This window comes from Sycon ciliatum, chromosome 7 (genome assembly GCF_964019385.1).
Source record: "Sycon ciliatum chromosome 7, ocSycCili1.1, whole genome shotgun sequence".
In the NCBI taxonomy this organism is placed as follows: Eukaryota; Metazoa; Porifera; class Calcarea; order Leucosolenida; family Sycettidae; genus Sycon; species Sycon ciliatum.
Genome location: NC_088649.1, coordinates 5,676,260 through 5,748,348, shown reverse-complemented (window position 1 = coordinate 5,748,348; position 72,089 = coordinate 5,676,260). Strand labels below are relative to the sequence as shown.

Below are 72,089 nucleotides of genomic sequence, written 5' to 3'. Positions count from 1 at the left end.
CACTCTTTTTCTTACATATCGATCATAGCGAGAGGGTTTGGAGGACAATAGAACCGAAAGAATTCTACCACCTACCCCAGAGCATTACAAATCAAGGACCTTACGCAGGATAGCTGCCGAACCAAGGAGAGAATTATTTTGCAATTCAGACACAGAGCAGCAGCTGGTGATACCTATGGTGTCAATGTATCCTAGCAGCTGTTTGCAAACAGTGCCCGAAGTTCCAACTACCACAGGAACAATGTGAGTTTCAACTTGCCATAACCGATGGACTTTGCAAGCAAGAAGTAGAATCGTGGTGACATGGTGAAACAAACGAAAATTGTCACATTATTATGGCTGCCGGTTTTCAACGCTTTTGCTTATTTCTTTTGTGTGTATTTGTTTGCATGCATACGTGCGTGCGTTTCTGTGTGCTATATGACCGGGACATTTGTTCAATGCTTGATGGTGGCCTCTTTCCAGCGGACGTATTTTGTAAGTAACTTTGATAGCTGTTCTGTGTATTTACCGTGAAAAATGCCGGTGTTGTGCCCAATCAATCAATTTTGTAAGACTAGGATGGGTTTTATAGAAGCGGATGATAATTTACCGTCAAAGACGCCTTCAGCTGTTCTTGTTTTTAAGGACAGGTGCTTGAGTGAAGTCAGTGATTGATGAAGGTACTGGTGGTTTGTTCTAAGTACAGTGCTGCCATGTCAAAATTGTCCCAGTGTATATGTACATAGCAGAGCCACTATCTAACACACAGCCTGGCCGCACAACATTGCCAGGGCATTGTAGTACCCAGCACTAGTTTCCAGTAGGATGAATTCCATTGACAAGCACTGTAGTACCTTGTGCCTTGTGCCCCCCCCCCCCCCCCAATTCATCACTGCTGGTGTCTCCAGGCGAGGAAGTCCGTTCTTGGATGTATGTTGAATACCGTCCAGTGACAAAAGCTCTAAAGGTGATAATAAAATACACAGTGCAGGTGGGACATGGATACGCATTGCGCTAGAATTAAACCACATGCATGAAGAAGACATTTGATTAGAAGTTGACACTAGCGTTGCAACACATACATGGATAATGATAGATTGACACCCGTCAATGGGCTGAAAGAGATGAACAATTTTTTTGCGTAGGCGGAGGAAGTACATGGTTGCATGGTGAAGCATATGCACACCTGCCAGTTCACGTGTTTTGATCGTGCTACTTGCAGTACCTTAAAACAACGGAAATGTACAGGGGCGTCGCACATGGTACGGTCACTACGGTATTGACCGTACCACTATTTGCCCCAAGTCCCACTGAATCAATAAAATGCACTGATTTGGGCTCTAAATTCCAAAATATTTGGCTCAGCCATCCCATATTAATTATAATTCCCCCACGAGTAAATTGTACTTCAGATGGCTAACCGTACCACACTAAAATACCTTCCGACGCCCCTGATGTATCATCCAAACCTTCATGTACATTTATGCAGAGTTATACTTGTGAGTGTACTGTATAGTGTACATCACATTTTCCGTCCTTATCTGCACTGAAAAGATCCAGCCTAGACTGTTCTTAAAAATTGGTGAAATTTTAGCCTGGCCGTTCTTCGGCGCTCTGTTCTTCGGTTCCCGACAGTATTGTAGTAGTGTCGCACCTATCACTCTAAAATCAGAGGGGAGAGCGTTCCAGAGAATGCTTCCCCGAAACATCATGGTCGATCGTCCCGCAGGCCCACGAAGAAAGGGAACTTGAAGCAAGTTCGACACTTGTCCCCGTGTGGTGCGCTGATCTTCCGGAACAGTCTGTGGCGGCGTTCGTGTGAATATTTGTTGAAGAAGGGGGCTACATGACGTGTTAATGCATCGATGAACAAATAAGACAATTTTGTGTGTATATGTATGTGGTAGACTAACAATGCTGAGCAGAGAGAGCAGCGGGGCAGTTGGAGTCAAGAGCCACTGTTGCAAGGTGGTACGGATGCAAGCCTTGAACATCTTTTCAAGCTGACCAAGCACGTGTGCGCTAAGTCCTGGAAAGAAACTGTTTGAACCATAACACAGCTGGGAAAGGATCATGCTCAGGAGCCACGTTCGCCGCAACAAGATGTTACGAGTTACGACAATTGGTCCACCAACGTGATCAGATTAAATCAAGTCAGCGAGTGCGACAAAATAGCATAAAAGTGACAAGGAGTACTGAGACATTCAGCAACCTGACACCTAGCTGGAACACTTCTCCAAGGCGCAAGCTGGTGTCGACATTGTCTGTGTCACCGAATTCAAGTATCTGGGTTCGGTAATTCACAGCGGCGGCCGTTCATCCTGCAATGTTGACTCCCGCATTGCGAATGCCTCTCAAGCGTGTGGCGCTTTGCAAAAGTCCATCTTTGGCAACAAGCACCTGGACCTTCACATCAAGAGGTGTGTGTTCAACGCCTGTGTCTTGTCGCTCTTGCTGTACGGTTCGGAGTGTAGGACGCCTTTTCAACGGGATTTACAGTGGCTCTCTCTCTCTCTTCCCCCACCGATGCATCCTCTCGATCATGGGAGTGTCTCGCCAAGAATGCTGGGATGACCACATCACCAATCACCAACTACGTGTGAGGTGGGGTGATCCCGACACCATCCGCACGAAGGTGGAGAACCGCCGCGTTGAATGGCTCGGACATGTTGCTCGGATGGAGGACCACCTTCTGCCGAAGCAAGTTCTCTTTGGCACGCTTCCGTCGCGTCGCCCAGCTCATGGCCCTCGTCGGCGCTGGAAGGATTGTATTATGTCTGACCTTCGTTCTTGCGGTCTCGAGGGGGAATGGCGAGCTGAATGCGAGTCGCGTTCCACCTGGCGCTTGGCGTACTCAGCACCGGTAGATGCCCAGCATCCTCCCCCTCCCGTCACATGCTACACCTGCGGCCGACTGTTTGCACGCCCCAGTGATCGCGCTTGCCACAAGTGTAAGATTGAGCGTGCGAAGCCGGTTGCGGAGCAAAAGGGTGCGTGTCAGTGTGGAGAGTGTGGCCGTTGGCTGAGGTCCCGTGGAGGTCTGGCAAGGCACAAGTGTACTTACCCCCAGTCAGCAGTCGGTGCGCCCCTGCCGCTGCCTGCTTCTCCGCTGTGCTGCGTCGCTCACTGCCGGGCTTGTGACCGCTGCTTTGCGTCTACACATGGCCGCGCCCGTCATCGCTGCTCACGGACTTGTAGTCGTCCGACCGTTCAGGACCGTCAGGGTTTCACATGTGTTTGCGCCTGCTCCCGCCAATTTCGCTTACCGTATCACCTGGATCGTCACAGGGCTGTGTGCTCCTCCTCTCTCTCAGCTGACCCTCCGGGGCCCACGTAACCTTCATGGCAGTGGTTCAACAGGACAGGACAGGACAGGTGTGTGTATGTGTGTGTGTGTGTGTGTGTGTGTGTGTGTGTGTGTGTGTGTATGTGTGTCCCATATGGTGCAGTGGTATGTGCAGCGATTTCCAATCGATAGATTGCGGGTTCGATTCCCGACGATTATGGTCACACACGTCTTTCTTCTCTTTCTCAGACTCTTCCTGACTTTTCTTTCATTCTCCTGGGTGGTTACCAAAAGCCAGTGCATGCCGGAGTATGTGGTGTGATGTGTGTGCGGGAAAAAAAAAGAAAAAAAAAAGAAAAAATGAAAAAGACCAAAAAAGGGATTCACTGGCCAGAAAATGTCACTCCAAATAGCTGTATGGTGTAGACCAGGCTGAATAGTGACGGTCAATTCTTCAGCCTTGCAAGCTGTTGAATGGTGTAACCCCAGCACAAGTTGCTGTGGCTTCTGCCGTAGCATTGCTACCATCGCCTCCGGCGATGGGCGTCAAAGGTCAAAGGTCAAAGGTGTGTGTATGGAAAAAGACCAAAAAGTAGGGATTCACTGGCCAGAAAAAGCCACTTCATAGCTGTGTGGTGTAGACCAGGCTGAATAGTGGCGGTCAATTCTTCAGCCTTGCAAGCTGTTGAATGGTACAATACCAGCACAAGCTGCTATGGCTTCTGCCGTAGCATCGCTATCATCGCCTCCGGCGATGGGCGTCCAATGGTCCAATGGTGTGTGTGTGTGTATGTGTGTGATGTGTATGTCTGTATGTGCGTGTGTGCGTGTGTGTGTGTGTGTGCGTGCGTGTGTGTGTGTGTGTGTGTGTGTGTGTGTGTGTGCGCGCGTGTGTACGTGTGTGTGTTTGTGTGCGTGCCCGCGCATGCGTGCATGCTATATGCCTGTGAACCTTAAATTTTGTTCTATGGTTGAATGTGGTGACTACGCAGATGGAGTTGCTTGTTGATTTTTATTGCATAATGCACACATGTATCCAAGGTGGGTTTATTAGTGAATGGTAGTGTTTGGTTTCTTTAGTAGAACACTGTAAGTACAGTCGTGGCCAAAGAAATCCAACCAAACTATTCAAAAGTAGCGCAGTACAGTCAAACCTCGTTAGGACGAACTTAAAGGGACTGAACAAATTTGTTTGTCTTATCGGGAGTTCTTCTTATCCAGATCTGAAAAAATCGATATGCATAATCATAATTGTATTTACTTCAAGTACGTGAAGGTGCATGCTGTGGTACATGGGAAGCATGTTATTCTTACCATAAGCCAGAAACAGGTAAGTGCAATGACAAAGTGCAATGAATCACTACTGTGTCGAAAGTTCGTATAAGACACTGACTATTTGTTCAAAACACGCTTGAAAACAATTTGCACTGTACGTACAATATGGCCTCGTCTATTGAAAAAAAAGAAGAAAAAGGCAGCCAGCGCACGCGCACGCTTGTGGACCGAACGTTCGTACTACATGTACATGACCACACTGATTTTGTTCAAATCACACTTGAAAATAGCTCGTCTTCGCGAAAGTTCGCTGTACAGAAGTTCGTCGAAAACGAATAATTTTGACTTGAATTGATGCCTGTATATCCATTTCAATTACAGTAAAACCTGTGACTAACGACCACCCCTTGGGGCCAGAGAAAGCGGTCTTTAGTGGCAGGTGGTCCTTGGTTAGAGGTTTGCACGGCACAACCATAATATGAATGTCAGACTGTCCGTGCCGGGCGAAGTGGTCTGTAGTACCAGACTGGTTGCTAGTCACGGTCGTCTTTAGTTACAGGTTTTACTGTACATCATGCACTGTCCAAGAACCTCTCTGACGACCATAGGGGCCGGCCGTAAGGACTTTGGCGCTGATTTCGGCTCACGGGTTTGATTTCTTTGTCCATGACGATGTCATAGGCATACCTACAAGTATATGCATATTGTAGTGTTGTAAGGTTTGTTGCTTACCATGACTTTCATCTTCTTCTTTTTGTGTTCCATGACTGGGATCATCGGCTAAATTGTGGCTTGCGGTGAATTGTGCAGGTCTCAGAATTAGAAAGAATCGTAAGTAACTAGGAGTGATGTGGTTCTTTGATATCTGTTCTATTCTGCTTGGTCACAATTAGTAGCTGTCAGAGGAAGGGACCTTATATAGGTGTGTGTGTTGGTCTTCTTGTGTCAAGCTGATAAGAAGAATATCTTTTCGTTTCGGGCGAATGAAGTTGAAAACACCACTGCAGCTGTACTTATGGTTGATAAATATGGTGGTAAAGACACACCTGGCAATATGGCGGTAAACACACGCCTGCCCACACACGCTCTCTAGGCTGCATTCCTTTGTCAACGACTGTAAATCAATAGCCAGTTGAGTCATATGTCCAAGATTCCTTTTGAGTCTCTCTCCCCTCTCACGGGGAGACCCATGTGACCAGTTTTGGCATTGAGCAACACGCACAAGTACAAGTGTGTGGGTGTGTGTGTGTTTGTGTATGTGCTTGTATATATGTGTGTGTGTGTTTGTGTCTGTGCCAGCTAGTTCGGTTGGTGGGTACCCTTATGCCAGATAGTGTTGGGCCTGTTGCCAGCGGGCTTGGCTGCTTGAAGGTGTATTGTTGTACCTACCACCTTTGTTGGTTTCAGGGTTCATATACTTTCTAATTTGAAGTATACATACCTGTTAACCATGGACTGCTTGTGGCTAGATTAACTCTTGTGTAATCAATGGTGCTAGTGAAGCATATATCGGGTCCACTGTGATTTAGCCACCCACACTAGCAGCAAGTATTACCTTCACTGGGGGCAGGGGTACCTGCAGTTGGATCCCGGTTCGGATACCCTGATGCCGTCAATCCTTTTTCTGCACCTTGTCCCCACCCGGTTACTGAGGTGTGGTGAGCCAAGTGGGATCATTTCAAGTCCACCCTAGTTTGGGGATTTCAGAAGGTGTCGGCCGTTGGGCGGTTCAATGGCCAATTGAGTCATCTTTCCAAGATTCCTTTTGAGTCTCTCTCCCCTCTCCCGGGGAGACCCATGTGACCAGCTTTGGCAGTGAGCAACAAGTACAAGTACAAGTGTGTGTGTGTGTGTGCGCGTGTGTGTATGTGTGTGTGTGTGTGTGTGTGTGTGTGTGTGTGTGTGTGTGTGCATGTGTGTGTGTGTGTGTGTGTGTGTGTGTGCATGTGTGCGTGTGTGCATGTGTGCGTGTGTGCGTTTGTGTGGGTGCCCGGGCATGCGTGCGTGCTATATGCCTGTGAACAATAAATTTTGTTCTACGGTTGAATGTGGTGACTACGCAGATGGAGTTGCTTGTTGATTTTTATTGCATAATGCACACATGTACCCAAGGTGGGGTTATTAGTGAATGGTAGTGTTTGGTTTCTTTAGTAGAACACTGTAAGTACAGTCGTTGCCAAAGAAATCCAACCAAACTATTCAAAAGTAGCGCAGTATATCCATTTCAACTGCAGTAAAACCTGTGAGTAACGACCACGCCCTGGGGCCAGAGAAAGCGGTCTTTAGTGGCAGGTGGTCCTTAGTTAGAGGTTTGCCTGGCACAACCATAATGTGAATGTCAGACTGTCCGTGCCTGGCAAAGTGGTCTGTAGTACCAGACTGGTCGCTAGTCAGGGTGGTCTTTAGTTACAGGTTTTACTGTACATCATGCACTGTCCAAGAACCTCTCTGACGACCATAAGGCCACACGTTTTTATTTCTATGTTTCTCGTCACCTGAAAATCTAAAAACATATGCGAGAGGTGGAAAAAAATAAAAAATGACCGAAAAATAAAAAAAAGTTTATCAGACCTTTGTTCACACTAAAATCCACCAATACACCATGCAAAATAGCATCCATAGTTAGCAACTAGTATGTGGTAGGAGCTTCTGTCACAATCTGTGCATGTGCAGCTAGATTGCGCACAATAATTGGTGACCTCGCATCATGTGTCGCGCAGGCCAGGCCACATTATGTACATGTGCATGAGTGTGCTGGTCCCCACATGCACAGTCAGTGCAGCACATTTTTTTCTTTTTTTTCCTCCAGACTCCTGAGTCGTATGCGCGCGTGTGACGAGAAACATAGATATAAAAACGTGTGGCCTAAGGGCTTTGGCGCTGATTTTGGCTCACGGGTTTGATTTCTCTGTCCACGACGATGTCATAGGCATACCCACATGTATATACATATTGTAGTGGTGTAAGGTTTGTTGCTTACCAATGACTTTCATCTTCTTCTTTTTGTGTTCCATGACTGGGATCATCGGCTAAATTGTGGCCTGCGGTGAATTTTGCAGTGGTCAGAATTTAGCAGAATCGTAAGTAACTAGGAGTGATGCGGTTCTTTGATATCTGTTTTATTCTGCTTGGTCACAATAAGTAGCTGTCAGAGAAAGGGACCTTATATAGGTGTGTGTGTGTTGGTCTTCTTGTGTCAAGCTGATAAGAAGCATATTTTTTCGTTTCGGGAGAATGAAGTTGAATACACCACTGCAGCTGTACTTATGGTTGATAAATATGGTGGTAAAGACACACCTGGCAATTTGGCGATAAACACACGCCTGCCCACACACGCTCTCTAGGCTGCATTCCTTTGTCAATGACGGTAAATCAATAGCCAGTTGAGTCTCTCTCCCCTCTCACGAGGAGACCTGTGTGACCAGTTTTGGCAGTGAGCAACAAGTACAAGTACAAGTGTGTGTGTGTTTGTGTGTGTTTGTGTATGTGATTGTATATATATATATATATGTGCGTGTGTCTGGGTTTGTGTTTGCGTGTGTGTGTGTGTGTGTGTGTGTGTGTGTGTGTGTGTGTGTGTGCGTGTGTGTACGTGTGCGTGTGTGTGTGTAGTGTGTGTGTGTGCGTGTGTGCGTGTGTGTGCTTTTGTGTGCGTGCCCGCGCATGCGTGCGTGCTATATGCCTGTGAACTTTAAATTTTGTTCTATGGTTGAATGTGGTGACTACGCAGATGGAGTTTCTTGTTGATTTTTATTGCATAATGCAGACATGTACCCAAGGTGGGTTTATTAGTGAATGGTAGTGTTTGGTTTCTTTAGTAGAACACTGTAAGTACAGTCGTGGCCAAAGAAATCCAACCAAACTATTCAAAAGTAGCGCAGCACAGTCAAACCTCGTTAGGACGAACTTCAAGGGACTGAACAAATTTGTTTGTCTGATCGGGAGTTCTTCTTATCCAGATCCGACAAAAAATCGATATGCATAATCATACTTGTATTTACGTGAAGGTGCATGCTGTGGTACATGGGAAGCATGTTATTCTTACCATAAGCCAGAAACAGGTAAGTGCAATGACAAAGTGCAATGAATCACAACTGTGCCGAAAGTTCGTATAAGACACTGACTATTTGTTCAAAACACGCTTGAAAACAATTTGCACTGTACGTACAATATGGCCTCGTCTATTGAAAAAAAAGAAGAAAAAGGCAGCCAGCGCAAGAGCACGCTTGTGGACCGAACGTTCGTACTACATGTACATGACCACACTGATTTTGTTCGAATCACACTTGAAAATAGCTCGTCTTCGCGAAAGTTCGCTGTACAGAAGTTCGTCGAAAACGAATAATTTTGACTTGAATTGATGCCTGGCCAACCATAGGATTAGCCTTAGTTTGTATTAATGGAAAGTTCGCCTTATCAGTGTTCGTCCTAACGAGGTTTGACTGTATATCCATTTCAATTACAGTAAAACCTGTGACTAACGACCACCGCTTGGGGCCAGAGAAAGCGGTCTTTAGTGGCAGGTGGTCCTTGGTTAGAGGTTTGCACGGCACAACCATAATATGAATGTCAGACTGTCCATGCCTGGCGAAGTGGTCTGTAGTACCAGGCTGGTCGCTAGTCACAGTGGTCTTTAGTTACAGGTTTTACTGTACATCATGCACTGTCCAAGAACCTCTCTGACGACCATAGGGGCCGGCCGTAAGGGCTTTGGCGCTGATTTCGGCTCACGGGCAGTTTGATTTCTTTGTCCACGACGATGTCATAGGCATACCTACATGTATATACATATTGTAGTGGTGTAAGGTTTGTTGCTTACCAATGACTTTCATCTTCTTCTTTTTGTGTTCCATGACTGGGATCATCGACTAAATTGTGGCCTGCGGGGAATTTTGCAGGCCTCAGAAGTCGAAGAACTCGTAAGTAACTAGAAGTGATGTGGTTCTTTGATATCTGTTTTATTCTGCTTGTTCACAATTAGTAGCTGTCAGAGAAAGGGACCTGATATAGGTGTGTGTTGGTCTCCTTGTGTCAAGCTGCTGATAAGAAGCATATATTTTATTCTTTTCGTTTCGGGAGCATGAAGTTGAAGACACCACTGCAGTTGTACTTATGGTTGCTAATTATGGTGGTAAAGACACACCTGACAATATGGCGGTAAACACACGTCTACTGGCACACGCTCTCTAGGCTGCATTCCTTTGCCAACGACTGTAAATCAGAAGCATATCTACATGTGCATGCATATTATGCTGTTGTAAGGTTTGCTGCTTACCAATGACTTTCATATTATTCCTTGTGCTCCATGACTGGCATCATCGGCTAAATTGTGGCCTGCGGTGAATTTCACAGACCTCAATGGATGGAATACGGGTAAGTAACTAGAAGTGACGCGCTTCTTTGATATCTGTTTTGTTCTGCTTTGTCACAATTAGTAGCGGCCAGTGGGAGGGATATGATATGGGTGTGTATTGGTCTGCTTGTGTCAAGTTGATAAGAAGCATGTCTTTTCGTTTTATTATTATGAAATGACGAGGCACTTGCAGCTTTGAACGCTTTTGCTTATTCCTTTGTGTGCGTGCGTGCGTGCAGTTTCCTTCCTTATCTGCAAAAAGATCCAGTCTAAACCGCTCTTAAAAATTGGTGAAATTGTAGCCTGGCCCTTCTTCGGCGCTCTGTTCTTTGTTGCCCAACAGTATTGTAGTAGTATTACCAAGAGTAGATAAACAAGAGTGTGCAACTCCGGGATGGGTTTGCCCGCGGCGTACTGTTTTATTGACGTAATCTTTTCTAAGACGCACGCCCTGAGAGTCTTTCGGAAAGTATTACCTCGTGCACTTGGCTGGGCTTTACATTACAAGGTCGGTGCCCAGCACGTGCTCTCATACTGCTCTGCGGCAAAATGCACGTTTTTCTGAAAAAAGGTGACGTCAACAAAAAATTCCTCCGCGGGCGGGGTATGTGCAGATTGTGCAGAAGAGATGCGGAGTTGCACACTCTTGTTTATCTACTCTTGGTATTACTTATTAGTTATTACTTGTGTGGTTGCTATTATGTACATGTATGACCAGGACATTTGCTGTATAGTTGGATGTTTAGCAGCATGCAAAGAGTGAGGCATGACTCAAGGTGCCAATTTTTGTCCAGCATCTCTGTGTGCTCTTTCACTTTTGTTTTTCCTGTGTGTGTGTGTGTGTGTGTGTGTGTGTGTGTGTGTGTGTGTGTGTGTGTGTGTGTGTGTGTGTGTGCTATATGCCTGTGGACATTTGTTCAGACTTCGCAGATTGAGGACGCGTCCAGTCGGGTAAGTGCCATATTGTGTCCAGGATCTCTGAAAGCTGTTCTCTTTGCTTTGCACAGATGTAAAACTATAGCTGGTGGTCCCTGTTATCGTGTGCATATTACCCATCAGAAGTCAGAATTTTCGATAACCACTCTGTGTGTTTTATGCTATGCTATTATGTAATCATCTGGTTCTGTGAGTGCCTGGGTGGAATTTGCTTAGTCTTGGAGCATTTCAGTCTGCCTACGTTGTTCTTGATTTGTAAGAAATATGATGGTAGGTAAACAACAGAGAGAAACACACGACACTCTTTTTCTTACATATCGATCATAGGAAACACGGGAGGGTTTGAAGGACAATAGGACCAAAAGAACTCTACCACCTACCCCAGAGCATTACAAATCAAGGACCTAACGCAGGATAGCTGCCGAGCCAAGGAGAGAATTAATTTGCAATTCAGACACAGAGCAGCAGCTGGTGATACCTATGGTGTCAATGTATCCTAGCAGCTGTTTGCAAACAGTGCCCGAAGTTCCAACTACCACAGGAACAATGTGAGTTTCAACCTGCCATAACTGATGGACTTTGCAAGCAAGAAGTAGAATCGTAGTGAAATGGTGAAACAAACGAACGTCGTCACATTGTTATGGCTGCCGGTTTTCAACGCTTTTGCTTATTCCTTTTGTGTGTATTTGTTTGCATGCATACGTGCGTGCGTGCGTTTTTGTGTGCTATATGACCGGGACATTTGTTCAATGCTTGATGGTGGCCTCTTTCCAGCGGAAGTATTTTGTAAGTAACTTTGATAGCTGTTCTGTGTATTTACCATGAAAAATGCCGGTGTTGTGCCCAATCAATCAATTTTGTAAGACAAGGATGGGTTTTATAGAAGCGGATGATAGTTTACCGTCAAAGACGTCTTCAGCTGTTCTTGTTTTTAAGGGGGCAGCCTACCCATAAATTTCATATGGCATTCAATTGACCGTAACTTAGGTGTTTCTTAATGGATTTGAGTGAAATTTTAACCACACACTCCTGCCACTATGCTGGCCCTCAGGACATGATTTACAGGTTCTTGCGCCTCACGGACAGGCTTTCCAGGCCAGAAAAACTCAAATTTCCGGCATAGTGCCACGTTGTGCGAGCCACCCAGGAGCCAAACAAATGCATTTACAATTTTTTCACATTTTCGTGCCCATTCTGTCCGTGCGCGGGACCCAAACCTAAAACAAGTCCAGAAGCAGCCATGGGTGTCGGGGTAGGGCCCCTCAACGTGGCCCTGGAATCTGTCATAACGGAACAAGTGGGCGTTCTCGCACAGACTCTCACAGACCCAAGTCAATTTTTGAATTTTTTATAGGTTTAGCACGTGCTACGCGGTCGTACCTTTGATACAACATCCAGTGCTGGGACGTCCACAGCAAGCCATTTCCACAGCGCTGCACACCAAATCCAGGATACCCTCAGAAACCGGCAAAGACTCACGTTCCACAACTGCCTAGTACTGAATCCTACCTGACTTCTTGACACGACTCAAACTTGCCAAAGTCACTAAATCAACGTCAACTACAATAATCAAGCCACATATCTGCAACGTCACGAGGGTGCTGGCAAAAGTCCTGCTGCACGGCGGCGGGCAAAGCCCGCCGCCGTGCAGCCCAATACGTGGCTCAAGAACGTGATTTTTTGGACTTGGAGCAAAATTCTGCACACTTTCGCGTGTTTCCATGATACGACAAGTTGCGCACTGTCTGCTCACATTCAAATACAGTGCTGCCAACAAAATGACAGCGTGCAACAAAAAAATCTTTCCTTGCAAGGGCACATTTTAGGCCATAACTCTTGAACGGCTGGTCAGATCGGGACACAATTTTCAGAGAATTTGAAGCTATTCAAGCTCTTTCAACTGACATAGCACTCAATATGAATTAACAAATTCGATTTTTCAGCGAATTTTGGGTAGTCTGCCACCTTAAAGACAGGTGCTTAAGTGAAGTCAGTGGTTGATGAGGGTACTGGTGGTTTGTTCTAAGTACAGTGCTGCCATGTCAAAATTGTCCCAGTGTATATGTACATAGCAGAGGCACAATCTAGCACACAGCCTGGCCGCACAACATTGCCAGGGCATTGTAGTACCCAGCACTAGTTTCCAGTAGGATGAATTCCATTGACAAGCACTGTAGTACCTTGTGCCTTGTGCCTCCCCCCCCCCCCAAATTCATCACTGCTGGTGTCTCCAGGCGAGGATTTCCGTTCTTGCATGTATGTCGAATACCGTCCAGTGACAAAAGCTCTAAAGGTGATAATAAAATACACAGTGCAGGTGGAACATGGATACGCATGGCGCTAGAATTAAACCACGTGCATGAAGAAGACATTTGATTAGAGGTTGACACTAGCGTTGCAACACATACATGGATAATGATAGATTGACACCCGTCATTGGGCTGAAAGAGATAAGGAAATTGTTTTGCTTGGGCGGAGGAAGTACATGGTTGCATGGTGAAGCATATGCACACCTGCCAGTTCACGTGTTTTGATCGTGCTACTTGCAGTACCTTGAAACAACAGAAATGTACAGGGGCATCGCACACGGTACGGTCACTACGGTATTGACCGTACCACTATTTGCCCCAAGTACCCCGTGAATCACTAAAATGCACTGATTTGGGCTCTAAATTTCCAAAATTTCCGACTCAGCCATCCCTTATTAATTATAATTCCCCACGAGTAAATTGTACTTCAGATGGCTAACTGTACCTCACTAAAATACCTTCCGAGGCCCCTGATGTATCATGCAAACCTTCATGTACATTTATGCAGAGTTATACTTCTGAGTGTACATTATAGTGTACATCGCATTTTCCGTCCTTATCTGCATAAAGATCCAGCCTAGACCGTTCTTAAAAATTGGTGAAATTTTAGCCTGGCCGTTCTTCGGCGCTCTGTTCTTCAGTGCCCAACAGTATTGTAGTAGTATTACCAAGAGTAGATAAACAAGAGTGTGCAACTCCAAGATGGGTTGGCCAGAGGCGTAATTAATTTATTGACGTAATCTTTTCGATGATGCATGCGCTGAGAGTCTTTCGGAAAGTTTTACCTTGTGCACTTGGCCGGACTTTACATTACAAGGTCGGTGCCCAGCACGTGCTCTCACACTGCTCTACGGCAAAATGCACGTTTTTCTGAAAAAAGATAACGTCAACAAAAAATTCCGCCGCGGGCGGGGTATCTGCAGATTGTGCAGAAGAGATGCGGAGTTGTACACTCTTTTTTATCTACTCTTGGTATTACTTATTACCTCCTCCGGAAACAAAAACTTCGTGACTTTTTCACTACTTTTCGCTACTGTTATTTCGCTCTTTCTCTCTGATTCTGTCAGCCTGGAACACTGACATGACATGAATCGTAGGAAAGCATAATTCATATTCTGGAGAGCCGACAGTCATCGCAGAGCAAGGGTGTCGACGTTGCAAACAAAGCAAAGCGAACAATTCAATATGTTTTTTTTTCATTTTCGTCCACCAGGCGCAATGAGAAGAAAAGCACTGCGCTCACTGCTCATTGTGGCTATGTTTTAGTTCAGAGCTTGACAGAGCAGGACAATGGCACCGAGGAGCAAGAAGAGTGGAAAATGAATAGCAATAGCCAGTGGCGGATTTAGAGGGGGGCGAAGGGGGCACGTGCCCCCCCCCCCCCCTTCAGAAGCGCCGACCGACTTTTTTTTTACTGATCTCGATCGAAACCGAGCTCGCGTGCACTTTCTGTGTAGATGACAAGGCCAAGTCGCTGTACTGCATGCACTGTACACATTCATGCACTGGTTCACCGGGTCTGTAGATCGATACGCGGTACGCGTGTACTGAACTTGTGAACTGTAAACTCTTGTCGCGTCGAGTATTTCACACTTGCATACCAGCATTAGAAATTAATCATTTTACTATACAACTTGAACTAAATAATTACATCAATTCATAAAACATCACAAACATCATAAAACAGGTCTTTTTCCGTTTGGTTGGTAAAATTGCTGATTGTTATATTATACCAATAGTGCCCATACATTTACATGTTCGAGTATCACAAAAGTCATTGTAAAAGTAAACTTGTTCCATTGAGCCTGTAGTGTGCCCCCCCCCCCCCTCTTGTTTCGGATCCTGGATCCGCCACTGATAGCAGCTTGCGTTTTGAAATCTTTGCCATCCCCGAAACTGCTGTCGGCATGCGAACAGGTCGGCACAATGTCAAAACCATAAAATGCAGAGATGTGTGACATTCGTCACTTCGCGCAGCAGAGTAAGATGAACAAGTTCAAAATAAAAGTCAACGTTCAGCCACTGCAGAGCCCAGACCTCAACCTGGATGATGTCGCCTCAGCCTCGACGATGTGTCCTTGGTCCCAAAGGAGAACAAGCGAGATCTGATCGGGGCAGTCAGGAAGTCCTGGTCCGACTATGATATCCCTCGGAGGAAATTTGAAAGGTTTGGCTCTGCCCGTGTTTGTCCTCGAGCGAGAGCGGAGGCGGTAATGAGTAGCAGTGCTGCAGCGCTACCGTGGTTTCCGCCGAGATGTTGGAGATGGCATTCAGGTAACAATGAAGATGATTAGGAGCGCGGAGAAGCTTCTCCGCGACATACGACATCGCGTCGATCGACCTGCGACTTGGAACGGTTTCAGCCGTGATGAGTCGAGCGATGGCGACCCAGACTGACACTCTACTCCCACTAATCGATCCTGTAGATATTGTAGATATGTCGATTGAATGTGTTGAAGTGTTTCTCTTCCAAAAGAACACTTCTTTTGAGCACAGTAACTCCTTGAAAAGTCATGTAAAAAAGTCACGAAGTTTTTGTTTCCGGAGGAAGTAGGTATTATTTGTGTGGTTGCTATTATGTACATGTATGACCAGGACATTTGCTGTATAGTTGGATGTTTAGCAGAATGCAAAGAGTGAGGCATGACTCAAGGTGCCAATTTTTGTCCAGCATCTCTGTGTGCTCTTTCACTTTTGCTTTTCCTGTGTGTGTGTGTGTGTGTGTGTGTGTGTGTGTGTGCGTGCGTGCGTGAGTGCGTTTGTGTGCGTGCCCGTGCATGCGTGCGTGCTATATGCCTGTGAACAATAAATTTTGTTCTATGGTTGAATGTGGTGACTACGCAGATGGAGTTGCTTGTTGATTTTTATTGCTTAATGCACACATGTATCCAAGGTGGGTTTATTAGTGAATGGTAGTGTTTGGTTTCTTTAGTAGAACACTGTAAGTACAGTCGTTGTCAAAGAAATCCAACCAAACTATTCAAAAGTAGCGCAGTATATCCATTTCAATTACATGTACTTTAAATTATAGTATAAAAAACCTCCAGTCATTTGCGTGTTCTAAAAAGCAGGTAATATTTCTGATAATCACTCATATAAAAAACCTGGTGCTGTAAAAAAACTTGTATAAAAAGCCTGGTGCTGTAAAAACCTGGTGCTATAAAAAACCACTTTTAGGAAAATGACTGGAGGTTTTTATGCTATAATTTAAATAGAATATAAACTTCACCCTCGTGTTTACGGGAAAAAAACCATCGGCAAAAACCTCGGCTTCGCTTCGTTTTTTTGCCTCAGGTTTTTATTTCCCGTAAACACTCGGGACTCAGCTTATATTCTATACGTAAAGCCATATAATTATATATGTAGGACTCAGTATAGAGTCCATGCACTATAATGATGTCCAGCACCCTATATAGAGTCCATTGGTCCAAAATCCACTATACAGAGTCCAGGAGTCCACTCAGTTTTGATCAGCTTCATCCTGCCGCGCAATCCCCTATAAGGAGTACCGGTACACTTTTTCTACAAGTCCCCTATTCACGGTCCAGGAGTCCAGTTTATCCAGTCACGCCGTCCTGTGTGTTGTGCCCGAAAGAGAAAACACCCTTTCAGTTTTGCTTGCCTCATGGCAGCGCATTCCTTTCTTCACTACAGCCATGGCTGCCAGTTCTGCTGTGCAGTTGCTGACAGTAATCTGTCTCGAGGTAACCAAGGAGGATAAGGAGACGTTCAAAATCAAATCTGGAAAGCGTCTTGTGGTTCTCTGAAGACGTTTCATCCGTGCGCGGGATGAAAGCAGAAATTGCAGAACGAGAAAAGTTCAGCACAGTTGAATCTGACGAGTCAGGTACACTGACACTCTCTTTCGTTCGACGCCACAAGGATCCCCTGTTTGGCTGGCCATTGCTGCCAGGAAGGCGTTTGAACGGTTTCATCAGAGCGAGGGATGAAAGCAGAAAGCGGAGAACGAGAAAAGTTCAGCACAGTTCCAATCTGACGAGTCAGATACACTGACACTCTCTTTCGTTCGACGCCACAAATTGCAGAACGAGAAAAGTTCAGCACAGTTCAAATCTGACGAGTCAGGTACACTGACACTCTCTTTCGTTCGACGCCACAAGGATCCCCTGTTTGGCTGGCCATTGCTGCCAGGAAGGCGTTTAAACGGTTTCATCAGAGCGAGGGATGAAAGCAGAAAGCGGAGAACGAGAAAGGTTCAGCACAGTTCCAATCTGACGAGTCAGATACACTGACACTCTCTTTCGTTCGACGCCACAAGGATAGTACCCTGTTTGACTGGACAAGAGCTGCCTGTACCACCGTGTCAAAAGGCTGTCCAACTACATGGCAGGACGATGACTGAGGTAAGGAAGCTTTTACTCGTTTCGATTGGTCTGCTGTTCTGTCGTTATGCTTGAATTTTTTTCCATTTTCAAGGATCGTATCGCGTTTTTGTTTGATGTTGCTTGAATGAATGCCATAAAAGTAATCAACCACTTCGTAATAGTCCTCAAGGACTGCAAGGACTTTGCATCAATCGTATACGATCGTCTAGCTATCATCAATTATTATTTTATTTCATGAGAAAAGTATTTTTATCCCTGTGATAATTATGTGAACTCCACGACACTCTTCCTCTACTACTAGGCTCTAGTATGATGTCAAATACAATGGGATCCAGAAACGCAGTGCCAGTGTACCGTAGTAGTAGTAGTAGGAGGAGGATTTCTTGTATGCCGATGACAAGAAAAAGCTTCTCAAGCTAATACATGTACTCGTATTCCATGAAGTAACCGTTTTGATGTCACAAACATGACATTGTGTCAGTGAAACTGCCTCGTGACAACAAATCATTGCATTTCCATTTTGGGGAAGACTGACTGACGGCAACGCTGTACAGATTGTTCAAATCATCTCATATCAATTTAGTTGCAGTGAAGTGAAACACTGTGTACACTACATGTATGGTGGTGTGTCTGTGCGTCTTGAGTGTGCACAAACGATCTTATTCCTCGTATTACTAATAGATTATTGTCCCCACCCTCACCTGTTCACAGGTCTTTGAGTGGATGGATTTTCATTGAGCATCACATTCGTTGAGAACTTGGTAGTTGTGTGCTTCCATGCATCATTACGGTAATAAGCGTATCCTTGTGCTATCTATTTGTTGCAGGTGTGCTGATCTTCAGAAGGTTTGGACCAATGGACTCTATATAGGGGTTGGACATCATATAGGGGCCGGACGCTCTACTGAGTCCAATATATGTATATATATAATATATAACGAAGTGCTAACTCTAACGAGTTAACGGGGAGAAATCTGTCGTTGGAAATCATTATACAGAAATCGATATATATACTGTCCTACTGAGCGTTGAGAATGAGTGAAAATCGTTACCTTTGTTTGGTACACGTAAACTAGTCAATTTTGGGAAATCGTTATATATGCGCCCCGTTAGAATAATGGCTTTTACAGTACATCATGTACTGTCCAAGAGCCTCTCTGAGGACCTTTGGCGCTGATTTCGGCTCACGGGTTTGATTTCTTTGTCCACGACGATGTCATAGGCATACCTACATGTATATACATATAGTAGTGTTGTAAGGTTTGTTGCTTACCAATGACTTTCATCTTCTTCTTTTTGTGTTCCATGACTGGGATCATCGGCTGAATTGTGGGCTGCGGTGAATTTTGCAGGTCTCAGAATTAGAAAGACTCGTAAGGAACTAGAAGTGATGCGGCTCTTTGATATCTGTTTTGTTCTGCTTGGTCACAATTACATGTAGTAGCTGTCAGAGGAAGCGATATGATATGGGTGTGTGTTGGGCTTCTTTTGTCAAGTTCATAAGAAGCGTATCCTTGTGTTTATTATGGCAATTTGAGACACTTGCCGGTTTCAACGCTTTTGCATATTCCTGTGTGTGTGTGTGTGTGTGTGCGCGCGCGCGCGTGTGTGTGTGTGTGTGCGCACGCGTGTGTGTGTGTGTGCGCGCGCGCGCGTGTGTGTGTGTTTCTGTACGTGTGCATGCATGCGTGTGCGAGTGCGGGCGTGCTTGTGGAAAGGCATTTGTTGCGGGAAAGTTTGCTTAGTCTCCTTTTGTAAGTGCACAATAACGATGTCATAGGCATACCTACAAGTATATGCATATAGTAGTGTTGTAAGGTTTGTTGCTTACCAATGACTTTCATCTTCTTCTTTTTGTGTTCCATGACTGGGATCATCGGCTAAATTGTGGCCTGCGGGGAATTTTGCAGGGGTCAGAATTTGAAAGACTCGTAAGTAACTAGAAGTGATGCGGTTCTTTGATATCTGTTTTGTTCTGCTTGGTCACAATTAGTAGCTGTCTGAGGAAGGGATATGATATGGGTAGGGGTCAAAGGGGTGTTCCGGGTACCCGGGTACTCGCCCGTTAAAGGGGAAGTTAGGGCAAAAATTAAAATTTCACCAGTTGTAGTCTTCGGGGTGCTGAGTCGAATGGTCGTGGTCCGAGGAAGCTGAGACGCTCCCTTCCTACTTGAATCCCAATCGAACTCGCGCACTTCCACCGAAACTGGGTGACTGCGCCCTACTAGATGGGGATTTGTATGCAAAATGTCACTAAAAGCGCCATTTCGTTCTTATAAAAGCACGGATGACCGCGATTGGCCCATATGTTGTAGTCTTTTGGACGCTGAGTCGACTGGTTTTGGTCCGAAAAGGCTGCGATGCGGCGTTCCTCCTTTATTCCCAATCGAACATGGTTGAAGAAGCGGTCACGTGCTCCTGCGTACACCAGTCACCTGGTCACCGTGCCTGCAGGGTACAACTTACTAGCCTGTTTGACCTTTTTTGGGTGCAGTCCTGTCACTCGAGTTGAACCTTGGTGTGAAAGTTGTCACCTGCTGGCGTGGTGACCAGGTGATTTGGGCACCCAGGACCACGTGACCGCTTCTTCAACCATGTTCGATTGGGAATAAAGGAGGAACGCTGCATCGCAGCCTTTTCGGACCAAAACCAGTCGACTCAGCGTCCAAAAGACTACAAGATATGGGCCAATCGCGGTCATCCGTGCTTTTATAAGAACGAAATGGCGCTTTTAGTGACATTTTGCATACAAATCCCCATCTAGTAGGGCGCAGTCACCCAGTTTCGGTGGAAGTGCGCGAGTTCGATTGGGATTCAAGTAGGAAGGGAGCGTCTCAGCTTCCTCGGACCAAGACCATTCGACTCAGCACCCCGAAGACTACAACTGGTGAAATTATAATTTTTGCCTTAACTTCCCCTTTAATCTCAGGTACCGTTAGTAAAAGGGTACCCGTTTGGATTTCGGTGATCAAATCAGTATCGAACAACACTGCTGGGATTGTGCATTCCAGGCGGGAGTCAATTATTTACAACTCCAAACTGCATGCCTGCATTGTTGTTGCAATTTCGCACCTAGTAGATCTACCTCTGCAACTATCAGACTCAAATCAATTGGCGAATCACAATGTGATATCAAAATGCAACCTGAGAACAGATAAATTACTATCATGGTTTATATGAAAATTGCGCAAAAATTAAAACATGGCTGCTAAAGGGTACCCGTTAAAGGGGAAGTTAAGGCAAAAATCAAAATTTCACCAGTTGTAGTCTTCGGGGTGCTGAGTCGAATGGTCTTGGTCCGAGAAAGCTGAGACGCTCCCTTCCTACTTGAATCCCAATCGAACTCGCGCACTTCCACCGAAACTGGGTGACTGCGCCCTACGAGATGGGGATTTGTATGCAAAATGTCACTAAAAGCGCTATTTCGTTCTTATAAAAGCACAGATGACCGCGATTGGCCCATATCTTGTAGTCTTTTGGACGCTGAGTCGACTGGTTTTGGTCCGAAAAGGCTGCGATGCAGCGTTCCTCCTTTATTCCCAATCGAACATGGTTGAAGAAGCGGTCACGTGCTCCTGGGTGCCCAAATCACCTGGTCACCACGCCAGCAGACGACAACTTTCACACCAAGGTTCAACTCGAGTGACAGGACTGCACCCAAAAAAGGTCAAAACAGGCTGTAAGTTGTACCCTGCAGGCACGGTGACCAGGTGACTGGTGTACGCAGGAGCACGTCATCACCAGCAATCAGCGACATCGCGCCTGACAAAAGTTTTTCAAATAAAATATTTTCACCCAAACGTCACTGCTGGTGCTGAGCTCGCGCGATCGAGTGTGAAGTTTTTTTGTGATCTCAATGAAAAAGGATTTTTTTGAACTCACGCTGTACACAACAAGCTCTCTGATGATCTGCATGTCTTTTTCGGTGGAGGTGATTTTTGTTGTTGTTATTGTTGTGGCTGGCGACGAGAAGGCTCTCATTTACGCTAGGTATCTCATAGACAGAATGAGCCTGGTTTTTACGCCAAGCTGATGTTTTCAGCAGCAGTCCGCTGTGGAGAAAATTCAAGCAGTCTTAGGGGCCTGAAGTTTTTGCTGCTTCTTACCGGATCGACAGTGGGAAAGAAGGTACGTTTATTTTATTGTAATAAATCAGGTCGCGAGGTCGACACAATTGAGCTGTTCGTTGCACTGTGAATTTTGTTGCTTTAGGGTGGCAGCGTGCAGTACCTTGTGAAATGGAGAGACGTTATCCTCTATGAACTTGGGAGTATGAAGATATCAGATATCAGTGACGATCTATCAGGTGATTTCATTTCATTTTGGGTGAATTTATTGAATGTATTCTTGCATGAATTTGAAAATCTCCCTTTTGTTTGCTGTAGATATTTTGATGGCTCGGGGAATGTTGGGCCCTTTCTCAGATGACGAATGTTTGAGGCTGCTGATGGAGCTTGCACTGCTGTGCAGTGAAAAATAGAAGTGAAATAGTCACAAAAGGCACAATGGAGTTTTACGTGTAATAGTGCTCCACATTATTGTGTCGAGCCCTCTCCGCTGGCAGAAGGAAGTTTTCCTCCTTGAAACGAAATAGTCTATTTCTGACTTTCGAATCAGAAACTGGACAAAGGGGGTTGGGACCGAAGAATTTCCCTGTGAAGTTCTTTCCTCCAGGTTGGGATGCTTGCATGAACGTACATGGACAAGGCCCACGGGCTCACTACCTGGTTACCATCAAGCCTATGATTCGCCGTAGTCCATGTACGTTCCTGCAGTACTCCTTTGGATCTATGACAGGAGGGGATCGTGCTGCCCGGCAGTTTGTCTCTTCCACAGAAAAGGGCATTGATTAATCATGAGCTTACCGCAGAGCACAACGAAAGCATTGTAGCATGAAACTAATTTGTCTGAATACAAATCTGCACAATGGCACAGACGGCTAATGGAGGTAAAGCATAGCATCACCAGCATTGTATTCCTGGAAGCAGTGCAAGTTATAGATTTAGGTATCAATATTTATCTAAGCTTTAGCGAAGTCCGGACGCAGTACATTACTAGTGTGAAAGATAGAAGAAAAGCAATGATATCCGCATATACCCGGAAAGAGAGGTGGGAGTAAGTGAAAGCACTTGTACAAGCTAAACATCTGTGCAACCGGAAAGAGCAGAGAAAAGACTAAAGCAATTACACAGGCCATGCGTGCGAGGTAATTTAGCAGTGAGACCCAAACATTCTTGTAAACCAGAATGCAGCTTCAGCACACATTTTCTATTTCTTCATGTTGCGCTGCTGTTGCCGTTTCCCAACGATATGATGAGGCTCTCCGTTATGCTTCTGCTGGTTTTCCTGTGCAGGTATGTGCTGCCGTAGCTCAGAGAAATCTTTGGCCAGGGTAGCCAAGATGGCATCACCCACATCCTCCTCTCCTTCAGGTTCACTTGTAGGTTTGGCATTCATGCTTGACATCTCCTTCAGTACTGTGTAGGTCTTCTCCTATTGGTTTTTGTCTGCCCATACCATTTGCACTGCTCAGTGATGTCGGCGACAGTCGCCTCCAGCTCACCATTTTCCATTTTTTCTTTACTTTTTGGATACGCTGTGTGTCCTTGAGGTAGCATTTGAGGTTGACCAGTTCTTCTACCTTTGTTTTGCAAACATTCTTGTCTAGTGCTCAGTGATCGAACCCAGTCAACGTTGAAGCACCCTTGTTATTTCTTTCCGTTTCTTTTTATTCTTGTACACCGCTGCCTGCAACCGTGCATTTTAATAGGTTTGCGAGAATCTCTTTTCACCTGCAGCAACCAGAGTTTGAAAGTACCGACACAAACTGGAAGCATGCCCAGTTTCCAGACAACTAGCTGCTTCAAAAATTCTTATGTCAGATGAGTGACTGGTTGCGCAGCCGACATTATGGTGACATAATGTGTCCTTGTAGTTCTGTTTATTATTACTTGTATATTTCACTGTTCGCGTCAAACTCGGCTAAAGGCCGAGTTTTCCACATCCGTAGGAACGCCACCACCCTTCAAGGATCGTGTGTTTTTTTATAGCGGTGTATTTTGGTATTTGCTTTGACCATCAGTCCTTGGCTGATGCTGGTCATACCTTCAACATGTTGACGCGTTTTTCAAGGCATTCAATATACGTAGGCCGCAAGATTCTATCTTCTCATACCGAATACCGATGGCTAGTGCTTCCCCACTAGCTGCGCAAGTGTCACATCTGGCTGCGGCCAACTACCCTTTAATTTGTGTGTTGCCGCTATTGCTGTCTATGTCTCTGTGTGTGCCAGTATATGAGGAACGAGAATTGGTGTTATTGTTGTTGTTGTTGTTGTTGTTGTTGTTGTTGTTGTTGTTGTTGTTGTTGTTCTGGTTGTCATGGGCTGTGGCTGTTGAATGTAGGCTGTTGCTTTTGTTGTTGTACTTTTAGTTGAAGCTGCATCACAAATAGGTAACCACCTTGATGATGGTGCACAATATCCGTTGAAGAAGCCGCAAAAAAAACACTGTATTCTCAAACCAGTGAGCTGCAGAATGAAACCAAGTATCAAGCTGGCAAAGCTGTCAGCCACTCTAAACGAAATTTACACCAAACAAGTTGCTATTTGTCAACAGGCAGTCATAAAATTCGACTCCCTGACTCAGTCACTCTAGACTACGACTCATACGAGTCGTACAGAGTACTGACTGTAGTCACTGAGTAGTCTACGTCCTTGTACATGACAGCATGCATCATGTCATGTCAGTACATCGACATGGCATGCATCCAGCACATGGCCATGGGAAAGCCCCTACAAAATGGCCTTCAGAGAAAGCCACGCGGTTGGAGAGGTAGTTTACTCGAAAAAAAACTGAGAAAGAAGTGCTTTTCATCTTCTTGCTGTTCAATGTCAAGCCAGAAACAATTGAGAAGCTGCTTGAAATGTGCAGAATGAGGCGATTTCCCAGATCTTTGAAGCTAGAAAGCGCACTGGACCTGCAATCTTTTGGAACTGGTCCTTCTTGAGGACAGAGATCAGACTAGCCAGGTGACAATGCTGTGGTTTGTTGGCTGACAATATTTGGAGGAAGCTTCAGAAATGACCATGAAGAAGGTCAATTCTTGCTATTTCCTCAAGATCACCAAGGTAACAGATACTTTTCAGTGGAGAAGAAAATCATGATTCTTAGGAGTTGAGATCGCATCGGTTGTTCAATGTTTTTCACTTTCGTTTTTTTCGTTGTGTAACTGTTTGTCTTGTTGGCGTGGTTCACTGGTTTGATGCCTTACATTTCGATCATGGCCATAGTTCAGAGCAATTTTCTTCCTTCCAAGATCACTCTCTGCAGTAAATGCGCAAATATTTTACGGAATTTCGGACTCTGTGGGATGTCATATAATTGCTGGTAATGTGACCGCTGGTTCAACCATGTTCGATTGGGAATTAGGGGCGAACGCTGCATCGCAGCCTTTTCGGACCAAAACCAGTCGACTCAGCGTCCAAAAGACTTCAACATATGGGCCAATCGCGGTCATCCGTGCTTTTATAAGAACGAAATGGCGCTTTTAGTGACATTTTGCATACAAATCCCCATCTCGTAGGGCGCAGTCACCCACTTTCGGTGGAAGTGCGCGAGTTCGATTGGGATTCAAGTAGGAAGGGAGCGTCTCAGCTTTCTTGGACCAAGACCATTCGACTCAGCACCCCGAAGACTACAACTGGTGAAATATTAATTTTTGCCTTAACTTCCCCTTTAACCCGCCCGTTAAGAAAATTACCCGTTCGTTAGTTAAAGGTACACCCGTTTGACCCCTAGATATGGGTGTGTGTTGGTCTTCTTTTGTCAAGTTCATAAGAAGCGGATCCTTGTGTTTATTATGAAATGATGAGACACATGCCAGTTTTCAACGCTTTTGCTTACTCCTGTATGTGTGTGCGCGCGCGCGTGTGTGTGTGTGTGTGTGTGCGCACGTGTGTGTGTGTGTGTGTGTGTGTGTGTGTTTCTGTACGTGTGCGTGCATGCGTGTGCGAGTGCGGGCATGCTTGAGTAAGGGATTTGTTGCGGGAAAGTTTGGTTAGTCTCCTTTTGTAAGTGCGCAAGAAGCATATCCAATCCTGAATGATGGGGCACTTCAGTACAGACTTTCAATACTGTTTTGGTTACTTCCTCCGCGTCATCGAAATTGTCGCAGTTTGACTAGTGACTTGTCACTTGTTACTGACAACTCCATAAGCTAAACCATTCAAAAATTATAACACAGTATGATAGTTTGAAGACTAGAGTAACGTTCCAGGACAGTTGGACTGAGAGTTTTCACGCCGAGATGAAGTCCTCGCCGTCACTGATGTCAATGGACGCAAAAGTATCGTTCCGAAATATTTAAAGGAAGGTTGAAAGTTGGTCGCGCCTCATCTCAAACGCTTTGACTTTCTCCACAGGACAAGAGCTGCTATGCTTGTCGTCTACTAGCTCTGGATGATTTCTCCTTCACCACCAACGAAGTATGAATACACGATCGTTGCGAGGTCGGTTGATGACCGTCGGCGGAATCACCTTGATCTTGAAATGAACTTTTTTTAGCAGTGGCATGCCCATTTATTTTAGCTGTGTGGTCACAGCTCGTGCAGGTAAGTGTACTATCACGTCCAGCGCGACCTCTTTTTCAGCATCACTGGTACGGCACCTGCGCGTGCATCACTACCACTACGTGTAGAGTCTACACGGCTCTTGCAGGTACAATCGTGTACTGAGTGTCTCAGCCAGAGCGACAAATTTTATCGCTGTTCCATGCATTTAGTTTGCTGACCCCTCGATGTTTCTCCAAGCGCTGCCACTTGTTCCACGAAGTCATTCTCACCCCAGCTAAGGTGAAACAGTGATGAGGCTTGAGTGAATGGCCATAAGCACGAGAAATGTGCAGGCTGCAACGCCTGACTGATCTCAGCGAGTCGAAATTACCATCGCAGCGACATCAGCGAAGAAATTGCATCTAGTTCAAATATTTCAGCTTCCAATTTCAGAAAATAGACCTTTGCCGTCACCCTATACTGATGACTATCGCCTATGTCCGATTCCTTGCCTGTATCACGAGTGCTGGTGAGTAAACACCCCGTTTTATGTCAAAAGTCAAACTGCGACAATTTCGATGACGCGGAGGAAGTAGCTAGTAGTATTACTTTTACTTGTGTGTTTGCTTTACTTGATCCGACTTATTAAAGGGGAACGTATACCCTAAAATCAAATTTTCTGCAGTTGTAGTCTTCTGGGCACTGAGTCGAATGGTCTTATTCCGAGGAAGCTAAGACACTCCCTTCCTCCATTTTTCCCAATCGAACTCGTGCACTTCCACCGAAACTGGGTGACAGCGTTCCTGTCACTCGAGTTGAACTTTTGAACCTTTGAGTTGAACCTTACTGTGACAGTTGTAGCCTGCAGGCACGGTGACCAGGCGACTAGTGTACGCACGAGCACGTGACCGCTTGCTCGCCCGTGTTCGATTGGGAATAATGGCCGAATGCTGCATCCCAGCCTTTTGGGACCAAAACCAGTCGACTGAGCGTCCAAAAGACTACAACATATGGACCAATCGCGGTCATCCGTCCTTTTATAAGAATGAAACGGCGCTTTTAGTGACTTTTGCATACGAATCCCCATCTAGTAGGGCCTAGTCACGGAGTTTCGGTGGAAGCGCGCGAGTTCGATTGGGGACAAAGGAGGGAGGGAGCGTCTCAGCTTCCTCGGACCAAGACCATTCGACTCAGCATCTCGAAGACTACATGACTGGTGAAAATTTGATTTTAGGGTATACTTCCCTACCCTTTGCTTCCGACGTCTACCAAACAAATAGAATAATCTCAGGATGGAAAAAACTTCCCAGCTACCTAACACTGTCCTTCGGTTGTCGATTAGTGATGTTGAAGAAAAAATGGCTCGAACTTCAAAAGAGGCAGCACCTCAAACTCTTAGGTGACTCAAGCGCATCGCGTCCAAATTTCGCCGTCAGAGGATGCCTGATGCTTCATGCGCAACATCGAGAAGGCCAGGTGCTGATATCGAAACCCCAATGTGGTGGAAACTTGTCACGGGGAACAAGACACTCCTAATGGGTCATTCTGGATTGCCTCGTGGCGGATTGGAATGGCTGCAGTCGCTGTTTCCTGGGCAGAATTCAGCAAACACGTCCCCCAGGAACTCGTGCAGCAGAACAAACATCGCTTCGTCCATGATTCAGTCCACTGATCTCTCTCTCGCAGTCGCTCACGATGTAGGTGGCAGACGAATCAAGTTCACGAAAGAAATCACCGAGAAGCTCAGGATCGAAATAACCAACTGCCCTGGGGTCGCCTCCGATCTCACGCGAGAAATTGGCTGCAAAATTGAAACAAACAAGTATACGGTACGTGGATTGTGCGGAGTTCTCGGAGCCGCGAAGCGTCGCCACTACATGAAGCTTATGTCTCCAATGGCCCACCGGTTCGTGCAACAGGGATGAGCGCATATGGCTTGACTGTATGACACAGTACGCGTCACACGGTGATGAGCAGTGTTTTTTTTTAAATTCGTGATCGTGTACCTGTTTGCCTCATTCGAAGGTATCGTGGGAACATCGGACAAAAACACCTACATCCACCATTCTGGCAGTCGTACTGCATGAGGAAGAGGTGAAGGCGATCATCAAAATCGGGCCTATGGAGAGGAAAAATAAAGGAAGCGCAGCGTAGCTTGGAAGATGGAATGATGTCCTTCGGTACTTCCCTGACGCTGTTGTGGAGGTCTGGAAAGAGCTCCCGCAGTGCGTTCTGCTGAACCAGCCAACAAGGAAAGGACTGCAGACGTTCAAAGAAAAGGTCAACAACGCCCACCTGCGCCTTACCCGCTGGGAGTGGGCAACGGACAGGCTATGAATCAAAGAAAAAAAGCTTTAACTCTGTTCCCTCCTCCATTCACTTCGTTGGCTCTCGGATAACTTTTTATTGTGCATACTTTTCTCCGTAATCCCCAGTTATCTACCCCCCCCCCCCCCCCGTGTATTTTCTGTAATCTTTTGTTTTTGTGGAGCGCTTGGATTGAGACCCTATGGTCGGTCAAGCTGCCCCTGCCTCTCCCTACTCCTGCCATTCCATATGTCTCATCGCTGCCTTGCTGCTTTGTGGGGCGTCAAATGGTGTGAGGTTTTTTGTAAAAAAAAAGGAAAAAATGTCGACGTTTTGCAAGGTATGGTATGGTATGGTATTTTAATTTTAATTCACCAATCGAACAGGTATATCTGCCTCCTTGCCGGGATGGCCAGAGCCAACCACGGCTCCTACTAATTGCTCATGTCACAGCCAGCTTCAGCGAAGCTACGCTTTAGCTTTTCTTGTCTCTTGGATTTTGCTGAAAGGCCCATTGTAAAAAGAATTGTTTTTGTATTTTTGAATTTTCGAAAAAAAATTATCTGCAAAAATTTCCTGTGGACTCGATCGACGCCTCGATCAACTATCGATCTAAATCTATTACGTTACCTATCGTGCTTAGCGCGAACAACTAAATTCGGCAGAGACTATTCCAAAATAGGCAACTACTCGTACTCCAGCTCTATCTACGGGCACAGTGTAGACTCTACTACCCAGCTAGCAGTTATCCTAACAACAGACAGCATTCAGTATGCAATCATGCACAAAACACGGACACAGAAAATGTTCTGAAAATAATGTTTGGCCAGACAGGTTGGCGCCAATGCTTGACCTATGGACTGTAAACAATGCATGCAACAAGAACACGACAAGCAGAAAGAAACACAATACAGAAAGGAAAATATCGACGAAGAGAGTGGATGAGGATATGGTAGTTCACTTGCGTGGGCCTTCGTGGTTCTTCATAGTAGGCGATCTCCGAAGGCGTACACACTCCGCCAGCGATGTAGACGCAGTTGACGGTTTCCGATGCCACCAGTGTTAGCTGCTCCCGGCTAATGAAGTCCCCTCACACCGGCATACAGGGGTTTTATATGATTGTATTATAGAAGTATTCGACAAGAGTGTAGACAGAAGGAGAACAGGACAACGACCACTCAAGACTAGACTAGAACATAACATAACCGGAGCATGCGCTCTTCTATGTGAGTGGCTCATTGCCAAGGGAAACGAGCGGGAAATACGAATAGTGAGTATACAGGTCGTAGCATACGTACACCTATTACATCGTGACGGGTTTGAGAACCGTGATTGAACTGCCTCTGCGCTCCTCGCCACGCCACACAACAAAGGACCACTACAAATTGTTAGAGAGCTTTTTCTTTTACTTCATTTCAGTAGGCGACTGGGGAACTCATGAAGAAGAACCAACACTGACAACGAACGACTGACGACTGACACTGAGACAAGACGAGACAACAGAATAAAATATATTATAGTGAAGGCGTACAACAGGGACAAGAAAAGCAAGTGTGTACCAACGGGGACAGAAGACGGTGTAGCCGCATGTACGCAGGAGTCAAAAACAGCGCAGCAGCGTGTACCATGACTCAGCAGCATGTACAACAAAGAGACACAAAAGCAGCCACATGTACGACAAAGAGCTACATGTGCAACCACATGTACAACGAAGAGACACTAGCGCAGCCACATGTACAACACTATCCCCCACCAAAAAAGACATCCACTCCTGTGGATGGAAGCAAGTGTACAAAAAAACGGAAGAAGAAAGACAGGAGAAAAAGAAATCAAATGTGAACAACATACACAGGAGAATAGAAACAAAACATGCAGGGCCAAAACAGTAAGAGACGTAACTCCGGACAACGGGGAAAAGCCAAGGCACAAATGTGTGAAAAGAAAACAGACCGGGCCCACCCATAGAGGGAACCGCCATACTTTCAGGCGTGGGCCCCCAGGAAGTAACCACGTTGCCCTGGTGCGACGCCAAGGCAAACCGATGGCGCTGCGAAGACCGCGGCAGCTGAACCGGGTGACCAGGCATCTGGAAGCACAGGAGTTGTCCGGAAAACCATCACGCAGCAAACCATCACGCAGCCGATGGGGCTACCAAAGCTCACAGAGACAGAAAGACACACAGAAAGAAACACGGACTGACGCAAACATCTCAGCCATCGCCAAAAATCAGAAAAGCACACGAAGGAAGGGAAAAACAGCCAGGAAGAACACGTCGACTGAAACAGAAGCAATTAATCAGTGAGAACACCATTGAGGACACACAAACAAATCGGTTACCAATACGCAAAAGATAAGGCCACACTGAAGAAGGTGTGTGGTTCGACTAACATGGACATTTTTAAGGGCGGGCGGGCGGATTTTTTTATTTTATATATTTTTTAGTACATGTAAATACACTGTACTGCCTTTAGACACCCAGTACATCGGCATTATTACGCAGTGTTATGCCATACATGTTGTACAAAGGGATCACTGGCTAATACTTTGAAACATTGTGTAGCTCTGGAACGAGAAGAGAATAACTTCAAGCGGTGACTCTGACTGTCCAAATCATCAACCAAATGAAGAACGATGCGAGTTGAAAGTAAGTTCGGGAACTACTTTGAAGTACAAATTGTACAATGTACCGGTACATGTATTGCTAGTTTGGTGTCGGCGTGCACGAATACATGGGCTTTTTCCATCGACGCTTCCTGTGCTTGCACACATGGAGCAGCAACTTACCGGTACAGGTGAAATATCGTTCCCAATACACGAGGAAAGTGCAATCTCGTCTGTCCTTCATCCCAAAACAGAAGGCCGTCCTTAATCTGGAACGAGGCAATCACTCTCAACCGGACGGTCACTTCAAAATAAGTCTCGCCAGTCTGCCGGTGGTCGTATCGAGTAGACTCTACTACCAGCACAAGGCAGCAGTCGTACCACTCACTGCACTGCACTGCAGTACAACTACAAGTCAAGTCCAAAAGGAGCCGCCTGCGTCCGCAGACTCACGCTGCACAGCACGTAGACGTGGACGTGTTCAGTCCACGTACGTCAGTCACACGACAGCCCGCCGAAAAAAAGTTACGGTCGGGCTGAAAAATGTACGGTCGGTCGGGTGAGTCGAACCACAGACCTTCTTCAGTGTGGCCTAATGAAGAAAAACCACAGGGCGCTACCCTGAAAAAACCCACAGGTCTCTAACCTGAAAAACCCCCACAGGGATCGAACCTGAAAAAACCACAGGGATTGAACCTGAAAAAACCCACAGGGATTGAACCTGAAAAACACGGAACTTATAGTACATCCGCTTCGCAAAACCAAAAACCGAAGAAAAAAAACTGTCAGGGACCGACTGGGACGCACAAGGGCCAACCAGCAACACCCGGAAACCATAACACCCGCAAGACAAACCGATACAAAAAAACGCAGGATCCCTGCAGACCACCAGGCAGACCATTGCTCACCATGATCAGACGCCCACCCAAACGAACTAGAGAGACCCACATGTCGAAACACAATTATTACAAAACCATACGCTTACAAAAAAATTCAACCTGGATCCGAAACGAGAATCCTACATGAAGTTCACACCTCCCACCAAACCGGAAGCCACCAGCTTTCCGACTGGGTGCACAGTGCATGACAGAGCCTGACAACGCTCTGCACGGAACATGGAGAAACTACTACTACTAGTACTAGTGAAACGGTAGAAACAAGAAACAAAACAATATGGATCGACTACAAACGGGGCAGCACCTCGAGATCATTCAGGTGGACATCCAAACAAATCACGCGACACAGTCACAATATCGGAGCAGTCCGACGGCAACTCCGTGGCAAGCACAAGTGCACAACACAAGACGAGATCAAAGCTACCCATGCTGAATGCACGACGAGCAAGCAAAAACAAGTTCCAGATTCGAACGCGAAGCACACGAACAGAAGTTTGAAAATTTCATACACTCAACAGTACAGTACAGGGTAGTCAGAGCGACACAGGAACAACGAACACAACGGGGCGAACTTACAACGAGCAGCTAGACTATACGACACACTCGAGCACAAGAGAACAAGGTTCCACGGACTTCCTGCCGGGACCCGAGTCACCCAACGCAAAACAATTTGAAAAAATTCGAAATCGAATACAAGTTACGGCAACACATTACGCAGAGCAGACAATCACAAAGGCATGCTCACCTGAGTAAGCGCTCTCATGAGAGGCTTGGACGTTGGTGAAACTCAAGTAGCTGGGCCATGGCGAGAACACGAAGAGGAGACGAAAACACAGCTGATATGGAGACGAACTCAGGGTAGTGCATACGATTTGTTGGGCGCCAAATGTCGTCACGGGTTTGTGAACCGACCCCCCCCCCCCCCCCCCCCCAAAACGAACTGCCTCTACGCTCCTCGCCACGCCACACAACAAAGGACCACTACAAATTGTTAGAGAGCTTTTCTTCTACTTCATTTCAGTAGGCGACTGGGGAACTCATAAAGAAGAACCAACACTGACAACGAACGACTGACGACTGACACTGAGACAAGACGAGACAACAGAATAAATTATAATTATTATAGTGAAGGCGTACAACGGGGACAAGACGAGCAAGTGTGTACCAACGGGGACAGAACTCACAGAAGACGGTGTAGCCGCATGTAGATCTACACAGGAGTCAAAAACAGCGCAGCAGCGTGTAGATCTACCACGCGTGCACGACTCAGCAGCAAGAGTACATAATCCCGCCCCGGGGGGTTACGTACTCTTGGTACAACAAAGAGACACAAAAGCAGCCACATGTACGACAAAGAGCTACACGTGCAACCACATGTACAACGAAGAGACACAAACGCAGCCACATGTACAACACATGTTTGACGTCACACATCACATAAACACATTTTGATTTCTGTGTTAAAAGTCTCTGATTCCCGAGATCTAAAGTTCAGACTCACTCAGTGTACGAGGAAGCAGTCCTGGAACCCATGGTACCTGCTGGGAAACGTTGTGCTACTGGTATAATGAAAAATAATAGGCAATGCGCATGTACCAGGTGGTTGAAAAATTATAAGCCCAGTCTCTTGTTGAAGCACAGTCTGTGATATAAGCCCGGGGTCCGGACTGGTTGAAAAATATAAGCGCTGGGCTTATAATAGAGATAATACGGTATGCTCGAGTATTGAAGTGAACTGTTATTACCCATGTTAGATAATCACGACCGCCCCAACTCACTCCCGGACATGCACTCGCAACAACGTCCACAACGAGTTCTTTGGCGAACAGTGTTCATATAATTATTGGAGAAGAAGCAGAGAATGTGGGAGAGCGAAAAACACAAGTTTGTTCCACGGCCAACTCTATAAACCTAACTGGAACTGACGTAGTTCTTCGTTGTGCGCACTGTACGCATGAGAGCACGCGAGTTGCATGCCAGCGCGCAAGCGAGCAATAGATGAACATGAAACGGACACCAGAAGTAAAAGGATCTGGCGGTGACACAAAGTCAAAGGGAATGTATTACATTTCGGGAGACCATCAATGAGCCATGGTAGCCGACGGGTGCAACAAGGAATGTAAGACAGAAGTTAGAGCAACGAATACCATGCCTGCTCTCACACCCATCAGCACTCGGCCGAAGGCCAGCAATTGGCACCCACCGGGCTAGCATCCAGCCACCAAAGGTGGGGCCATGCATCATGTGGATAATAAATATGATGGTAGGTAAACAACAGGGAGAAACACACAATACTCTTTTTTTTTAATATCGATCATAGGAAACACTAGAGGGTTTGGAGGAAAATAGGACCGAAAGAACTCCACCACACACCCCAGAGCATTACAAATCAAGGACCTCCCGCAGGATAGCTGCCGAGCCAAGGAGAGCATTCTTTTGCAATTCAGACACAGAGGAGTAGCTGATGATACCTATGGTGTCAAGGTATCCTGGCAACTGTGTGGAAACAGTGCCTAAAGTTCCATATACCACAGGAACAATCTGAGACTCAACTTGCCGTAGCCGATGGACTTTGCGAGCAAGCAGTAGAAACGAGACGACACGGTGAAACAAACAGACATCGTCACGTTACTATGGCTGCGGTTTTCAACACTTTTGCTTACTCCATTTGTGTGTATTTCTCTCCATGCATGTGTGCGTGTGTGCGTGTTTGCTTGCTATATGACCGGGACTTTTGTTCTACGCTTGATGTTGGCCTTTTTGCAGTGGAAGTATTATGTAAGTAACTTTGATAGCTGTTCTGTGTATTTACCGTGAAAAAATGCTGGTGTTGTGCACAATCAATCAATTTTGTAAGGCTAGGATCTGGATTTTATAGAAACGGATGATAGTTTACCATCAAAGACATATTCAAGTCATTGATAAGCCCATTGCGCAATGGCGTAATTTGTACCATAAACACCCCAGACATCCACCTGGGCATGGTCGTCTGGGGTATTGAACAGTGCATTCCTGATCCCAGTGTACTCACATGCATTACTCATACCTTCCATATTTGGCAATGCGCAATGGGCTTATTGATGAGGGTACTGGTGGTTTGTTCTAAGTACAGTGCTGCCATGTCAAAATTGTCCCAGTGGATATGTATATAGCAGAGGCACAATCTAACGCACTGCCTTGCTGTACCATTGCCAAGGCATTGTAGTACAAAGCACTAGTTTTCAGTAGGATGAATTCCATTCAGAGGCACTGTAGTACATTGTGGGTACCCCCCCCCCCCCCCATTCATCGCTGCTGGTGTCTCGAGGTGAGTAAGTCCTGAGATCTCCTCAGTGGACGTATAATGAATGAATAGTAGATAAAGGAATGAATTAGGGGTCAAAGGGGTGTTCCGGGTACCCGGATACCCGCCCGTTAATCTCCGGTACCGTTAGTAAAAGTGTACCCGTTTGGATTTCGATGATCTAATCAGTATGAAACAACACTGCTGAGATCGAGCATTCCAGGCGGCTGTCAATTCTTTACAAATCCTGGATGGATGTCTGCATTGCTGTTGCATTTCCGCACCTAGTTTATCTACCTGTACCTCTACAACTCAGACACAAATCAATTTGCGAATCATAATGTGATATGAAGAGTACATAACCAGTGCCACTGGTTATGTACTCTTCATGATGTCAAAATTCAACCTGAGAACATATGAATTAAAATGATTTATGTGAAACTGGTGCAAAAAATAAACATGGCTGGTAAAGGGTACCCGTTAACCCGACCGTTAAGAAAATTACCCGTTCGTTAGCTAAAGGTCACCCGCTTGACCCCTAGAATGAATACACACAATTGTGCACTTTCTACCGAGAGAGGTGACATACCCAAATTGGGTGATGGTGAGAAACGTTCTAAAAGTGATAACCAAATGCACAGTGCTGGTGCGACATGCATACACATGGCGCTAGAATTTAACCTTATGGATGAAGAAGACAATTATTGATTAGAAGTTGGCACTGGCGTAGCAACACATACATGCATAATGATAGACTGAAAATACTGGTTCAGTAGAAACGTGACGACACGGTGAAACAAATGAACGTCGTCACATTATTATGGCTGCCGGTTTTCAACACTTTTGCTTACTCTTTTGGGTATATTCGAGTGAATGTGTGCGTGTGTGTGTGTGCTATCTGATCGGGACATTTCTTCTATGTTTGATGCAGGGCTTTTTGGACCGGGAGCCTTACGTAAGTAGCTTTGATAGCTGTTTTGTGTATTTACCGTGAAAAATGCCGGTTTTGTGCCCAATCAATCAATTTTGTAAGCCTAGGATCTAGATTTCATAGAAGCGGATGATAATTTACCATCAAAGACGTATTCAAGCCAGTGATTGATGAAGGTACTGGTGGTTTGTTCTAAGTACAGTGCTGCCCCGTCAAAATTGTCCCAGTGTACATGTATTATAGCAGAGCCACAATCTTTGCACACCGCCTGGCTGTACCATTGCCAAGGCATTGTAGTACCCAGCACTAGTTTCTAGTACTAAGGATGAATTCCATCGACAAGCACGGTTGTATATTGTGTTCCCCCACCCCCATTCATCGCTGCCGGTGTCTCCAGGCGAGGAAGTCCGTTCTTGGATGTAGGTTGCCCTACCTCCAGAGAGCTGTTTCGCTCATCCAGACCTCCTCAGTGGATGTATTATAAATGAATAGTAGATAAAGGAATGAATACACACAGTTGTGCACTTTCTACAGAGAAAAGTGGCATACCCAAAGAAGGTGATGGTGACGAAAGTTCTAAGGGTAATGACAAAATGCACAGTGCTGGTGCGACATGCATACCCATGGCGCTAGAATTTAAATACGTGCATGAAGAAGACAATTGATTAGAGGTTCGCGCTAGCGTTCCAACACAGACATGCATAATGATAGATTGAAAATACTGGTTCAGTAGAAACGTGACGACACGGTGAAACAAACGGGCATTGGCATGTCACTATAAATGCCGATTTTCTATGCTTTTGCTTTTTCCTTTTGTGTGTATTTGTTTGTGTGCGTGCCTCTGTGTTTGTGTGCTATATAACCGGGACATTTGTTCTATGCTTGATGGTGGCCTTTTTGCAGGAGGAGGCTATCGTAAGTAACTTTGATAGCTGTTCTGTGTATTTACCGTGGAAACCCCGAGGTTGTGCCCAATCAATCAATTTTGTAAGCCTAGGATCTGGATGTTAAAGAAGCGGATCATAATTTACCATCAAAGACGTCTTGAGCTGTTATTGTGTATCCTCCCATTGTTCCCATATGAAAACAAGAATTAGGAAATCGATTTTAGTGGCCAAAAAAGTTGTCAGAGACATCGATTTTTAGTTTTCATGGTTCGTTGTTCCGAAGGGGCCAGCCGTAAATACCGATATCTATTTACAAACGAAAACTAGTCGTTTCTCTTCAACCCCCCTCTCTGAGAAACGAACACATACAAACGGAACATAGAATCGATAATAATTTTCTTTTTTTCTGGACGTGCCCACACATACAAACTGTGCGTCGATATTTTTCGAGAAACGAACAGGCGCTCAACCTCCTCCCCCTTAAACAACTAGTTTTCGTTTCTAAATAATACATGTATCTATATTTACAGATGGCCCCTAAATAAACCCAGAACAATATTGAATTTGCAAAGTGGAAAACAAAGCCGCATATGAGAGATTGCTATTTACAGATGTCACATAGCTCGTTTCAAAGCAGTCCAGTTTCACTCTTTGTTTGAATCTGATGGCGACTCACTCCCTGATGACATCGAGTCTGCATCCTCGCTGCCCGCTTTTGTTCCGCAGACTTTACAAGTTGCTGAGACTTGATTTGATCGTGGCGATCCCCACGTTTTACGCTCGAAGTGTGAGCTTGACGACCTCCACGGTGATGCTAGTAGTTGTGTCCGCCACTCTGCAGGATGCCATGGAAGGAGCCATGCAGACACAGCCAAACGCAACCAAACGCTCCCCATCTTGGCAGCGGGGTACTCGTGCCAGCACATTTCCACAGCCTGCGGATAGGTCGTATTGGGTTTCCTTCGCCATGAGTGACACGTCTGTCTGCAGGCTGTGGAAGAACGCCAGGTCGTGGACGTTGAGATCGGGCCTTTGTGCCGGCTAAATGGCAACCTGAATGTCGAACTTTTTTGCTTTCCCCTGCGCCGTAAACACACGTGCATTGATTTTGGCTGTGTGTGCAGACGTGCGCCATCTTGCCTGCACAGCAGTGGCTGGCCGGCTTCTGGCCACTTCTTAGAGCCACGCGGTCTTTCAAACTGTTTTACTTCTCATTTTTTCACTTCGGTGTCATGCGCTGGGGTTGTGTTCTGATAACATCCTGTCAAGAAACTGTCATGCTTCGCCTTTTTTCTTCTTTCGAAAGAACTCCATGCTTTTCGGAGGTTCAAAAGCCTGTTAGAACAATGAACGACACCAAGGCACCCTATATATTGGATAGATCACTGACATGTTTGTCGTATGCCGACAGGAAGATTATGACCATAACACAAAACATGCGACGAAGTTTCGCTTAGCGGAGGACGTACATCCAGTGTCCTATGTGCAATGGACCCTCAATACTGAGCCAATTTAACGTATATCGGAAGCGATTTATGTTGGAAGTATGATTGTACACTCAAACGTCTCTTATCCGGACGCCTCAGATACGGGCACGTCTCTCTACCAGGCACCTTCAGTCACAAGTTGAGTTCCTAAGGCAAAAATGCTTCATTTTAGAGGGCTTGAATTTTTTTGTAAGCGCAAGTGCTTATTTGTCACTACCAACCTGTGTAATCCACACATTTTTTTATCAATGGATTCTTTTTGTAACCTGAACATGTGCAATACGTGCCAAATGAACTGATACATGGTAGATGAGTTATCCTGAGATACGGGCAGTGCCTGGTCCCGAGTTGCCCGGATAAGAGACGTCTGAGTGTACCTAGTTGTATGACGACATATCATCATTTTTCCGATGCAATATGTTTTGGCTATGACGTGGGGTTGTGCCTGTCAAATACTGTAGGGATGTGGCCATTCATTCCGAAGTTATGCGCCTTTGAAATTTTATGTTCCCATATGGGAACAACGGGAGCACGGCTACCAAAATAATAATACCCAATTTTGGAAGGTTTGTAGAAACATCTGGATCGTGAGTCGCGTCTCCATCAGCGTGGAGACGACCTCTCCGCGCAGCTCCTAGGCCTACGTGAGGAATTTTGTTCCCTGCAGAAATCCGCCATTGTTCCCGACACGGTCCCTTCACGATCTTCTCAGCACCAAGCCCAAGACGACAAATCTTGTACCGGTACGAAACCTCGTAACCGTCTTCCCCAGCTTGACCCAGCAACAAACCAGCGTGACCCAGCCGATGCAGATGATGGCCAACAGTCAGGGCAGGCCGACGTGACCTCTGGCTTTGCACAGCACGAAACCCGTACCCTTACGGACGACCCCGGCTTGGTCGATCCTGAGCCTGTGCAATCAAACTGCGAGAAGAGCGAACCTATCCTGGCCGTTATCAAGGATGAAAGTTGGAAATTAGTTGCCGCCGGCCCGCCGAGAAAGAAGCGATCGGTGTTCTTTGTGGGCAACTTGAGCCACGACTGTACGGTGGACAGCCTCTCTGAGTTTGTACACCGTAGGTCCAAAAGCGTGGGGACGCCTGTCAAAGCCCACCAATGCAGCCTGCACACATCCGGAAACGGGCAAGTGTCCGCCAGGATATCAGTTGATGCCGCCTCCAAGCTGACAGTGACGTCAGCCAATTTCTGGCCAAGGCCGCTCTACTCCAGGCCTTGGACATTCCACACCTCCACACATGCAAATGCGGCCAAAAGCATCAACAGCAGCAAGAGCAGCAGCCACAACAAGCACAACAACAACAGCAGCAGCAGCAACAACAACGACAACAACAACACAAGCAGCAGCAGCCGCCGCAGCAGCACCAGCAGTCGCTGCAGCAGCACCAGTGGTCACCGCAGCAGCACCAACAGTCGCAGCAGCAGCAGCACCAGTGGTCACCGCAGCAGCAGTAGCGACAGAAGCACCAACCAGCTGGAAGCACAGCAGCATGATCAAGAGCAACAGCAACTTGGGATTGGCGCCACAATTCACGACTTCCTGAGCGCGAGTCGTGGCCTGTTCGCTGCCGCTGCCGGCACACCTGTAACCCCCCCCCCCCCCCTTCACAGCCACAAACGTTCTTCTGTGGAACGGTCACCAGATTCGCTGTCATAGGATGCAAAGCGAGCTGCCCAGCATGATGAGCAGCCACCCCAGCAGGATACACAGACCCACGAGCCCACCACCCAATGTAGGCTATGCACCAACCCAAACCACGCCAACTGCGGTCACAAAGAAAACTTAGGCCCCCTCACTCCGTCTCCAGCTCAAGAACGCATTCAGCATCTACAACAAAATGGATGAGCTTCAGCATACTCTGAAAAGCCTGCATGTAGACGTCGCTGTCGTCACCGAGACCAAACTATCGCCCGACAAGGCTACAGTTGCGGAAGTCTCAATCCCTGGCTATTACCCCCCCCCCCCCAAATACGTCGAGACCGGACAGCGCAAGGCGGCAGAGTCTCCATATGGCTGAAAGAAGGGATGGCATACAAACAACTGGACATCAACTCTGAGTGTGAAACTCCCTTGGATCAGTGTTGCTGCACCGTCAGCCATGAAATTTGGCATCTGTGCTGCCTACAGACCTGGGACGAGTGCAGACAGTGACTGCAGTATCTTCACCCAGCTGGAATCTGACATCGACAAAGCCCGGCAGTCCTGCTCACACATTATTGTGGCAGGCGACTTCAATGCCCACAACCGGGAATGGCTTGGAAGCCCACGCACCTCGGCTGCTGGAGAAGCTGGAGAAGACATGTGCTGTGTATGTGGTCTCCGACAACACGTCACCTCAACCACTCATGAAGAAAACATCCTTGACCTCGTCATGTCGGATGTGCCTGGAACTGTATCTACCACCACCCAACCACTTCTTGGCAGATCAGACCATGCTGTTGTCATAGCCGACTTCCAGCTTACTGCATCTGTAGACCAACCCACCACTCGTACAGTATGGCAATACCGGCGGGCTGACTGGCCCCGCCTCTCTGCCTTCCTCCGGACTACTGACTGGGACACAATAATCGGCGATGATCCAAACATATCATGTGAGCTTCTGACCATGCGAATCACTGTGGGAATGCAACGCTTTATACCATTCAAGGTCTTCAAGACCAGGCCGCGGGACCCAATCTGGTGAACGCCAGAATGCTCTGCAGCAGTTGACAGAAAGCTCAATGCCTGGCATAAATTCCGCGATGACCCCAGAAACGAAGCGCTCAAGTGTACATACAAGCTAGCATGCCTTGACTCAACAAGATGTCTAGCAAGAGCCAAAGCCAGACATCTCGACCATGTCAAGCAACGGCTCTGGACAGGCAGCCTGCAGGACAGAGAGTGGTGGAGCGTGATTTAACGAGTTGGAGAGCATGGCCGAGACAGCTCCATCTCAGTCCTGGTTGACCCCGATGGCATGGAATGCACCAAAAGCCGCGACAAGGCTAACGTCATCGGGAAGTACTTTGCCCAGAAGTGCAGCCCAGACGATGACTTTGCAGAACCGTCGGGCCGTTCCTGCATGTCCACCGGCGCGCCGCAAGTACGCTTGCAACAGTCCACTTCCACCAAGCCACCGTACGCCGGACACTCCGAGCCCTGAATCCAAGTAAAGCCACAGGGCCTGATGCAGTACCCGCTAGAGTACCCGCTGAGAAAATGTGCCGACTCTCTGGTCCTGCCCCTATCCAAGCTGTTTACCCTGTGCTTCTGCAGTGGTCAATAGCAATAAAAACTGCTTTCTGGCAGTTTTCTAAAAAAAGTTATTGTATTCTAGTCCATGGACCCCGTCTAAAAAGTAAGAAATTAACGAAATGTGATAGCTGAAAATTAAAATTTCACACAAAACCTCACAATAATCACAACACTTGAAATGCTGCTTTCAACACTAAACTTGTACTGCACCAACAATTGGCAACATGAATGCATAGGAAAGAGGATCACGAGGGGAAAAGGTCTTCTGCATGTAGCTTTTCATTCTGTGTGTGATTATTGTGAGGTTTGTGTGAAATTTTAATTTTCAGCTATCACATTTCGTTAATTTCTTACTTATTAGACGGGGTCCTTGGACTAGAACACAATAACTTTTTTTAGAAAACTGCCATAAAGCAGTTTTTATTGCTATAATTTCTTTTGTTTTTTCTGTCACCAATCAATGGAATGCCCTATATCAATATGTAAATGATGGCCTTCACATCATATCAATACCATATTATACGCATTGATGTGCAAGCCTTTTCTTGCAGAAAATGGCACTAGCATAATGCATGTTCTTCTGCGGGGAAACATGTGAGCAGTGGTGGTGATACTTTTTTATACGGAGGTCATTCTGTGCATGTTGCTGTTGCAGAATTTCATGACTCTGTCATAAAATTGTCTTGCCTTTCAGATATTTCAGATTTCTCCACCCTCAATCAGATTTATTTGAGAAATGTAGCCATGCGCCAGGTGCGTGTCGCAGATGTTTTTGTTGATTCTGTGTTTATAATGGCTTATAGTCATGGGTTATCGTGATAAGGTCATCCAGCATCATATTGAAACTGAAATCGTAATCCTGTTGATGTCGATATAACTTTTGGAAGTAGTTCAATGACTTCAAACTGTTAGTCCACGATTGTCTAAAACAACACAGCAAAGGAGGAACAATAAACATGTATTAAAATGTAAACGAATACATTGCTGAGTCCGAAACCTCGTTCCAACAACTACACTGATCCTGAGGATAAAAGGGGCAAGGCTATGGTTGGAGGTACTGAGAGATAAACAAGGCACTCCACAATAATAAAATCTTACATATCTTTTAGTAAGTATGAATGATATCCAGTCGAACCTCTTTAGGACGAACACCAAGGGACCGATGGTATTTATTCTGTGAGCTTAACCTATTTTATAACCAGAGAATACAATTATATCTCCAATAGACATACGAATAGATTTCTTCTACAGCGAAAGATTCTAAGATTCTACTCATTGACTCGTCTCGTATGAAACAATTGAGTCACTAGAGAGATTCTGCAAAACGAAAATGCGTACAAACTTTCGCTCTACATCATGAAGTGCGAAACTTCGCACCTTTGGACGCGAAACTTGCAGGGAACGCGAAATGAACTGTCATAGGAAATTTCGTGAGATCGGGTCATGGTGTACGTGCACTTGGCCCGCGCAAACTACGAAAATGTGCAGAACGCAAAGTTCGTGCAAAAATTCGCACACACTTTCGCAAGGACTGTCGCGAAACTTTGTTCGAATTTTCGTTTTGCAGAACCTCTCTACTAAATCTTTTTTTAGCAACATGACGGCAACTGAAACAGCAACAGAGAAAGTACGATACATGTACTCCACATTCTTACAGGTACTACAAACAGATTACAGATCGTAATTCTTGCTTTGGCGGCACGAAACTTTATTTGGGGCAGTGCAATCTCGGCGGTACTCACAAATCAAACAGCCCAGACTTGAGTAAACAAATCCAATCATACAAGTACGAGATTTTCACGAGACGAGACTGCACCCATTGGCTTGTTTCGTATGAAACAAACAAATTACTGAACCTCTCCACAATAGAGATTTCCCCTGATATGCGAATTTATTTTGCAAACTCTGTCAATTGGTACTTGAACCTTTCCCTCCAGATTGGGAACTGCCAACGATAGTATGCCACTGACCAGTGCCTTACTTGTAACGTACCAATGTACAATGAATATGAGTATTTCGACAACACATCTAACATAAGCCTTACCGTCAAGAAGTTGAACTCGCGTTCTTCGCACACTGTAGACAAGGGCAAAGAGATAAAAATGGATCTAAATCCGAATAAAATCAGCACACGTTTCCGTAAATGAAAGGTGAACATAAGCAAATGAATCGAAGGAAACCGGTCAACTTAGAGATCACCTGTCATCGAGTATTCCGTAAAAGGAGGCCTCGCAGCTCGGCAGCAGAAAAGCAAAATTTAGAAAAGAGATCCTGTCAACTTTTCCATTATTTATTGCATTCCGCCCCAAAATCAGCACACTTTTCCTGAATGAAAGAGTCAACACAAGCAAATGAATCAAAGGCAACTGGTCAACTCACCTGTCATTGAGTAATATTCCGCGAAAGGAGGTCTCAGCAGCGCCGAAACGAAATAAGCCAGGCCATGAGACGAAATATCCGAAACAGCTCATGCAAGAAGCAGTTCCAAAGAAGGAAGTTCCTCGCGCATGCACATTAGGCCTAGCCCAAATTTGCCGGCAATGCTTCCAGCAAAATATCGAAATTTCCCACGAAAAGAAATTGCTGGCAAATTCCGAGCAAAATATCGAATTTACAGAGGATCCGGGTGTGTTTTGGCAATTTTATTCAAATTTCTTTGGTTTCATTGGGCCAACGTCAAGCTGAAATAGCTCGTGCAGGTTGTCAGGGGTACATAAATTTGAAATCATGCTACAAAATCCGTAATACTAACACCATTATAAGTTTTGCTTTCCTCATCAGAGTCACCATCCACTTTTACCAAAGTAGACGGTTCATTCGAAGCCATTTTTGCCACAAAGCAGGAACAAAATGGAGCAAAATATCGGAAACGAAGGGCAATGCCGAGCAAAATATGGAAGGTGATCGGGCAAAATTTGCCGGCAAAATATCGAAGCGCCCCGAGCAAATTTGGGCTAGGCCTAATGCACATCCGAACACGGATCCGCGGACTGCATGCACTGAACACAATGTCTGCCGTGCACGTGCACAGCACACGGCTACCACGCGTTGGTAGATCTAATACCGAGCACGTTACGTAGAGACTTACGTAGCCTAAGTGAAATACCGAGCACCTAAGTCCTTACGTAGTTACTTACGTAGCATAGCGATGTCGTTTTTTCTGCCATGTGAACACAATAATAGAAAAGCTGACAGGATCGCTTTTCTAAATCAACCTGCCATGTGGAAAGTTGCCAATGTCGTACCGGTACACAAGAAAGGCCCCAAGTCGACTACTGCCCATAATGTCTAAGTGCTTTTAACCCTTTGGCGTCCATGGTTTGATTTAGAACCATGGGCATTTTGTATGCATGTGGGCGCAGTCAAACTTTCGGTTCTCGGCCAAATATTTCCCAAATTCAACAATCGAAGGATCTAGATGGTAGAGAAAACTCTCAGCTATTGCCTCGAACAGCTCCGAAGTCTCTCCGATAAAGTTTGAGTGAGCGGCGAGCGATCGAACATTTTGAATTTTCTGCGCTGCGTGCTGCGAGTCAGCAGTGCGTGGAAAAAGGGATTTTCCCAGATTCACGACAGGCTGCACGTGCCAGGACCGGCGCGGCGAAAGTCACGGCAAGGTAAGCTACTACTCGAAAAATTTGAACAGTTCCGAGCTAGATTCAGTGAAATGGCTGCAGGATACCGATTTCGTGTCGGATCTGGAGCTGGACTCGCGTTTGGAGCGCGTTGGGGCGGACAATGAGTAGTGCTCTTGGTGAGTTTGGGCTCATTGTATTTCTCCCAGCAAGCGCTTTCCAACGAGCTGAAGATCTTCAAAATCGGTGAAGTGGAACCAAAGTTATGTTGGAAATCGAGTGCGCATTTTCGTGACTTCCACAAATTCTGCGGAAGCAAAAAAGTTATGGACTCCAAAGGGCCTTGAGTGAAGTCAGTGATTGATGAGGGTACTGGGGGTAGTACAGTGGTGTCCCGTCAAAATTGTCCCAGTGTATATGTATAATTATAGCAGAGGCACAATCTAACACACTGCCTGGCTGTACCATTGCCAAGGCATTGTAGTACCAAGAACTAGTTTCCAGTACTAAGGATGAATTCCATCGACAAGCACGGTTGTATAATTATTGTGTTGCCCCCCCCCCCCCATTCATCGCTGCTGGTGTCTCCAGGCGAGGACGTCCGTTCTTGGATGTAGGTTGCCCACCCTCCAGAGAGCTGTTTCGCTCATCCAGACCTCCTCAGTGGATGTATAATGAATGAATAGTAAATAAAGGAATGAATACACACAGTTGTGCACTTTCTACAGAGAAAAGTGGCATACCCAAAGAAGGTGATGGTGACGAAAGTTCTAAGGGTAATGACAAAATGCACAGTGCTGGTGCGACATGCATACCCATGGCGCTAGAATTTAACCACTTGCATGAAGAAGACAATTGATTAGAAGTTCGCACTAGCGTTGCAACACATACATGCATAACTTGATGATATATTGAAAATACTGGTTCAGTAGAAACGTGACGACGCGGTGAAATGAACGAACGTTGTCACATCGCTATGGCTGCCGGTTTTCAACACTTTTGCTTAATCTTTTGTGTATATTTGTGTGCATGCATGCGTTCGTGTGTGTGTGTTTGTGTGCTATTTGACCGAGACATATTGTTCTATACTTGACGTTGGCCTCTTTGCAGATGGCGTCTTTCGTAAGTACCTTTGGTAGCTGTTCTGTGTATTTACCGTGCAATATGCCGGTGTTGTGCCCAATCAATCAATTTTGTAACCCTACAGTGCGTTTTTTAAAACAGACATTTGTCGATTTTGATTTTTTAGTTTGTTCTCATTCCAAATTAATTTTGAAATTTTTTTTTCACAGCTGCGTTTGTGTGGGTCTTGGATCGAAGAAAATTAAGTTTGGGAATCGGAATAATAATAATTGTCAAAGTTAGATATTCGGACGGGTTTGGGCTGAAAATCCGGTTTTAAATGGTTTTCAGTGGATTTTGATTTTAAAACGAAAGTTTTAGCCAGGAAAGCTCATCACGTGCATGGTGTCCGCCAGAGTTCGAATCCAGTACAGTTCATCCTGATTCTTTTTTTCTCCTCTTTTTTGGTACAGCGCATGCATGTACACGTACATGACTACAAGTAGACTGTGCAGTTGTGCACTGCTGTCTGCAGTTGTCCTAACCTTTGTAGGAAACCAGGGAGTCGTGGCTTTTCACGACTTACTGTGGCAACCTGTACTGAATAATTCAAATGCTGTATTGCAATTAGCTCAATAAATCAAAACATTCCAGCATGCATGTAGGAAACTTCCCTCGATCCCTGAAAGAATGCAGTGAAAATTCAAACACCACAACAAATCACAAGGGCAATTCACACAGCACCCATAAAGAGACTAAAAGGAAGCAATACATGAGCGGTTTTACAAACACACACACACACACACACACACACTGTAACAGGTTTAATCAAACTTGAAAAGTAAGAGGCCTGGTTGAGCGCGCCTCGACCAGTTATATGCAAAATGTGATAGTATACATGTGGCAATGGCGCCAATGAAGGTGCTAATAGACAGGCGTAAGACGCATGAGGTGCGAGGGAGTGTAAAGTTATAGAGAACAGGGGAAAACTGTTACATCATCCCCCTCCTATGGAGAGGAAGGAGCTTATAAGTTCCCAAATGCTCAAGTGGAATAGAGTACAATAAGCGCAAACACGTGCGAGACGAAAAAAGGCTTCGCACTGAAGTAACACAATAAGACGACTGAAACTCCATGCAAATAAAGTGTAATAAGCTCAACAAATGTGTAAGGTGAAACTAGAAGTTCAACTGCAAAACTCAGCGGGCAGAAGCCAAGGTTTTGTACTTCTGAAGTGGAACAATGTCATTACCAGATTCATCTAACAAATAATGTTCCGGCTCCCAAGTGGCATCAGAGTAGCCTTGCCACTTGACTAGGTACTGAAGCTGATTCTGCCGGCGGCGGTGACTGAGAATGTTCTCCACCACATAGCGGGCATGACCATCAAGGTCCGTGATAGGCGGAGGCGTAGGCTGTCTCCTATTAGGAATAGCGTTCTTCTCGTAGGCACGGAGTGCCGACACATTAAATACCGGGTGACAGCGGCTGGTATGAGGCAACTTGAGCTTGTAGGCATTCGGGCCGACCACATGGGTTATAGGAAAGGGGCCAAACCACTTGGGGCGTAATTTATGGGATGGTCGGTCCCGAGCTTCAGGAGTCAGGAGGAAATCCCGGTAGACCATTACCAAATCTCCCACCTTCAGCTTTCCCTCGACCCTTGTCCGATCTGCATAGAAGGCCTGACGAGCTTGAGCTGCCACTAGCGCATCTTGTGAGATCTTGACCGCGTCTTGTCTTGCTTGCAACCAATCAGCTGAATCTCTGCCTCCCTGAATAGGGTTGAGGAAGTCGGGTGGCGCTTTGGCTCAATGAATCCCTTCTCAAGTAATTCTGACAGCTGTGACTGGAGCTCGTCCATTTCTGGTTTCGGCAGGCGGTAGGCGGGTCGAGACGGTGGTCTGGCTCCATCTTCTATCTGGATTTCATGGTCGACTGGTCTCTTCGGTGGAAGCTCATTCGGCAGCTCGTCTGGAAATAAATCCTGGTACCTCTTGAGCAGGTTCTGGATGTCTTGTTGCTCTGATTCCTGGAGTTGTGGCCCGGAACGATTCTCCTCGTTTGCAGCAGTGACCCATGCAAGAAACCCCTCGGCTCCACTCCTCAGGGCATGACGAGCTTGTCGGCCACTGATAAACATGCTTTCCACAGATGGCCGGTCGGCTGTCGGCGGGTTAGCTGAAGGCAATTTGGCAACAAAGGGCTCACCGTCCAACTGAACTTCGTTCGTACGGAAGTTGATGCTGGGGTTGTTCCTTGTAAGCCACGGCTTGCCAAGAATAGCGTCGTAGCGAGTCAGGGGGTACACAGTAAAGTGCTGTTCCTCACTGAAGCCCCCGACTGTCACCCTTAGCGTGCGTGTGGAAATCTGCGGGACCTCGCTGGTCGAGCCGTCCGCCAATGTTACGCTCAGCACTGCTGAGCTTGCATCCGTGTCAAGATGATGCTTTCGAACAAAACTGTCTGCAATGAAGTCATGCGTCGAACCGGAATCTATCAGCATCACTGCACGGCGACCGCCGATCTTTCCCTGTATGCGCAGTAGGTCGTGTTCAGGTTCATTGCCGACGCTGACGTTGCTGACATGACACCTTTCTGCAACGGGACAATTTCCTACAGCTATGGGTGTCTCCGGCTCCGTAGGTTCCTGGAGAGCAACGTCTTCAACCTCCAGAGCTCCGAACCGGTTAGCGACTGGTACCGGCGTGGGTGCTTGGGTCGTCGCCAGTAAGCGCACCCCCTTTCTTACTGGCGACCAGCGTTTGGGTAGCGCTGTCCACCCTCAGTACAGTCTTTAGCGAGGTGGCCTGGCTTCCTGCAAGCAAAGCAGTGTCCCATTGCTCGCAGTTGGACACGCTCTTGGTCCGTCAGCTTGCGGAGGCCCTGACCACGGAAGCTGGGCACGGAACGCGACTCTCTACTGGCTGGTGGCCCCGACGCCGGTGGCCCTGACGACTGCTCCACGGTGTTTGCTGCCATGACAGCTTGCTCCAGGGTACGTGGATGCTCACGCATGACCTGTCGCTGGATGTGCGGCACTAGACCCCTGACGAACAGCAGCGCTCTGGTGTGGTGGTCGATTTCCGGCACTTGCAGGCTGAGGCGAGTGAAAGCAGCAATGTATGCGTCCAGCGACCCGCGCTGCGCTGCGGAAATTAGTCCCATACGCGATGTTTCCTCGTTGTGCCGTGGTCCGTACACATCGCCAAGTGCCGCTTTCAGAGCAGGCCAGTCGGAAAACACTTGGTTAGCTTCCAATGCCGCTATCAACCAAAGACGAGCTTTTCCAGTCAAAAATCCTGCCGCGTAGTCGACCCTCTGTGCCGCATTTGGGAGCGCCAACGACCGTAGGGCCATGTCCATTGCAAACGTCCATTCTTTGAATGTAGCGGAATCTCCTCCAAACACAGGCGGCTCTTTCGTAAGGCGGGGTGTTGGCTCCCACGGTTCCGAGTTCGGATGTATCGTTCGGTTTCCTTGGCTAACGCGCTGAGCGGTCTTGATATCGTTTATCAGCCGAACGACGAGTACGAGGAGCGTAAGCAGAGCGACCAGAACACCTGCCAAAAGCAGAGTAGGAACCATCCTCTGCTACCAGTGTAACAGGTTTAATCAAACTTGAAAAGTAAGAGGCCTGGTTGAGCGCGCCTCGACCAGTTATATGCAAAATGTGATAGTATACATGTGGCAATGGCGCCAATGAAGGTGCTAATAGACAGGCGTAAGACGCATGAGGTGCGAGGGAGTGTAAAGTTATAGAGAACAGGGGAAAACTGTTACACACACACACACACACACACACACACACACACAATGCAAATAGGTCACAGTTGTGTCTGGTTCAACATCTGCGAATAGTAGAAGACCAGCGAGCGTCGAAACGGCCCCAATAATTCCGTGTTTTGTGTTGCACTTGTGACGACAGTATTACACAGTGAACAGATGTGCTAGGACAGCCGACGGCGTATATCATCGTTGGCGTCGGCCTCGTCGGTCTCCAGTCACGAACACATCGGCGCAGTTTTTCACGAATCCATCCCGTCCACCAGTATGCAGAACAATAAAGCGCTTGCCTTTACCTGATGGTGCTTCATTTGGTTGCTTGCCTATACACTCCTGTCACCATTGTCGGACCACCTCCTAGTAACTGTGTGACGCGCATTGACCCACATGTCATCCAGGTATGTCTCACAGGTAGCGATGCCGCCATGACACAATCCCGTGCCGTTCCATCATCATGTGTGTGATACCTCTGGTCTTGCAACACTGGAATCCCATGAAACGCAACATTTTCCAAGAGCTAGTTTTGCTCATGTCTGGAAAATCGTCGATGCTTTCTATGCAGCGAGCAGGAACTTTGTCCAGTGTTGGGTGCTCCTTCGCAGCATAGAATCCGTAAATTACTTCTTATACAGTCCAAAGCAAATCCGTCAGGGTTGAGTGGTTTTATGGCACGAGTCTCACATTGGGGATTGTCACTCTCGTTACCTTCATCACTGGAGACAGACAAGGCCAATCCAGCACGCTGATTTTCACCGTCAGCATCCCTGGTACATCTGTTCATAGTGGAAATGCTGACGCCACACGCAACAGCAGCATGACGAATGGAATACTTGGGACCAATTCGATGCCCTAGCCACTGTTCTCCTCGTCTTCGCAAAAATTGTAAAACAGACACCACCATGTAGATTCTACCATGGCCCGTTCGCGCTTTGTTATATGTGGCATGTCGAGAGAACAAGTAAGTTGCCACGAACGAAAAGACACTCGAGAAAAAGCAAAATAGGGCCACAGAGCAGTCAGCAACAAAATGATTCCTCCGGCCACGAGGAGCTCGAAGGACACTCTGAACAAAATGGCGAAATGCCACGAGTCACACCTGGTTTTCGAATTTCGCGAGCAGATTTTCGTGACGGAACTCGCATGACATTTTCTCAAAAGTGGCCTTGAGTACGTTCTCAAGGATTTCAGAGTCTATTATAAAAAAACGCACTGTAGGATCTGGATTTTATAGAAGCGGATGATAATTTACCATTAACAACGTCTTCAGCTGTTCTTGTTTTAAGGACAGGTACTTGAGTGAAGTCAGTGATTGATGAGGGTACTGGTGGTTTGTTCTAAGTACAGTGCTGCCATGTCAAAATTGTCCCAGTGTATATGTATATAGCAGAGGCACAATGTAGCTCACAGCCTGGCCGCACAACATTGCCAGGGCTTTGTAGTACCCGGCACTGGTTTTCAGTAGGATGAATTCCATTGACAAGCACTGTAGTTCATTGTGCATACCCCCCGCCCCAATCCATCGCTGCGGGTGTCTCCAGCCGAGGAAATCTGTTCTTGGTTGTATGTTGCATACCGTCCAGAGAGCTGTTTCGCTCTTGAGTGAAGTCAGTGACTGATGAGGGTACTGGTGGTTTGTTATAAGTACAGTGCTGCCATGGCAAAATTGTCCCAGTGTATATGTACATAGCAGAGGCACAATCTAGCACCCAGTCTGGCCGCACAACATTGCCAGGGCCTTCTAGTACCTAGCGCTAGTTTTCAGTAGGATGAATTCCATTGACAAGCATTATAGTACATCGTGCTTACACCCCCCCCCCCCCCTCCCTCAAATGAAAAGAAAGTTATGAATCGTCTGTGTTAGTTTCAAGTTGTAAACACATCCGTCCCCGGATAGGCTCCAAGCTGCACGGCAAGACTAAATTATTGCCAATATTTCAACCATTGGGCATCTTCAGGGCCATGATAAGGAGGTTGGTGGGGGGGGGGGGGGGGGGGGGGGGAGAGGCAAGCATGACATATAAAGAACAAATCCTTTCAAAGAAGGACCAGACCCAAAGACAACATGAACTTGCAGACTGAACTTACGACCACGTCGTGAGACACTAGCGTCAAGTGAGTCGCTGATGAAGGCCAGCTTGATGACTGACTTGAACTCCGGGTCGTGTCTATGTTTGTTGTGATGCTAATGTTCCCATTGAGCCGGGAGATGATCTTGCCATTGTCACTTCTCCTTAGCTACTTGCCTTGCTGCCTTTATCGCGGTTCGTGGATTGTCATTTTTCTTGAGTAGCTCTTTGATTATCGACATGCGCCTGTCTTCGGCTTCTGGTGTCGACGAATTGCGGATGGCCTGAGAGAACTGGATTGTCTCATACATGCATCTCAACTTGAGCATTTCCGCACTTGATACTATTCTTGGACGAAATATTGGGAGTACTTTATTCTTGTCGTGCAGCTGGGAGCATGTTCAGGGATGGAGGTGTTTGCAAGTGGAAAGAAAACGCTGCATTGGGGCTGGAGAGTATTGAGGATTTTTTACGTGTATCAGCTGTGGCAGCAAATGCAAATAAGTGGCATTGTACAGTGACACCCTCAACGCAGCTCAGCACAGATCAAATGAGTTGTTATGGATATTCAATTATTCATAAGTGATTATCTATACCTTCCAGCCATTCATTTTCTGAACTTTGCTAATTAGGTCTTTGTGATCAAAAGAGCTGCCTGATAGAATTCAATGCCTACTTGAAATCTCATTTTGCTTATCATCATTTCATATCATTGTTATGGTGTTGTGCGCAGCGTCAGGAATTGAAGGAAATTACCCTGGCCAGTAAGTTGAGTATTTCTTTAAAATCATTCAGACACTCCTTGGTGCTTGTTTCCAATTACATGTGTGGGGTATGGGAAGGCAGCGGGGGCTCAATTTCATGGATGAGTGAGACAGTTCCGAAATTAGTTTCAGCTGTTAGGACGTGACGTGATACAGCCCAAGTACTTCAGAGGTTTTTTTCCCCAGATATCTTACCATATTCAGCTTTGACAGCAAATGCATGTAAAGGCAAGGGCAATTAGGGGAAGTTCACCCTAATATGGAAACTTCACAACCCGTAGCGAAAATTGCACTGATTCCAATGGTGAAAGTCCCAGGTTGATTGGAGCAGTCGCTCCCGAGTTATACACGCTTGAAGTTTGCACTAAATTTGGTGACATGATGACGTCATTAACTTGCCCAGACCAGGCCGAATTTATGACGTCAGAGAGATAGACTTTGTATGGGAGTAAATGGGGAAATTTCAGTATTTCGGCTCTCCATTGTCCCAAACAGGGAAAAAGGGACAGATGGCAGTTCTTCCTCTTTGTTTGTCCTTCGTGTGAAAAGGAAGCTCATGATCAACAACAATGAACAAAATCCTGAACTAGTTTTTGTACAACACTCTTCAGGAGGTGATATTGTACTGATGAGAAATATGCAAGTAACTAATCGTTTGTGAACAAATGAACCAAACAAAGTGAGACCTAAAACTGTATCAAGCTTGCACTCCGATAATGACGGATAACTCTTAGGAGTAAGGAATGAAAGATGCATCGCAGTCCACTTCTCGGACCATCACCATCGGATTCTGGGCCCTGAGGACTACAGGTTCTGCAAAGTCCATTGTCATCCGTGCTTCTTTGAGCATGAGAACGAGATGACATGTCGAATGAAATCTTCCATCCAAATGCCTATCCAGTAGGGTGCACTCCTCCCAATTTGGTGGAGGTGCACAAATTCAATTGGGGCATAGGAGGATCGGAGTGTCGAAGCTTCCTCGGACCAACACCATTTGGCACAGGGCGCAGAACCCTGCAAGTGATGACACTTGGATTTTAGACCAGACTTCCCCTTAAGGCATTATGACGTGAGATAAGAAAACGTGCGTGTTGCTTCCTGCATGGGAGCTCGCGCTTTTCCTGCCGACTTGACGTGACACTTGACTGGTTGACGACTGCCAACTGGAGCACATGAGAAGTCCATCGACCCTATTATTGGCTTAGCAAACCTGGAAGAAAGTACCGTTCCCTGCAAACTTCCATGGAAGACTGAAAATTGGCTTCTCAAACATGAACATGCCCCTCATATGATGGAATTTCATTAGCCTACTCAAGCTCAACTGATGAGGGGTGAATTCCCGGAAACACTGTTTATTGAGCAGGGAGTGGTGCTTTCATGAGGGTTTGCCTAGCTAGTGGAAGGTTCAACGTGCTAGTCATGTTCTGGGGACAGCAGTCACGAGTCAGTCAAGTGTCCAGCTGCTGATGTGAGCTCCATGTAGGAACATCCAAGTTAGTCAGAGAGTTGTCAGAGATCCTGTGAGCAAACATTTGCCGAAGAGAAGAAGATTTGCTTATTCTTCCGAGGACCTGAGAAGGAAAGATCAAAACCCATGCAAAAGAGGAAACCCCAAGGGCCCCTTCTCCTACCCATGCTCTTGCCCATGCTCCAACAGTCCATTCATCCGAAAACCGGCACCCTAACCTTGTGATGTTCTGTGCAATTGAAGAGCTGGCATGCGAAACCCACTAAATCCATTTCATCACTTTCTGGATAATGGCCAAAAATGGATTCATTTATGTGCAGTCTGTATCTAAAGCCATATTTGGGTTCCACTTTGGAAATGGTTCTAGTCAGATTTTGAATGTGAAATTTTTGTCTGGTGGTGCCCCTAGACCATTTGATTACACTGAGCTGAGATTCTGATTTTCTCAAATTTGACGCTTATCGGTTTTGCATCTTTATAATTATGGACTTTAGGGTGCTGGGTGTCCATTGCTGACGTTGAGCACTGTACTGCACGACAAACATGCGCCCGTACTGCCATAGAGCAGTCATGTACAACATTGCCGGAATGTTCAATCCGTTTCAGGAATACAGAAACTTGGGAATTTAGTTATAGTATAACCTTCGGATGAACGGACGTTTTCGTAGTCTTTTCCGGCTGGGTTCTATTATTGTTGCCTATGTATTGAGATTGCGTTATCGTCTACCTTTGTTATGCCCATCAAACTTACAGGGTTCCATTACCTCGCCCAAGCTCAGCTCTATGAGTATGTGCAAGCCCAACTTCAAGCAAGAAGGATCGAAAAATGTGTTGTGGGTGGTGTCTCTGGATCGTCGGGCAAGCGGCGGGGAAGAAAGAAAGGCGGCGGCGGCGCCGGAGGAGGAGGTGGAGGGACGTATGCGCTCGGGCAGAGCGAGGCGTGGACCATGTACTTAGTGAACCGCGACGGCATAGGTCGACCGGTGCCCGTTCCGGCTTCGCTTGCACTGGGCCGGCAAGCGAAGCTACTGTGAGCATTACAAACGCTGACGTTTGTAATGTACTCATCACCATGACAGTATACCGAAGGTCCCTTGAACTAGTGTTCCACTCTGCGAACACGCTTGACACCAGTATCCCCTGTAAGTAATACTTGGGTACAGTTGATCGAAGAAAACAGAAAACGAGAAAAAAGACTATCCTTGATTCAAGAAAAACAGAAAACGTGAAAAAGAAGATCCTTGATTGACGAAAAACAGAAAACGTGAAAAAAAGAATATCTTTGATCGTGGCCACAGACTTGAGCAATCAGAGCCACACGGAGAGAGAGAGAGAAGCTCTTGTAAAAGACTGCCCATGACGATGGGACATTTCTTCCGAGATTTCCAGTGTCCTTCACCCGTTGGCGCTGGTAATGGCATGCAGTATGTCATGCATGCAATGCGCCTATGATGGGCTCCACTGCACCATAGACACTGGTGTAGGCGCATATTCAACATACTGAACTTGCCTCGGACAATTTAAATGTGATCTCAGCAGACTGGATGGGCCTCAGTCGATCAAAAATAATTTTTGTGTTTGTTTTTTTGCCTAACGTATATCCTGACTACATGGCTTTCTTATTGTGTCCCCATACGTTTCTTTCTATGATGCCGCAACATTGCCCTGGCACCTGAACAACCATTCTATGATGCCGCAACATTGCCCTGGCATCTGAACAACCATTTCCGTTTAAAAAAATATTGTAATTCATGCATGATGCTTTTTGTTGGCTCTTCTGCCTGGATTTCATTGACAAATACCATGGATCCTTCCATGAGTGACATGCAAACTGTAGTACCTATTATTATGCATGTTTTAGAACCCGTCGATGGTTTCAGTCTTACAGACAACCGTTGTATTCTTTTTATAAAGTTTTTTTCTTCTAGGAATGAGCCGCCACGCGGCTGTCCACGGCGGATGGTTTCCGTCAGCTTCGAATGCTTTGTACTGTACATGTATGGCTGTACCATCTCCACCGGGCAGGTGCGTAGCCTCTCAGGGGCTTCTTCTTTCTTTATTTTTTTATGATCTCTCAATGCCGCTTGCCTTGCATGTCTATCATTAACTGCTGTTTGTTGATGCAGTATGCTCTTTGCCTGCTGTGCATAAGCCGTATTAAACTTGTCGAATGTGGACGAACAGCAGCCTGCCGTTGCCTCTGTTCATTGCCAGCATAATACTTCAGAAGTGTGTTGTCTTTCAATGAACTCTACATTCGCCTGTGTGCTACTCTGCATCATATTCACTTGCTCAAATAGTGCTCAGATAGCGCTCGAATAGTGCTCGAATAGCGCTCGAATAGTGCTCAGTGTATTCCATCCATTGCATCGACCATTGGAATGTTTTACTGCTATGTTTTCTATAGTGCCGCTTACACGTCTTGTTCTTTGGCACCCCCGGCCGGGGTATGCCGGTCTTAGAGCTATGGACTTTTGATTATCACGATGATGATGGTGATAACCTACCGGTGTTGATACTTGTTATGTCATGTGACCATTGTCATGTGACCATTGTCATGTCATGTGACCATTGTCATGTCATGTGACCATTGTCATGTCACGTGACCATTGTCATCAGTACAACCAGCATGGCAACTCGCAGGAATAGACGACTCAGAATGTGCAGTGCCTTTGCGTGCATGTAGGAATGGGTTATGCTGGGACTTTGGCAGGCATCATAGTGGGCGCATGCATGTCAGATTGGATTACACTGGCGCTACTGCATGATATGCATGTAAGCCTCGATAGCGACAGTCTGGAATCCCACACCTACAACTGTTGTAGGGTGCAAGATCCTTGAACTGACCTGGAATACAGGGGGAGGGGGCATGTTGGTAGGGTAATACCCCTACAACTGTTGTAAGGGTCCAAGGTCCTTGACCAGACCTGGAATACAGGGGGGAGCATGCTAGTAGGGTAATACTTTTTTTACAAGTGTCATACCCTTCCGGCCCCGGAGAAATGCAGAGAAATAGAACGTGGCAGACTACCAGGGTGCATGTATATTTTCTCCAAACGCATTGGACACGAATCCACACCGTGGCCTACATTGTATATTCGAGAGGAATGGCGTCACCTGCACGAGCTTTAATTGTGCCAAAGTAATTTGAACGGTGTTCCGGTAAGCTGATTCGCATGACCTGTTGGAGGGCAATACTACTGTCGCGCACATGGAAATCCAGTCGAATGACCGGGGCCAGCGCCCTCCGCGCGTACATGTACAGAACGTTGAATGCAGTGCACAATCATGTTGATCCGATGCGACCAGCGCGCTGCAGCGCACACATGTACATGGATGTGTGTACCGCTTCACACGGCTGCATGGCCCGCGCCTTGGGGCCGCTAGACGTGCGACCGGATTTCCATGTCCAGGACACTAGCAGGTAGTTCCCATAGTAACAGTTTTGAAATTGGCACTTTTAAAACTACTTATACAGCATTAGTCATGACAACTAACAGGGTGCTCGGTAGACCGAGGTGTCTGTAATTCCAGGTCCGGATAAGAGAAATATGACTCGCCTTTTCTGCAGCTCACACAGTTAGAACAATTTCAATGAGAATAGGGTTGACGGGGAACAGGAAGGAACAAAACTGCCAAAAGATCACGAGATCGAAAGATGATGAGGATGGGGGGGGGGGGGGGGGGGGCTAGGACCTGTACATGTAATTTGAACCACGCGGCCGCACAGGGAGTGTACAGTCAACTTTGCGTATAACGATACTCAGCGGGACATCAGAAAAGTGTCATTATTCGCGAATTGTCCTTATACCCAAAGTCTCATTATTATGGACTCAGACGGAGAGCCAAGGTTTAATTTATACAAAGAGATGTATAATTATATGTATCACAATTAGATGGGACTTTGCTCTGGGCATGGAGATCCTGTCGTTATTCACGTTCTATCCGCAGTCGTTACTAGCAAAGTTGACTGTAGCAAGATGCGGTGTCTGTACCAACCAGCGGTGGTTCAACACACTGTAAACAATAAGACATATTCTATACCCTGACATGCTAGGCAATAGAGGTAAAACTGCACTGGTAGTTTTCTACGTCAGGGTTAGGCTTTCCCCAAATCGGCCGGCCGAATAATCCGCCGAAAACGAGACATGGAAAATCGCTCAGCTTTTCGCCGATTTTGAATGGTTCCCTTGAGAATCGCCGAAAATCTATCAAATGTTGTTGCAAAGTGCCTCTACAGTCTACAAACGAATGATGTTGCTGCAATGATGACCGCCTAAGCTCTCTACTTCAGTGCTTGTAGTACTAGTGCGTTGAGGTCGTGTGACTCATGTCCTTTGACCTCCTCTCCAAAAAACATTAGCCATTAGGAAGATTGTTACTAGTAAAATACTACACTACAACGTACAGTTGTGGCTAGTTCCATCTAGCAGAGCTGTATTTCCAACATCTCACCAATTTTGAAGCCAATATGCCAACAATTCTTTTAGCCAATATAATTATTCCAATTTTGCAGCCGATTTTCGAACAATCGAGCGAAAAGCTGAATAGGCGAAAAAACGGGCAGATTTGGGGAAAGCCTAGCCAGGGTCCGTATGACTTCGGTATGAGCAACCGCGCTGACGTGAATATTATGGTGACCTGAGCCCCGGCTTCCTTTAGTCCATGTATCAAAGATGATCTCTAGTCTGACTCTGGTGAGCTCCCATGCTAAGTGCGGGAACTTGGTTTTGTTGATTCCGTTGCTTTTATAGCACACTTTGCAGTGCCGAGAAATTTGAAATAAAAATGAGTAAAACAGGCACCTCAACTGGGGTTTGAACTCCACAGTCATACTGTGCAGTGCTGTTGCAAGTGGAGTGAAACGGCCTGGGCTTGCATGGTTTATGGTACATGCCGTTTTCCCTAATCCAGTGCTTTTTGGGGCAAAACCTGGTCGAAACTTCCTATTCTTGCTTTTGGAGAGATGTAGATGTACTTCGGAAAACCCGATACCGGTTGTTATTACTGTCGTTGGAAGAAGAGTCGGCGTGGAGAAAGCAATGAATTTTTATAAGTGCAGTAAAGAAAATGAGAGATGCAGACATGCAGACATAATGTTCTTTTCGTATACCTTACAGTCAGTTCTGGCACTGTTCATCTTCTGACCGCTGCTTGTCTGCAAGCAAAGTCTTACACGCCTTGTCCGGCGTCCTTCCGGGCGAGGCAAGCAAATCTCGCTTTGCTTCCTCATAATATGTACTGACGGCGATGCGCTCGGCCATCTTCTTGAGCTTTTCGTTAAACTCTGCGCGGAGCGCACACTCTTGCCGTCTAGCACTGCGCTCTTCAAACTCCTCGCTCTGTCGGAGCCTCTTCTCCACGTATTCTCTCAACCTATCGCCTTCAAATCCATACCGAATTCCGTTGGCGATAAAGCTGGCTTCAATGATCCATAGTTCCTGTGCCATGCTCGCTTCGTATCCTGGCGTGGTCGCCAAATGTTGTGAACCCTCTGGTTCTCTAAAGTATCAGGAACGAACGACCCCACACGGCACGAGGACAACTATTATTCTCAACAGTATATTTCACTTCCATCGACTAATACCAATGAACAATGAATGTATGAACAACGGAATGAACTGAATAACTAACACTAAAACCACCAGGTAGTTATAGCGTGAAAATGACAGCGTGTATGAGAAAAGCATACACATACAACATACAACTACAGCGCACACAGCAAACCGCACATAGTGCCTGTAGCGTATGCCACGTCGTAAACATCAGCGGTACGGCGGAGTCGGGATACAGCTGCATTGAAACGAACACAATGTCACAAGCGAGAAGGCCTTTCACTCTCGAGAACTTGTCGTTTCACAACAGAATGCAATAAATAATGGAAAAGTTGACAGGATCTCTTTTCTAAATTTTGCTTTTCTGCTGCCGAGCTGCGAGGCCTCCTTTTACGGAATACTCGATGACAGGTGATCTCTATGGGCATGTTCGTTTGGTAGGATCGGGATCCCGATCCACCAGATCCACTGGATTCGCACCCTTTCGATTGGTCGAACCCGGATCCGGATCCTTCGGATTTGGATCCGGTCAACCCACCTCGGGGAGCAGGGTTGACCGGATCCAACGGATCCAAATGTGACCTTTGTGCGTATATGGCGGGTAAAACTCGTTTTTGTACACATTGTGGTACGCACACGTGGATCGAGATAGAGCTTGTTGACTTTTTGTACAACTGGCGCTGTGAGTACGAATTTTTATTACTTTCGTCAACATGGCAACAGTCAAGGCTCAAAAAAGTGTCCAGTTGACTCTGAAGGATCCGACGGATCTGAGATCTGGATCCCGATCCCGATCCTAACCAATTGAACATGCCCTAAGTTGACCGGTTTCCTTCGATTCATTTGCTTATTATAGCAATAAAAACTGCTTTATGGCAGTTTTCTAAAAAAAGTTATTGTGCTCTAGTCCATGGACCCCGTCTAAAAAGTAAGAAATTAACGAAATGTGATAGCCGAAAATTAAAATTTCACACAAAACCTCACAATAATCACACACAGGATGAAAAGCAAGAAGACCTTTTCCCTTCGTGGCCCTCTTTCCTAATAATAAGGCATGTTGGCGCAGTACTCGTACAAGTCACCCGTGAAGTATCAGACCAAGATGGACTCTTTTGGTCGGACTAAACAAGTGTTGAAAGCAGTATTTTTTTTAAAACTAAGATCCTCAAGTGTTGTGATTATTGTGAGGTTTTGTGTGAAATTTTAATTTTCGGCTATCACATTTCGTTAATTTCTTACTTTTTAGACGGGGTCCATGGACTAGAGCACAATAACTTTTTTTAGAAAACTGCCATAAAGCAGTTTTTATTGCTATAATTTCTTCTTTTTTTTGGCTAAGGATGATTATTATAATAGTTGTGTAACCAATGGAATGCCCTAAATGAGTGCCTACATGTAGCGCCTCTACATGTGCATCATATCAAATTCAATACCGTATTATAAGCATTGATGTGCAAGCCTTTTCTTGCAGATAATGGCACTATAAGTGTTGTAGTCTTGCATATTCATGTTCTTCTGCATGCAGGGGAATCATATGGGTAGTGGCGGTGATACTTTTTTTATACACAGGGCATCCTGTGGATGTTGCTGTTGCAGAATTTCATGATAAAATTGTCTTGTCTTTCAGAAAATTCGGATGTCCACACCCTAAATCACATTTACTTGAGAATTGTAACGAGGTACGTGCCGCAGATGTTTTTTGTTGAATCTGTGTTTATAATTGTAGTCATGGGTTGTCGTGATAAGGTCATCCGGCATCATAATTATTGTACTGAAATCGTTATCTTGTTGATGTCGATAAAACTTTTGGAAGTAGTTCAATGACTTCAAAGTGTTACAAGTCCACGATTGTCTAAAATAACACAGCAAAGTAGGAACAATAAACATGACTGTATTAAAATGTAAACAAATACATTGTTAAGTCCGACACCTCGTTCCAACAACTACACTGATCCTGAGGATATAAGGGGCAAGGATATATGGTTGGAGGTACTGAGAGATAAACAAGGCACTCCATAATAATAATAAAATGTTACACGACTTTGGGGGAGTATGAATGATATCCAGTCAAACCTCTTTAGGACGAACATCAAGGGACCGATGGTATTTGTTCTGTGAGTTTGTCTTAACCCTATTTTATAACTAGTGAATACAATTATTTCTCCAATAGAGACACGAATAGATTTCTTCTACAGCGAAAGATTCTAAGCCAGACCAAACCATTGACTCGTCTTGTATGAAACAAATGAGTCACTGAACCTTTCTTTAGCAACATGACGGCAACTGAAACAACAGAGAAAATACGATACATACACCCTAGTAAAATAAAAGTTACCAATAATAAATAATAATAATAATACAGCACATTCTCGCAGGTACATGTACTACAAACAGATTGCAGAACGTAATCCTTGCTCTGCCGGCACGCAAATTTATTTGGGGCAGTGCAATCTCGGCGCTACTCACAAATCAAACAGCCCAGACTCGAGTAAACAAATCCAATCTTACGAGATTTTCACAAGACTGCACCCATTGGCTTGTTCCGTATGAAGCAAACAAGTCACTGAATGCATGAACCTCTCCATAATCGAGATTTTCCCTGATATGCGAATTTATTTTGCAAACTCGGCCAATGGGTCCTTGAACCTTTCCCTCCAGATTGGGAACTGCCAACGATGCTATGCCACTGCAAAATTCAGATTCTACCCTATGATCGGAGCACGGAATGCCGGAAGCAATCATGCCCAGTGCCTTACTTGTAACGTACCAATGTACAATGAACATTATAGCAATAAAAACTGCTTTAGGGCAGTTTTCTAAAAAAAGTTATTGTGTTCTAGTCCATGGACCATGGACCCCGTCTAAAAAGTAAGAAATTAACGAAATGTGATAGCTGAAAATTAAAATTTCACACAAAACCTCACAATAATCACAACACTTGAAATGCTGCTTTCAACTTTAACTTGTACTGCACCAACAATTGGCAACATGCATGCATAGGAAAGAGGATCACGAGGGAAAAAGGTCTTCTACATGTAGCTTTTAATTCTGTGTGTGATTATTGTGAGGTTTTGTGTGAAATTTTAATTTTCAGCTATCACATTTCGTTAATTTCTTACTTTTTAGACGGGGTCCATGGTCCATGGACTAGAACACAATAACTTTTTTTAGAAAACTGCCCTAAAGCAGTTTTTATTGCTATAATTTCTTTTGTTTTTTTCTGTCACCAATCAATGGAATGCCCTATATCAATAATAATAATCCTTCAATGCGACGGACCCCACGATAGGTACTGGTCATCCAGCATCATATTGCACTGAAATCGTAATCCTGTTGATGTCGATACAACTTTCGGAAGTAGTTCAACGACTTCAAACTGTTAGTCCACGATTTTCTAAAACAACACAGCAAAGGAGGAACAATAAACATGTATTAAAATGTAAACAAATACATTGCTGAGGCCGACACCTCGTTCCAACAACTACACTGATCCTGAGGATAAAAGGGTCTAAGGGTACTAATACTGAGAGATAAATAAGGCACTCCATGATAATAAAATCTTACATATATTTTGGTGAGTATGAATGATATTCAGTCGAACCTGTTTAGGACGAACACCAAGGGACCGATTGTATTTATTCTGTGAATTTGTCTTAACCTATTTTATAACCAGTGAATACAATTATTTCTCCAATAGACAAACAAATAGATTTCTTCTACAGCGAAAGATTCTAAGCCACACCAACTCATTGACTCGTCTCGTATGAAACAAAAGAGTCACTAGAGAGGTTCTGCAAAACGAAAATGCGTACACACTTTTGCTCTACATCATGAAGTGCGAAACTTCGCACGAACTTTCGCAACTTTGGACGCGAAACTTGCAAGGAACGCGAAATGAACTGTCGTAGGAAATTTCGTGAGATCGGGTCATGGTGTACGTGCCTAGCCCGCGCAAACTACGAAAATGTACAGAACGCAAAGTTTGTGCAAAAATTCGTACACGCTTTCGCAAGGAATGTCGCGAAACTTCGTTCGAATTTTCGTTTTGCAGAGCCTCTCTACTGAACCTTTCTTTAGCAACATGACGGCAACTGAAACAGCAACAGAGAAAGTACGATACATGTACTGCACATTCTTGCAGGTACTACAGGTACTACAAACAGATTGCAGATCGTAATTCTTGCTCTGCCGGCACGCAACTTTATTTGGGGCAGTGCAATCTCGGCGCTACTCACAAATCAAACAGCCCAGACTCGAGTAAACAAGTCCAATCATACAAGTACGAGATTTTCACGAGACGAGACTGCACCTATTGGCTTGTTTCGTATGAAGCAAACAAGTTACTGAACCTCTCCACAATAGAGATTTTCCCTGATATGCGAATTTATTTGGCAAACTCGGTCAATGAGTCCTTGAACCTTTCCCTCCAGATTGGGAACTGCCAACGATAGTATGCCACTGACCAGTGCCTTACTTGTAACGAACTAATGTGCAATGAATATGAGTATTTTGACTACACATATAACATAAGCCTTACCGTCAAGAAGGTGAACTCGCCTCTTCGCACACTGTAGGCAAGGGCAAAGAGATAAAAATGGATCTAAATCCGAATAAAATCAGCACACGTTTCCGTAAATGAAAGGGTGAGCATAAGCAAATGAATCGAAGGAAACCGGTCAACTAAGAGATCACCTGTCATTGAGTATTCCGTAAAAGGAGGCCTCGGCAGCGGAAAAGCTAAATTTAGAAAGGAGATCCTGTCAGCTTTTCCATTATTTATTGCATTCCGCCCAAAGTCAGCACACTTTTCGTAAATGAAAGAGTCAACACAAGCAAATGAATCAAAGGGAACTGGTCAACTCACCTGTCATTGAGTAATATTCCGCGAAAGGAGGTCTCAGCAGCACCGAAACGAAATAAGCCAGGCCAGGAGACGAAATATCCGAAACAGCTCATGCAAGAAGCAGTTCCAAAGTTCCTCGTGCATGCACATCCGAAAAGGCAACAACAAAAAGTCTGCAATGCATACGCATGTGGCCAGCCGGCCGCGCGATGGTAAGAGCCGTGGAGTAGCTCCCTGGTCCAGGACCAGGTACCGAGCATCTTACGTAGAAACTTACGTAGCTACGTAGACAACGTGTCTGAATAGCGGTGTCGTTAGGTAGCGCCATGTGAACACAATAATAGAAAAGCTGACAGGATCGCTTTTCTAAATGAGTATTTCGACAACACATCTAAGCCTCAGCAGCAACATAAGCCTTAACTTACGTAGCCTAAGTGAAATACCGAGCACCTTACGTAGAAACTTACGTAGCATAGCGATGTCGTTTTTTCTGCCATGTGAACACAATAATAGAAAAGCTGACAGGATCGCTTTTCTAAATGTTCACCCTTTCATTTACGGAAACGTGCTGATTTTATTCGGATTTAGATCAATTTTTATCTCTTTGCCCTTGTCTACAGTGTGCGAATTCACCTTCTTGACGGTCAGGCTTATGTTAGATGTGTTGTCGAAATACTCATATTCATTGTACATTGGTACGTTACAAGTAAGGCACTGGTCAGTGGCATGCTATCGTTGGCAGTTCCCAATCTGGAGGGAAAGGTTCAAGTACCAATTGACCGAGTTTGCAAAATAAATTCGCATATCAGGGGAAATCTCTATTGTGGAGAGGTTCGTTAACTTGTTTGTTTCATACGAAACAATCCAATGGGTGCAGTCTCGTCTCGTGAAAATCTCGTACCTGTATGATTGGATTTGTTTACTCGAGTCTGGGCTGTTTGATTTGTGAGTACCGCCGAGATTGCACTGCCCCAAATAAAGTTTCGTGCCGCCAAAGCAAGAATTACGATCTGCAATACATATAGTACTCTTGGTAGTACCAGTAAGAATGTGGAGTACATGTGTCGTACTTTCTCTGTTGCTGTTTCAGTTGCCGTCATGTTGCTAAAGAAAGGTTCAGTAGAGAGGTTCTACAAAACGAAAATTCGAACGAAGTTTCGCGACAGTCCTTGCGAAATTGTGTGCGAATTTTTGCACGAACTTTGAGTTCTGCACATTTTCGTAGTTTGCGCGGGCCAAGTGCACGTACGCCATGACCCGATCTCACGAAATTTCCTACGACAGTTCATTTCGCGTTCCCTGCAAGTTTCGCGTCCAAAGGTGCGAAGTTTCGCACTTCATGATGTAGAGCGAAAGTTTGTACGCATTTTCGTTTTGCAGAATCTCTCTAGTGACTCAATTGTTTCATACAAGAAATCTATTCGTATGTCTATTGGAGAAATAATTGTATTCACTGGTTATAAAATAGGTTAAGACAAACTCACAGAATAAATACCATCGGTCCCTTGGTGTTCGTCCTAAAGAGGTTCGACTGGATATCATTCATACTCACCAAAATATGTGTAAGATTTTATTATTGTGGAGTGCCTTGTTTATCTCTCAGTACCTCCAACCATAGCCTTGCCCCTTTTATTCTCAGGATCAGTGTAGTTGTTGGAACGAGGTTTTGGACTCAGCAATGTATTCGTTTACATTTTAATACATGTTTATTGTTCCTCCTTTGCTGTGTTGTTTTAGAAAATCGTGGACTAACAGTTTGAAGTCATTGAACTACTTCCAAAAGTTGTATCGGCATCAACAGGATTACCATTTCAGTGCAATATGATGCAGGATGACCTTATCACGATAAGCCATGATTATAAACCATTATAAACACAGAATCAACAAAAACATCTGCGACACGCACCTGGCTACATTTCTCAAATAAATCTGATCGAGGGTGGGGAAATCTGAAAGGCAAGACAATTTTATGACAGAGTCATGAAATTCTGCAACAGCAAGTTGCACCATGCACAGAATGACCTCCGTATAAAAAAAGCATCCCCACCACCAGACCACGACTCACAGGTTTCCCCGCCGAAGAACATACATTATGCTAGTGCTGTTTTCTGCAAGAAAAGGATTGCACATCATGCGTATAATACGTTATTGATGTGAAGGCCATCATTTACATATTAATATAGGGCATTCCATTGATTGGTGACAGAAAAAACAAAAGAAATTATAGTAATAAAAACTGCTTTATGGCAGTTTTCTAAAAAAAGTTATCGTGTTCTAGTCCATGGACCCCGTCTAAAAAGTAAGAAATTAACGAAAGGTGATAGCCGAAAATTAAAATTTCACACAAAACCTCACAATAATCACACACAGAATGAAAAGCTACATGTACCGTAGAAGACCTTTTCTCCTCGTGATCCTCTTTCCTATGCATGCATGTTGCCAATTGTTGGTGCAGTACAAGTTTAGTGTTGAAATCAGCATTTCAAGTGTTGTGATTATTGTGAGGTTTTGTGTGAAATTTTAATTTTCGGCTATCACATTTCGTTAATTTCTTACTTTTTAGACGGGGTCCATGGACTAGAACACAATAACTTTTTTTTAGAAAACTGCCATAAAGCAGTTTTTATTGCTATAAAATTATTATGCTTCGGCGTGCGGGGATACATACCGTAAAGTCGCGGATAAAAGCCGCTTTCTGCATCAGGCTTTATTGCAAACCAGGCTTGTATGCAAACCATGCTTATGTGCACCACTGGTATGCGCAATACGCGTACATCTACCACTGACTACCGGTATAGCGGCAGTTTTACTATGCACCGTACATAGCGCATGCACTCTTGACCTACCCGATCCGCGCTTGCGTAGAAGCCAGGCTTCTACGCGCGCTTCTATCCTCGATGTGCTTGTATGCAAACCCGGCCTTTATCCGCGACTTTACCTTATTCACTTTTTTGTACTTATGGAGCCTCAAAGTTCGTAAAATTGTGCCTTTTTCGTACTGGCAAGTAGGCTCCGGCGGATTATGCTCGCGAAATCAAGGAATTATGCCCACGAAATCAAGGAATTATGCTTTCATGGATTCTCGCATTATGCTCGTAAAATCCTCATATTATGCTTTGGCACCCGGGGATATACACTTTGCTGTACTTATGGAGCCTCAAAGTTCGGGAATTTGTGCCTTTTTCGTACTTGCAAGTTTCCAGTGGCCATAAGTACAACAGAATACATGTACATGAGTATCCCATACCAAGGTGGACATCCATGCACATGTAAGAGGTCAACATGGAAAAGAGAAAACAATACTTCTTCTACTTCGAAGTATTCATTACATGATTTCTTTTGTACTTCAGTAAAAATATTATTTCATTGCCAAATTAGTTTGAGTTACCTTTGAAAATTATCATGTTCAACTGTCTTCGTAATCATCATACTCGTCCATCCGATGTCACCCTGGGCCTCACCCTGCGAATAATCAGCTCATCTCTCCCGTAGCTCCACTTCTCCTTTGTTTGTTTGTTTGTATACTTTATTTAGAGTGGGAAGTCCAAAACAGGCCCTAGCCTAATAACAATGGTCCCACTAGTGAAGGAATGCTGTATATCTGTGCATAAGTATCAGTGAGTGTAACAGCAACTAGTTGGGAAAGAAAAAGAGAGAAGAAAAACAACTCAAAACAGGAGCTGCGACTTGCATAGGGAGAAAATAACGTAAAGAGCAGTGCATACAGCATTTGTAAAAAGGCTTATTTATCTGGTAAGCAAAAAGGCAAGAGCCATTGACTTAAAGCGATTGCGTTTTCTTTCTTGCCTGACCGCAGCGGGGAGCTGGTTCCATAAGATGGTCCCAGCATAGGTAACACGTTTGGCAAGATATGCAGTTGGGCTGGCTGGGACAATCAGTAAATTGCTGTGCCCACCACGAGTTTGAGTGGAATTACTGCGGCTGAAAAAGTTAGCGAACAACATGCTGATGTTAGAGGAGTCATGGAGACAACGCCAGATAAAAACCAGAAGGTGCATGTTGGCGTATGTGGTCAATGTTTGGATGTTCATGCGCGTAAGAATATTGCTTGTGGGTGTCCCGGGAGGTACCCGACAGACTGTGCGTACAGCACGCTTGAATAGCCCATTAAGCCGTCTACTTTGATACGCGGTGAGAAATGGTAAGTAAGCAGAAGCGGCATACATAAAGTGTGATAAAATGAAAGAACGAAAATAGGCTATGCGACATTGAAAAGGCAGGAACGTAGCGTATCGTCTGAGCACGCCAACTTTCGACGCGACGCCCCGTGCGACGTGGTCGACCATGGTGTTCCAGCTCATGTCCGCATCAAAGTGGAGACCTAAATATTTCGCAGAGCGAACAGTTGGCAGAGGCAGTCCATTACATTGCACTTGCAAGTCAAATGTTTGAGATCGTACTGGCGATATTGACATGATCTGTGTCTTGGTTTCATTCAAGATGAGACCGCGGTTCCTAAGCCAATCGGCGAGGTGCTGGACAGCACTTGAGAGATTTTGGGACACCTCATCCGTGCTCATGCCGCTGGATCTATTTGAGATATCGTCCGCAAACTGCAGGGTCGCAACGTTGTAAGGGGACAGCTCTTTCGCAATGTCACGGACGTAGAGAACAAACAACAGGGGCCCGAGAACTGACCCCTGTGGTACTCCGGAGAAGCTGGTGTATGGTGAGCTCTGTACCTGACCGACTTTGACATACTGTGTCCGATCTGAGAGGTAGTCTGCAAGCCATTGCAGCACCGTTCCACCAATTCCGACCTCGAATAGGTCCTGAATAAGGGTTTGGTGCTTCACCTTATCAAATGCTTTTGACATATCTACGAAAGCAATCCCCGTGAAGTACTTTTTTGTCTGGGCTTGGCATATGCCCTCAACGGCTAATACAAGGGCATCACATGTGGAATGATGTGAACGATAGCCGAACTGAGTTGGTGGAAATAGATCATGTCGGCACAAGTACTGAGTGAGCTGATCATGGATGACTCGCTCCAAAAGCTTTGAAACTATCGACATTAGAGACACGGGTCTGTGATTCTTTGCTATGCTGGGATCACCACCTTTAAACAGAGGTGAAATGCTGGCCACCTTCATAGGAGCTGGGAAATGTCCCTTCCTCATGGATTTGTTGAACAGTAAGGCCAATGACGGCGCAAGAACATCTGCATGAGCTCGAAGAAGGGCTGCAGGGATGCCGTCACTGCCAGTTGCCTTCGTCGGATTCTGTTGCTCTAGAAGCTTCCGGACTTTTGCAATAGATACAGGAACAAATTCCACAAAACTAGTTGCCGTTCGTGGCCCTTGGGGTAGGTGAAGATGAACTGGGCGGCTGGGATCTTCCACGATCTTGGCGAAAGCACTTCGAATTGCCTCAGCTGAGCACTGAAGCGGTGCCGATTTTCTTTGTTTCCCCGTCAACTGGTTGATGATTCGCCAGGTTTGTTTTACATCACAAGTCGCAAGCTGAAATTTTGAACTGTAGTACGCTTCTTTCAGCTTCCGGTTACAGGTAGTGGCCTCCCTTCTCGCCGCTTTGAATGTGGCGTACCTTTGCTCAGATCTGTCTGACAGCCACTTTCTATGAAGCCGGTTGCGCTTACTCAAAAGGTGCAAGAGCTGGCTGTCCATCCACGGTACCGATTGTCGCTTGTGCTGCTTACAAGATCTAAGAGGGGCATGAGTGTCAAGCACCTGCAGGAAGCGATTATTCCACTCCGTCCACATGTCTGTTGGGCTGCCTTCGATGCTGCAAAAATTCTGCTGAATCAAGTCAGCTTTGAAGCGTTCATGATTGATCCTTCGGTAGTTCCGGCACAACATTGATGTCTCGGGACTCCTTGTCGGGTCAAGGAAGAATTCACTTATGACCGCTGCATGGTCGCTGAAAGCCACGGGATGGATCGTTGCCACATTGTGCTGGTCAAACGTATTGAAGAACAGATCCAATGTGGTGGGTGTGGAATTAGATGCAAACCGTGTCCGCTGATGAACGCCCTGGTGGAGACTGTAGCTTGCCGTTAGATCAGACAGGAAATGGAGCTGATGATCTGGAGCCGTTGATGGATCCACATTCACATTTAAGTTACCGCACAGTATAACGTTCCTGCCCGGAGTGATAGCTGAGTGTAGAAGACCATCAAGGCGATCCCAGTAGCCAATAGGTTCAGAGGGAGGACGATAGATTGTGCCTATCAAGCAACTCCCACCAGTATAGGGAATCTCGCCCCAACAACTCTCAATCCCAGCAGCAGCTATATCGCATCTCGGCTTGAGAGGCAAGGATGTTCGGGAATATAAGCAGACACCTCCACCAACTTGATCCTCTCGATCAGCACGCAAAACATTGTAACCTGCCAACGTGATTTCTCCATCAGTAATTGTACTATCCAGCCATGTCTCGTTCACACAGACAATATCAGGACAATGCTGGCGGGTGAGTTGCGCTAGGTCATTAATCTTGTTTCGAAGACTCCTGATGTTTATCAGTAGAACTTTCACCTTAGCGTCGCCATTCAGTCCTCCCCTGTCTCTGAAAGGTGCTTTCGGATGGCGCACTCTACCCGGAAAGAAAGTTGGAGCCTGCGCATTCAGTATCGAGGTGTTCATTGCGCCTCTGCTTGGTCGGACCTGAAGCGCCAGTCACGGAGAGTGTATGCAAATGTTTCAGGCCAGAAAGACTTTTCACTAACTTTGTTCACGTCCTCAGCGTCAACTGTTATTCTCGCGGAGGCCGTTCTGAAGTATTCAGAAGAGTATATAATACATTGCACTATCTCCACGTCCCGATCTCTGCACCATTCAGCGATGGACTGTGCCTGGCAACCATACGGGATTTGCCCCAGGTAGAGAACTTTCCGCGGGCCTCTGGGGACGGTGTCTAACGAAGGTGTCGGGTTGCTATCGGACGTACGTTCCCGGATGTAACGTGAAGACTCGTGGCGGCGGATGGGATTTGTCTGCGCTTTGCGACTGTCAGTCTGCCGTTCTGCAGGACTTGTAGCCTTCTCCGTCCCGGAAGGTTCTGATGCTAGCCGCCTTTTGACCATGACCGAACATCAACTATACATCAATTTAGAGCAATATCCGTAGCCTGCAGTCATATTATGGCTGCTAAAATCCAGACTGGTCATGACTTCGTAACTTGCATAATGTTCAAATGTAATGTACATGTACATGTACACGGAGTTTTGCGGACTACCCGCCACTATCTCGTCCGCCCCGGGATACGTGATGAAGGCTGATTCACTCGCATCTTCTGCTACATGTA

The 72,089-nt window shown here is 45.8% G+C and overlaps 1 protein-coding gene and 2 long non-coding RNA genes across 3 annotated transcripts in view; 2 read left to right on the top strand and 1 right to left on the bottom strand.

The window, feature by feature from the left end:
* LOC135820822 (uncharacterized) overlaps positions 1–11,763 on the top strand; it is a 12,775-nt gene extending 1,012 nt beyond the window's left edge. Inside the window, exons 3-8 of the mRNA XM_065333864.1 lie at positions 466–477; positions 5,354–5,374; positions 7,603–7,623; positions 9,442–9,462; positions 9,896–9,916; positions 10,818–11,763. Coding sequence (XP_065189936.1) covers positions 466–477; positions 5,354–5,374; positions 7,603–7,623; positions 9,442–9,462; positions 9,896–9,916; positions 10,818–11,009 — 288 coding nt within the window. The 3' untranslated portion in view covers positions 11,010–11,763. The remainder of the gene's footprint in view (positions 1–465; positions 478–5,353; positions 5,375–7,602; positions 7,624–9,441; positions 9,463–9,895; positions 9,917–10,817) is intronic.
* Positions 11,764–46,291: 34,528 nt separating this feature from the next.
* On the top strand, positions 46,292–56,944 carry LOC135820823 (uncharacterized). The gene is made up of 3 exons (XR_010554211.1): positions 46,292–46,380; positions 52,906–52,936; positions 55,158–56,944. It is a non-coding gene; the product is annotated as an uncharacterized LOC135820823 (long non-coding RNA).
* Positions 56,945–63,222: 6,278 nt separating this feature from the next.
* Positions 63,223–64,887, bottom strand: LOC135821922 (uncharacterized). The gene is made up of 3 exons (XR_010554418.1): positions 64,824–64,887; positions 64,497–64,527; positions 63,223–63,353 (listed from the first exon to the last, which is right to left on the bottom strand). It is a non-coding gene; the product is annotated as an uncharacterized LOC135821922 (long non-coding RNA).
* Positions 64,888–72,089: the final 7,202 nt, after the last annotated feature.